A 70,464-nucleotide genomic window follows, 5' to 3' on the forward strand; every position below is an offset into this window, starting at 1 on the left:
ACATTGCAGGAGCTGGTTTGGGGAAGGAAGAGCCGCGTGTTGCTCCAGCTGTGAAGGAGCCCATCGTTTCAAGAGGCGGTCTTGGATGCCTTAGCTATGGCACTGATGAGGAGCTTGAAGATGAGTCAGTCAAAGCGACGGAGTCCGCCTTGGATTCTGACGAGCTGGAGGAGGTCATTGAGTGGGAAGAGATCCGACGTGTTGATCCGTTGATCTCTACGGATGTTGAAACTAAGAAGGGTGCGGCTGAGACGATGAGCACCATTGAGGCTACCTCTTGTAGCCAGAAGCCGGCGAAGTGGGCCATTCCGTGGCCGTTCTTGATCAACTATTAGTTGATCACATGCTTTACAAACATTTAATTGCTTTTAAACTCTTTTTATTGCTTTTGTGTGCGCGAAACTTCGCATTTAATTATTTTGCTTAGGATTTTTAAGTACTTTAGACTTTACTTTGGGTTTTGCGCAATTTTGGGCGCGTATTATTGTGCACTTGCAGGTTTTTAGACCTCATTAGCTCAAGTTATTGAGCAAATACGAAGAAATCAAAAGTTACAAAGAGTATTTTCGATCGATCGATCAGTCTCGTATGGTCGATCGACTGGCTGCACAGTTCCAGGAGCTTCTGTTCCTGTTCACTCTGGTCGATCGACTGGGCTATGTGGTCGATCGACCGCCCTGCACTGTTGTACCTGTTCACGACCTCTCCCCTGCTGTGTTTGGTCGATTTGCGGAATTGAGGAAGTTTTCTACTCCACTTTATCTTCCGTCTTATTATTTATTTCTTCTATTTTTCTCAATTGTGCACATAATTATTGCTTCAAAATTGCTTTCTCGGACTTATGCGTGGTTCTTTTGTCTTTTCAAGTACTTATTGGTAGCACTGCTGGCTACTGAAACCTCCTATCTCACGTTGGTTTGGGGAGGTTTCCCTTTTTGCTGCGCTTAAAGTCTTGTGAGTTTCTAAGTCTTTATTTCATGTCATATTTATTCAATTTACGCAAATTCCCGTTTCTCGTTTATTTCATTACAAGATTTTGCACAATGGGGACATTGTGTGATTTGGTTTGGGGAAGGGTTTTGCGTTGCATATCATTTGCTTGCATTCACGTTTTCATTTTAGTTTGCATTGTTTACTTCATTTCACACATATACATACAATAAATCCAAAAAAAAAAATTGAAAAATTTCAAAAATTCAAAAAATGCACGTTTATTTTAGCATATAGGTCGAGTCGGAATGGTAGTATTTCAATGATGACATTGCATTTGCATCTGTCTTTGCCTAAGCCTTGCTAATTGACATGTTATTAGTAGAATCTTATTGCATATCTACGAGTTTTCGTTAAAATTCTTGCTGAACTTGAGACTTGACTTAGATTTTTGGCAAGCTACATCATTTTCTAAGATTTAGAGCCTATAACTGGTGACATCTATGACCAGTTTATCTAGGATTGTGAGTAGTACTCCTTATGAGACATGTTTCCTTAATGTGCATAAATATGAACTTAATCTACTTAATACCTGTATGCATTCGGTTTGTGGTTGGTTGACACATGTGGTAGAGGTTTCCCTTTTCTCATTTTACCCATAAGCTCCACACTACCAAAAATAGTCTTTTTGCCCCGATTACTACATCCTACATTTAGCCTGCCTTGTCAAGCTAGTAGTTTAGTTGTTGGGATTGTTACTTCGTTTTTGGTGGCAGATGCTCGTTTTGAGATGATATTGGGAAAATGGAAAAAGGAAAGGAGGAAAGAAGAAAAAAAATAAAAGAAAGAAAAAATGATTCGAAAAAAGAGAAAAAGATGCGTGTTGTACTGTAGATAGCGGTCGATCGACTGCCCATTTTGGTCGATCGACTGAAAAAAAAATCAATTCGCATAATTCAAAGTCCTTATTTAATTGGCGATTTTTGCTCCCATGTTGCATTTATATCTCATGGGGAGTTCATTGATTAGTTATTATGGAGATTTGTGAGTTTTGTGCTTGCTATATCACCGTGTAGATTGAAGTTTGAGCAAGAAGTGGATATTGTCATATGGTTTTGTTACGGTACTAGCTTGATCACCTGTATCCCCACATTCCCATAAATGTTTTGCCTCTTCTTACCCATTACCTCACATATCCATATTTACCTCGGCATGTGTCATGGTCATCTGTTTGGTTGTAATGCATATGTACGGTTATAGAGATTACTTTTATATTTTATTGCAGGCATGTTCTTATAGGTCGTAGTTAGGTGAGTGTCACTAACAAAATGAATTCTTTATATCTTACATATATTCACCTTGTTCTTATTTGAGTGATTTGAGCGACCGTGAGAGTCCGAATTGATAAGTCTCTGTAGTTGACGGTTCAGCAGTTTTTAACGACTCCATAACTCGTTTGCATGATTCTCTTTGCTAATTGATTGTTGGTTATTGCATTAAAATGGTTTAGGCTTTACTTGTTGCAATTCGCTCTGAGATTGAACTCGTTCCATTAGGTTTTAGGACCGAGTCTAGTTCTTGCTTGGGGACAAGCAAGGGTTTGGTTTGGAGAAGTTTGATGCGTGTCATTTATATGATGTTTTACATCCCTTTTTACACGCATTTCAGAGCTCATTTATGTAGTTTATTCTACTATTTTCCCTATTTCCGTCTACTTTCGTGTTTTTGTACATTATTGCAAAAATGTGAAGAATCCAGCGGAAATTGAGCTAAATCCGTCCCCGAGTACCTTGCATTGCATTTGACATGAAGTGCTTACACAAGGAACTAGCTTGGTGCGCATTTCGAGGCCACGAAAGACTAATCCACGAAGTTTTAGAAACGGACTATCGCTAAAGCGGTCGATCGACCACCTCTTTTAGTCGATCGACCACACCGCTAATCAGACGTGATTAAGAAGATCGAGAAACTTGAAGCCCATGATACATTAGATTTTGGAATAAGAACTACGTTGTATTCTATATAACGTAAGCTAGGTTTTCAAAATAAGCATCTAGTTTTTAATCAAGTTTTACATTCAGTTTTCAATTCCGTTTTCATCAGTTTGAGGGTTCAAGGATTATTTCGGTATTGAATACAATTCACTTTGACATTCGGCTTTGTTCTTTTCCTTCGCAATTCACATGGTACTCTCCTGTTTTATTCAGTTATCTTGCTTTCATTCATAGTTATAGAATTGCTAGATCAGTTTCCCAAAGCCGAATTATCATCTTACGTTAATTGTTTATTTCACCGTATTAATCATGAATTCTGTAGTTTATTTAGCCAATTTTATTGTTGCCTTTACTTTCAGTATGAGTAGCTAAATAGCTTGTGCTAGGATGTAGGGGAACTGTAGATTAGGCGGCGTAGAATAGTGGACTGAAATCGCGTGTCAGTCGATCGACTGCCATACCTGGTCGATCGACTGACCACGTGAGGTGTTACCTTCGTTTTAATTGATTTAAATTCTATATTTGACGAATCGAGTGCACGCGACTAGTTGAATGTTTAGGATATGACTGACCCATTAGATCGAGAGATAGGGACAGTTGTTAGATCACCAATTAAAATGACTAAACTATGCTGAGATCGAAAGATAGGTAAAGTTTAGATTATTAGTCACTTCTCAGGACGAGAGTCAGTATTAGTGATATTAGGGACTTATAGCGAGATCGAAAGATGCTATCTGTTAAGAGTGGACCGAGAGGACCTCTTGTTTTTCCGCCTCATGTGTATGATTTAGACCTACTTAGTATGCTACCGCCGAAACTATAGTGAACCGACCATCCTAGTACCTCTTTTATATCTATTTTCATCCGTTTATTTAGTTTACTTTGTTTTATTGCCTTTAGCTATAGACCAATTCAAATCAACCCCCACACACCGTTACCTTAGGATTAAATTTAGACAACTAATAATTGCTCACGCCTCTCCGTGGTTCGACCCTGTTACCACTAGCTTATGTTAGTTTTAATAGGTATTATAAATATTATTTTTGGTACTCACAACGACGGGTATCAGAGGTGTTACGTACGAAGCCTATGCATGAAGTGCATCCAGTGACTGAGTTGTCATTTGATGATGAAGAAGATCTAGCCACCAACATGGCATGGGTTACGCAACGAGGTAAGAAGTCTGAGGCAAAGAATGATGATAGGTTCCCTGTTATTGTAGAGACCCCTGTTGTGGATACTGTCATTGATGATATGTTGGAGTTTATAACTGAAGATGTAAAAGAGGAGGTGGAATACTAGAACCAGGCAGTATATTGCTTTGTTCTTGGGGCAAATCCTCAATGGGAAGTGTTGAATGGGTTTATTCATCGTATTTGGAGCAAATATGGTATTGATAAGATCTTTTTACCCAATGGAGTCTTTTTGGTAAGACTCAAGGAAATGAAAGACAGAGAAGCAATACTTGCGGCTGGTTATCATATGTTTGACAACAAACCACTTATTGTTAAGCCATGGCAGGTTGATGTAGATCTCTTAAAGGAGGATGTCAAAGTTGTGCCTGCTTGGGTAAGACTGCATGGGCTCCCACTGAAATTTTGGGGAAAATGTCTTCCCTCCATTGCAGGACTAGTTGGGAAATATGTCAAAAAGGACGTAGCTATTGAGGAGAAAACGAGATTAGGATTTGCTTGAACTATGGTGGAACTAACAGTAGGACAGAAGTTTCCAAGTTCTGTTAAGTTCAAGGATGAACAAGGTAAGATTGTTGTGATTAACGTGAAATATGAATGGAAACCAAGCATTTGCATTAAGTGTAAAGGCATGGGACATGAGGATAGAAACTCTAGGAAGCTGGTTCAGAAAGCAAAGCATGTTCAAAAAGTTTGGAAGCCAATTCCAAAACCAATGCAACTGCTAGTAAGCTCTCTGAATCTGAATACCCTGTGTTGACTGCAGCTATAGGTTATCCTGGAAAAAAGGTGACTACAACTCTACTGCCAAACCAATTCAGTCACAGGAGACCACTACACCTCTGAGTGGCAACTTTAGTCAATCAGATCAAAACTCATAAAGGTTAAATACTCAGCAAATGGTGATAGTTGATAATGGTAACCCTCCTATCCAAAACAGTAATAATGAATAACATTGGTTTTTGGAATGTTCGAGGGTTCAATAATGTAAATAAACAACATACAGTGAGAAGTTTTATTAATAAGCAGAATATTGGTCTTTTTGGATTATTAGAAACAAAAATAAATGCTGGAAATGTGAGTAATATTTCTCAAATTTTGTTTGATGGCTGGTGTGTAACTACCAACTACCATACTCATAAGGGTGGCAGAGTTTGGCTCATCTGGCAACCAAGTTTGTTTGATATCTTAATCTTGCAGTACAATCCTCAATTCATACATGTTAAGGTTACTGTGCTAGCTTCTCAGCAAATCTTTTACCTGACTATGATTTATGCTTTTAATGATGGGACTGAGAGAGTTGAGCTATGGAACTGGTTGAGTTCTTTTGCCTTGCAGTACAATGGGCCTTGGGCACTAGCTGGAGATTTTAATACTGTCATACACCCTGATGAGAGGATGGGAGGGCAAACAAAACAAGAGGATATGGAGGAGTTCTTGAATTGTTTAGGTAACTGTGGCATGGTTGATATTCCTGCTACTGGTGCGTTCTTTACTTGGAATAATAAGCAAGATGCTTATAATAGGAAGTATAGTAGGCTTGATAGATTTTTAATAAATCAAGAATGGGTGGAGAAGTTACCTGATATGGCTGCCCATTATCACCCTGAGGGATTGCTGGATCATACACCCTGTGTGGTTAGCAATATGCAGCTAAACAATGGAAAGGCTAGAAGCTTTAAATACTTTAACATGTGGAGTAGTGCCCCTGCCTTCCTATCAACTGTGCAGGCAGTATGGGAGAGACCAGTGATAGGGACAAAAATGTTTTGCATAGCTAAGAAATTGAAAGAATTGAAGTATAGTCTCAAAGCTCTGAATAAAGAATGCTTTTCTGACATTGAGAATAAGACTAGCCAAGTTGCCCATTTATTAGCTCACACTCAAGTACAGATTGCTGCTGATGCTCACAATGCTGATCTTATTGAGAAGGAAGTGAGCCTCATGAATGAGCTTCGAAGTTTGACTAAAGCCAGGGACAGTTTCCTTCAACAGAAATAAAAAATCCAGTGGATGGAAGAGGGTGATAGCAATACAGCTTACTTCCACTGTGCTATTAAGAAGAGATGTTTGCGAAATAGGGTGATCCAAATTGAAGATCGGGAGGGACGGCTCTGTAAGGACACTAATACCATTCAGAATGCATTCCTAGATTACTATAAAGATCTGCTTGGTAGACAGAGTCCTACTGAGGAAGTCAAACCTGCTGTTTTGGCAAAGGGCAAAGTGTGCAATCCTGAGCATATTGTCGTGCTTAACAGTACTTTCACCTATGAGGAGGTTAAACAGGCAATCTTCTCCATTCCTAAGGACAAAGCCCCAGGACCTGATGGATACTTCAGTGGCTTCTTTAAGGACACTTGGGACTTGATTGGGAATGATGTCTATGAAGCTATTACAGATTTTTTTAACACATGTCAGTTGCTTAATCAGATCAATGCCACTAATATTACTCTTATCCCCAAGTGTGATAGGCCTACTTCTGTTAAGCAATTTAGACCTATTGCTTGCTGTAATATGCTTTACAAAATTATATCAAAGCTTCTCTGTAACAGGATGGCTCCTGTCTTACCTGACATTATTCATGACAACTAAGAAGCATTTATACAAGGAAGATCAATTATTGAGAATGTTTTAATATGTCAGGATATTGTGCATATGTATGCCAGAAACCATGTGTCCCCTAGATGCCTCTTCAAAATTGATCTTCAAAAAGCATATGATATTGTAGAATGGGACTTTGTGGAGCAACTTCTATATGGTCTCAACTTCCCTAGTCACTTCACAAAGCTGGTTATGGCCTGCATCAGATCCACCAACTTTACCCTGGTTTTGAATGGTAATAACTTTGGATATTTCAGGGGTCAAAGAGGGCGTAGACAGGGTGACCCAATCTCTCCTTTAATCTTCACCATTTGCATGGATTATCTGACTAGACTGATTGTTTTTGCTACAGAAAGATGGCCTTTCCATTATCATCCCCTCTGCAAAAATTTAAAGCTCACCCATATTATGTTTGCAGATGATCTCCTTATGTTCTGTAAAGGGGATACTCCTTCAATAATGCTCCTTATGAAAGCCTTCACTTCCTTTTCTAATGCTTCTGGTTTGAGAATGAATACCACAAAGTCTGAGATCTTTTTCAGTGGCATGACATCTTATCTAAAAACTGATATACTGAGAGTCACTGGGTTTAAAGAGGGCACAATGCCTTTCAGATACTTAGGAGTCCCAATCCAACCTGGAAAATTGAGTAAGAAAGAATGCAGTAGCTTTACTGGGAAAATAATTTACAAGATCAGAAGTTTGGGTGCCAAAAAATTATCTTATGCTGGCAGAATCACTCTCATCAACTCAGTGCTGAATACTCTTCATAGCTACTGGGCCAATATGTTCTTGATCCCCAAGTTAGTAATAAGCAGAATTGAGGCTATATGCAGGAACTATCTTTGGGATGAGAGCCCTGATTATCACAGAGTTCCATTAGTGGCATGGGACAAGGCTACTCTCCCCAAGGATGTTGGTGGACTTGGTATTAAGAAGGCTGAGACTTGGAACTTGGCAGCTGTAGGGAAACTAGTTAATTGGGTGTACTGCAAAGCTGACAGGTTATGGATAAAATGGATAAGTAATGTCTATTTGAAATCTCAGGACTGGCATTCTTATACTCCCCTTGCAGACTCTACTTGGACTTGGAAAAATATATGCAAGGCTAAGGATAAACTGAAGGAGGGTTTCATTGAGAATTGCTAGATGCCTAATTATAAAGGTTACACTCTCAGAAATGGATATGTATGGCTCTGCACCCAACAGCCTAAAATGGATTGGTGTTCACTGGTATGGAACAACTGGAACATACCCAAACACTCAATCATTACCTGGCTCATAATGCAGGAAGGGCTAAATGTTAAAACCAGATTATTTCAGTTTGGCTACTGTGAGGACAGTCTGTGCTTACTCTGTGGTGAGCTGCCTGAAACGATCACTCATCTGTTCCATGAATGTATCTACAGCTGCAAAATCAAGGAAGTTATTGCTGTCTGGCTTGGAAGATCTTTTCCTAGTGTCACTGAGCTTCAGAATGGTAGGAAAAACAGTATGCAATGGAAAGCTATAACCATGTTATTCAATGTCTATCTCTATACTGTCTGGTACCAGAGAAACAATACGAGGATTCAGCTATCAGTTATGAGGCCTGAACTCGTAGCACTTCAAGTTGAGGAAACTGGAAGGAGAAGAGGATGTAGCAAAGATGGCCCTGAAATGAATCACATAACAAATGGCTGGCTTAATTGCTTTAAATTGTAATCTTGGTTGCTTGTTTTGAGCCTTGTTTGGTTTGTTTTTGAGCTTACGGGGGTTTGAACCCCAAACCTCGTGTACATTGGTTTGACTGTTTGGTGATATATATATATATATATATATATATATATATATATATATATATATATATATATATATATATAGAGAGAGAGAGAGAGAGAGAGAGAGAGAGAGAGGTAAGATCTAATGAGTCCAACATGGGCCATTGAGTCCATAAGTCCCTCTAAGGGCCATTGGATGGACTAAATGGAAGGTTGAGATGAATTTGATTAAAGGCCTTTAAAAAGAAAAGGAAAAAATGTGGATGGTTGGATTGAGATGGATGGTTGAGATTGAAAATTACCAAAAAAATTACCACTAATCAAATTTCTACACACTAATTAATTTTTCTTTCTCTCTCTAGCCCCTAATTAATCAGTTTTGAGTTTTAGATTTCAGAAGTGTAAATGTAATGTTGTATGAGTTTTACAAGTGTAAATGTGACGGAAATATAATTTTAACATTTTATAAGTGTAAATGTGATGTTTTACAAGTGTAAATGTAACATTTTAAGAGTGTAAATTTGATTTTTGTGACGGAAATTTTGAATTTATATAATTTTAACATTTTACAAGTGTAAATGTGATGTTTTACGAGTGTAAATGTAACATTTTAAGAGTGTAAATTTAATTTTTTTTGTGACGGAAATTTTGAATTTATATAATTTTAACATTTTACAAGTGTAAATGTGATGTTTTACGAGTGTAAATGTAACATTTTTAGAGTGTAAATTTGATTTTTTGTGACGGAAATTTTGAATTTATATAATTTTAACATTTTACAAGTGTAAATGTGAAGTTTTACGAGTGTAAATGTAACATTTTTAGAGTGTAAATTTAATTTTTGTGACGGAAATTTTGAATTTATATAATTTTAACATTTTACAAGTGTAAATGTGAAGTTTTACGAGTGTAAATGTAACATTTTTAGAGTGTAAATTTGATTTTTTGTGACGAAAATTTTGAATTTATATAATTTTAACATTTTACAAGTGTAAATGTGAAGTTTTACGAGTGTAAATGTAACATTTTAAGAGTGTAAATTTGATTTTTTTGTGACGGAAATTTTGAATTTATATAATTTTAACATTTTACAAATGTAAATGTGAAGTTTTACGAGTGTAAATGTAACATTTTTAGAGTGTAAAATTAATTTTTTAGTCAATTTGAAGGTTTTAGAGTGTAACTTTAGTCCTTTGAGTGTGAATTTGGTACTTTATAAGTGTAACTTTGTCCTTTACGAGTCAAACTTTAGTCCGACTACCAAAAAACGCCACCATCATCGTCCTTCCCCACCAACTCATATCCACAAAAAATATGAGTGCAATTTTATATAATTTTAACGAGTGTAAATGTGAGGAAATACAAGTGGAAATTTAAAGATGAGTGTAAATGTGAGGAAATACAAGTGTAAATTTAAAGAAATATGAGTGTAAATGTGAGTAATTATGAGTGTAAATGTGAGTAATTATGAGTGTAAATGTAATGATTTACAAGTGTAAATGTGAAGAAGTACAAAATGTAAACCTGAAAAATGCGTGTAAATGTAAAGAAATATGAGTGTAAATGTAAAGAAATATGAGTATAAATCTGAAAATTGTGTAAAAGTAAAGAAATATGAGTGTAAATGTCAAGAAATACGAGTGTAAATGTAAAAAAAAAATACGAGTATAAATGTGGAACAATAACAATAACACCAACACCAACGATATTAACAACTAACTTTATTATGAAACTTAGAAAAAAAAACAGATCTTAAAAAGACTAAGTATCTATTTTATAGATCTAAGAATAAAAGTAGATCTAAAAATTTTAAAAAAGCTTTTTGTATCTCACAATATAAAAAAAGACGAGTTTTTAAAAGACGAGATTTAAAAAATATAAAACAAGACCATAAATAAATAAATAAATAAAAACATACAAGTGTAAATTTAAAGAAATATGAGTGTAAATGTGAGTAAATGCGAGTGTAAATGTAATAATTTACGAGTGTAAATGTGAAGAAGTACGATTGTAAATGTAAAAAAATATGAGTATAATAAATATATTTATTAGATCTAAAACAAGACGATATCTAGGATAAAGAAAATTATCAAATAAAAAAAAAAATAAATAACACAAAAACCGTGAACGGAAAGAAATAAGGAGAAGGAGAAGGAAATAAAGAAACCGTGAACACAAAAAAATTAACACAATCTAACTACCACCAAACATAAAAAAAAAACAAAACAAAACAAAACAAAAAACAAAACAAAACAAAACAAATACGACACACACTACACACTACACATATCAACAAAAACAAAACAAAAACGACATAACAAAAGAAATAAGGAGAAGGTGGTGGTGGTTATGGCAGCCGCGGCAGAGAGAGGGGGGAATGGGACGGTTGTGGGTGACGGAAAGAAAAGGGAGGCGCCAGATCTGGACGGAGGTAGGTGAGGGGGCAGGAGGGTGGATGGAGTTGTAGGTGTCGGGTTGTAGGTGTCGGGTTGATAGTGGTGTTTGTGGTGGTTGTGTGGTGGAAAAGTTTGTGGTTGTGTGGTTGTGGAGGTCGTGCGGTGGTTGTGGCTCACCGGCTCGAGTGGTGGCAGCCGAGTGGAGGCCGTTTGGGTGATGGGAAAGGAGAAAGAAGGAAGGTGGTGGTGATGTGCGGTGGTGGTGGTTGTGGTGTTGGAGAAGGGGAGAGGAGGTGCGGGAAATGGTGGTGGTTTTGGTTGTTGGAGGAGGCGACGAGAAATGGGTGTCGGGGGTTGTGGTAGCCGACGGAGGAGAGGGTGAGGGTGGTGCATGGTGGGTCGTGGACTGCGGTGATGAGGGAGGTCGGGGGTGGGGTGGTGGTGGCGGGCAGGAGGGTGGATGGAAGTCCGGGTAGGTGGAGTAAGGCAAAAGAGAAGGGATTTTTTTGTTTTTTTGGTTTTTGAATTTTTTGGATTTTTGGATTTTTTTGGTTTTTAGAGAGATTGAGGGATGATATTTGTGTGATAGGAGAGAGAAGTGAGGGGAAAAAGAAAGGTTATATAGTGAAATTAGGGGGTTGATTAGTGATGGTAGTGAGGGAAACTAATTAATTAGCATCAATCCCTTCATTTTAGCCTTAATCCCTTGTTTTTCCTCTTCAATCTCAACCCTCCATCCCATCTTTTTAAGGGCTCTAAATGGGACTTATGGACTCAATGAAAAAGGGTGGACTCACTTGATCCTTCTTCTATATATATATATATATATATATATATATATATATATATATATATATATATACTCACATTTCATCTAAAAAAAAACATTATCCATAAAAAATGGGGGAAATTGAAAAAAAGAAAGAAAAAGAATAGTCAGAGGGATACTTTTATCATCGGGCGCATGAACAAATTGTTAATTATTTTGAACTGCTACCCTAGTCCGATTCCTAAATTGCATGATTTGTATTTCTCTATCTCGATTCTCAAGAATACTTATCTGCATTTGACAAGCTATAGATTAGTTAATTAATGTTAATGATAGTGCTTTGGGATCCTGATCCTGATCATATTCATTTTGGCATATGGAGTTGCAATCTCCATCAACAAATGAATGGTTCCGGAAACTAGTTTGAGGAGTAATTTGATGATAATGAGTGTTTGGAGTTTGATTGTGATTGTATTATTGAGTTTGAGGAGTTTGGTTTTGTTTGTCGTTTAATTAGATAGTAATGAGTGTTTGGAGTGGATAAAAGTAAGGGTATTTTAGTCTTGCTATAGTATATTAACTTAACGAGTCGAGAAATATGCTAAATGGTGTTCGGGAATGAAATATGGTGGGAGTTCGGATATATACAGTGTAATGTAGGTGGTTATTTGTAATAAACGAAATACAAGGTGGTAGTTTGTAATAATACGGTAAATACTAGGTGGTAAATAACAATTTTCACTTTTAAAATGACACAATTCTCAAAATGACACAAGTATAAAAAGACGAAGTATTACAATCCATCCTCCCAATTAATGTCCCCATACATCTTCTCACACGGGAATTACTAACTTACTTTTATCATCCCTCGGCCCTCGTGCGGTGAATTAATTCGTACAACTTAATGTCATTGTCATTCACACCCTCCACTTCTTGTTGTCTTCCCTAAATTTATTTCTCAAAGAATAATATATACGGAGCATACAAAGTAATTCGTACAATCTTGAAGTTTGTAGATTTAACAACTACACAAAGATCAAAGTTATCTCTCGAACTTACATATTTCAGTGATTTTTTTGTTTTATAAGTATTTGTCGGTATTGTTATATTGACTGAGTATAAATATCAGTCAATATAAAAATACCCACTAATACTTATTTAATTACCAAAAATCAAATACCCGACTATCAAATTACCGAAATTTTGTGGGACAAGGTTGAGGGTTTTGAGGTCTTTATTTATCTTAATTTCCCTTGTTTAATTGCATCTTAGTTCATTAGTTTACATTTAATTTGATAGTCAATAATCTTATTTCCTTTTCTTTGACTAAACTTAGACTTAAACTAACCGAGTATCAACCCACTCCATCCTCGAGTTCGACCCCGATTTACTACTTAAATTGGGTTATTGATATTTGGGAGCACGACATTCCACATATCAAGAACGTACATAGGTGTCACAAAAGAAAAATAAAAAAATACAAAGCGTGTGATCTAGGCCATTAGATTAGATTAGGATCTAACGACCCAAAGTCGTTCTCACCCATTCGCACGCTTTAGCCATTCTCATATGATCCAAAATCATACTTAAAATATAATAGACAAATATGAATATGAATATTTATCATGGCTTATAAAATTTAGGAGAAATATATACTTGTTCCGGATGTAATTCCAGAGCAAGTATTGTTACCACCCGTGGCTTGTAGAATGATGTCTCGAGTTGGATTCCTCACGTCTCTATCGTTCCTCTCGGCCTCTCCTGCAACAATGAACGAACTGAGGGCTTGGCTTTTTGCCAAGCGTACTCACTCCGACGCTCAAGTCAGTGAACTTAACGGGATAAGTTGTTAGTACTTGGCTAAGGATATATTGTAGAGAGATAAGGAAGATATTACCAGATGAATAGTGATTCTTAGGTTAATTTATGGATCCTTTCCTCAATGAGGGTTGAGGAGTATTTATAGACTTTCACCTTTTGTCACGTAGTGGCCAAGTGGCCAAGTGGCTAGCAGGTGGAAAGACCGTTCTACCCTCGGCCGCTGGACCCATGGCAGGCCGGCCGAGGGTCTTGGATATGAGTACGCGGATATGTGTCCCGGCTGGCTAGTTGCCTGGCCGAGACCCAGGTGACAGGCCGATGGGTTGCATCGGCTAGGCTGTCTGAGTCGTTGACTTGTTGTGGATATCTTTGACCTTGCTCAATATGTTGACTTGGTCAGCGGTGCAGAATATGCCCCATCAATTTGCCCCCAGCGTAGTCTATGCCGTGGTATGGGCTCCGATGTATGCTGAGCGTATATTCTGCGAAAGTAATTTTTGAAACTTTTCTGTATCGGCTTCTTCTATCTCGGCCTGGTTCTTATCAGGCCGTACCATATATATCCCCCCTCCGCATGGATGTGTAAAGGGCATCCGATGTGGAAAAGGAAGTGACGCTGGCCGAGACCAGGGTTGGGAGTGCCGGTTGCTTTTGATTGCCCCCAGGCCGGTGCTCCTTAGCATGGTTGATCGTGTGGCCGGCGGAGAGCAGATACCTAGGAATTTGTTGAGGAAGATGAATGGGCAGAGATATGAAAGGGCGTGTTGAAGACGCTTGATCACTGTTGCGTTGATTGACGTTTAACTGTTGCGACGATTGACATTCCGTGGTTGCATGTCCGACACGTGTCTGCTTGCTGATTGGCTGACGCTTCATGGGATGTTCCCTGATTGGTCCTTCTTTATGGGCTTTTTTTTTCTATAAATAGGGCAGTTGTTCCGTGAATTTGGTCACCAATTTCATTCTCCAAAATTTTCTTCTCTCTAAACTTCCAAGGCCTTCTTTGTCTTCTAATTTTCAGGGTTGCTACTCCGGCGAGTGTTTTTCTTCAAGGTAAACAAACAAATTTCCTTTCTTCTCTTGTTAAATAATCATTGCTATCATGTCTTCTGCTGACGCTGGGACTAGCGCTTCGGCGCTGGGGGGTTCCCCGTCGCGTCTTAATGGGGAGGGGATACTAGAGGCCATCCCGATAAGGTTTGGGGGTCCTAGGTGTTCCTCTCCCGTAGTTGATCCACCAATTCTGGAGGAGTTGGAGGATGAGGATGATGATGCTGATGATGATGAGAGGACTCCTTCTGATGGTGAGAAGACTCTTTCTGTTGTTGAGAGGCCGTTTATCCCGGACCATGGCGAGGCCTGCACAACTGGTTTTGATCGCGCCTGGACTAATAAATTCGCCAGCTGTTCCGGCGGGACTCTTTTCGAAGGCCATTTCTCCTTCGGTGATGGGTACAAGATCGTTATCCCTGAGGAGGGTCAGGCGGTCTGTTGCCCTCCCCCTGGTCACATCGGCGTGTATATCAGGCATCTGGAGTATGGGCTCCGGTTTCCTCTGAATGAATACGTCGCGGCCATCATCAAAGCTATGAACGTTGCTGTGGCCCAACTGCATCCGTTGGCCATGAGGACGATAGTTGGCTTTGTGTGGCTTTGTCTCTTTAGGGGGGAGATCCCAACAGTAAACTTATTCCGCCGCCTTCACCATCTACGGCCTTCGATCTCCGGTAAAGTGGGGTGGTACAGCGTGCAAACGGAGCCAGGCGTTGTCTCCGTGTCCAAGCTTACTTCTTGTAAGGACTGGCAACGGCGGTGGGTGTACGTCCAAGTGCCTGAGGACTACCCATTGCCTCGGTCCTTCCAGAGCCTTGTTTACTTATAGTGTGAGAGCCGGGAAGAATATGAGAAATGTATCTTCCGGGGTAAAGTTAAGATGGACGCTTCGATGGTCCCTCTTACTGCGGAGGAAGAACGGGCGAGGCAGCTGTTTGATGCTGAGAAAGGATGGCTGCCCCCGACTCAGATTATCTTGCAGGATGAGCTGCTTTGCCGCGTCGGCCTCATACCGGCCCTCAATCGGGGTGAGTGGGGTCGGTGTGAGGCCCATCTTTGCCTGTTGTATTCCTGTTTTAGAGCTTTGTTTCGCTTCCTTTATGTAACTCTTGCTTGATTTCTTGCAGATTGGTTTGGCCAGGGTCTGTCCGAGAAGACCTTAAAGAGGTTGGGGCTTGATAAGGACGGGAAGGTTGTTCAACGGCGTCCTACGGCTAACAAACTTGATCGCAGACTGGCTCCCAAAGAGCTGATGGACAGGCAGTTGAAGGCTTTGGATCCGGAGGCGGCCCAGGCACGGGTTCTCGGAGGCGTGCCGAGGAGAACGAAGAAGACGGCGTCCAAAACGGCGGCGGCGTCAGTGCCAGCCCCATCCTCGACTCCAGCGGTCCCGAAGGATCATTTGGAGGTCGTCGATATCACTGGTGGGGTGGTGACCGTTGCTCAGGTCTCCTCTCCCCTGAGGAAGAGGAAGGTGCCACCGTCTGCTTCCACCGTTGCTGGGGAGGAAACTGCCCCAACCGGCCCTCCGACTAAGAGGGTCCAGACTGGTACGGACCTAACTTGCGGTTCAGACCTAGCTGGTTCGTTGGACATTCCCGATGACCGACTTTCTGATGTGTCGATGCGTGTTGACGTGGATGCTCTGTGTAAATTTTTTGTAGATCCGCCGTCGATAGCTGCCGTTCTCACTGAGCGGCGGCTCGAGAAGCAGCCTAAGAAGACAGGTGATAGAAATGTCACCGTTGACTCCTCGGTCCAGAAGATTTCTTCCGACGAGCTCGTGGCGGAGGGTGAGAGAATATATAAGAGGCTGGCGAAGTGGACCCGTCTAGCCGGCTCTCACATCATGGAGCAGGAAAAGAGCGTGGCCCAATCTGCGCCGTTGATCGCGAAGCTCAAGCTTGATCTCTCCGCTTCAAGGGGGGAAGCCGGAAAGGCTAAGCTGGACCTCTTTGCTGCCAAGAGGCGTGTGGAGGAGGTTGAGAAGCTGCTAGTGGCCGAGAGAGCCAAAGTTGAGGATGCTGATGCTGCCACCGCCAAGTTGATGGAGGAGCGAGACCGGTACAAGGGCGCTTATGACGCCGTGGTTTCCAAGAGGGACGAGTGGAAAGATTTGTTCCATAACCAGGCAGAGGCGCTTAGGGATACGCGGGCTTCCCTTGCTCAAAAGGATAAGGATATCGAAATGCTTCAAGATGATCTCCTCCCTAAACTGTGCGCCCAATACCGGGACCAGGCCGAGGAGGCGACCAGGGAGGCAATCAAAAAGCTCATCCCTGACGGCTCCTTTCCGTGGGATAAATTTGAGCGACTTCGGATGAGATGGGCGATGCCGCGGAGCGGCGCTGCGGAGAAGGCGGAGGCGGCGAGAGCGGCTCAGATAGCTGAGGCCAAGGCGGCCTACGATGCAAAGGTGAAGGAGGGTGAGAGGCTAAAGGAACTTGAAAATGTCGGGCCCTCCTCTGAGCCGGCCACCGAAGATGCTGCTGCTACTGATGGAGGGCAGCAACAGGCGTAGGGAGACGGGCGGTCGTCACCAGACTCACCCGGCATCTCGGATAGCTTTAGCTGTTCGGGGGCCAACTATTGAGCCTTTCCTCCCTGCCACTTTTGGCGCTTCAAATGATATGTCTGTAATCTTTTGCTTTTCTTTCCCTTGTTTTGTTAGTAAAACTCCTGGTAGGTTGTGTTTAGGCTTATCCCTATGGGGACGGCCGTCGTCTGTACTTTCTCTGTAATTGTTTTCAATGAAGTTCGTTTTATCGTCCTTTGGCTTGGCCAGGGCTTCGATCACAATTCCTCGTTTGTCTTTTTGCGTTATTAATTGAGTGCCTTCGTTTCTACCCTCGGCATGACCGAGGTAGTTTGAATGCATGTCCCAACTGTGTTTAACGTCTTTAGCGTGTCGACCGGCGTGTTCCCCGTCGCTCTCGGCTTTGGCCGAGGTAATCGGGGTTGCGGCTTCGACAGCGTTCGTAACTGTGTAGGCATATTGATCGCTAGATTTGCGTCTCAATTGCACTGAGTATACGTTTCTTCTAGCGTATCGACCGACGTGTTCCCCGTCGCTCTCGACTTTGGCCGAGGTAATCGGGGTTGCGGCTTCGACAGCGTTCGTAACTGTGTAGGCATATTGATCGCTAGATTTGCGTCTCAATTGCACTGAGTATACGTTTCTTCTAGCGTATCGACCGACGTATCCCCGTCGCTCTCGGCTTTGGCCGAGGTAATCGGGGTTGCGGCCGACGGCGTCAGAATCGTGTAGGCATATTGATCGCTAGATTTGCGTCTCAATTGCACTGAGTATACGTTTCTTCTAGCGTATCGACCACGGAGGAGATAAATACTGACGGAAAATTTGGATGTTTCTTCACTAGATATAAACATGCGCCGGGGTGCCGACAATGGTTTTGGACACCTCCGTCGCTTATACAAAGTATTTTCTTAGGTTGTCAGTGTTCCAGTGGCTCATCAAAGGCACGCCCCTCATGTCTGTCAGCCGGTATGTACCCGGCCTCATCTCTTCAACTACTTTGTAGGGTCCCTCCCAGTTGGCCGTTAATTTTCCATGAATATTTCCTTTGTTGGTGGCGGCCGACTTTCTTAGGACAAGATCTCCTGTTTTTAAGTCCCTTTTGTGGACTCTTCGGTTGTAGGCCTTTTTCATCCGGTTTTGGTATACTGCCAAGTTGAGGCGTGCCGTATCTCGGCTTTCTTCGACCAGGTCTAGGGAGGCTCTTAGGCCTTCCTCGTTTTCAACTGGGTTAAAGGTAGCCGTTCTGAATGTTGGCACCGTCGCTTCGATTGGCAGGACTGCTTCGGAGCCGTAGACTAAGTGGAAGGGGGTGTACCCCGTTGCTTCTTTCTCCGTGGTCCGAAGGGACCATAGGACACCGGGTAGTTCATCGGCCCACCTTCCCTTAAGGTCTTCAACTGTCTGTTTCAAACCGTTGAGGATGGTTTTGTTGGCCGCCTCCTTTGCCCGTTGCTCGTGGGTGACAGACGGAGGAGTATGCAAACTTGATGCCAAGCTCTTCTAACCAGTTCATTATCAGGTCACTCCAAAACTCTCGGCCGTGATCAAATACCATAACTTGGGGTAATCCGAAATGGGTTATAACATTTTCCCAGATTACCTTTCTGACGGCCGCTGTGGTTTTTGCCGGTACTGCCACCGCTTCAACCCATTTGGTGAAGTAGTCAACAGCGACGATCAAGAACTTCCTTCCTCCGGAGGCCGTTGGGAATGGCCCTAGCATATCCATCCCCCACTGTGCGAAAGGGAGGGGATTAAGCACTGGTTGTAGGTCCCGGGAAGGAGCATGTATCACCGGAGCATGCATTTGACAGTTCGTGCACTTCTTGGTTTTAGCCTTGGAATCCGCAAGCATGGTGGGCCAGAAGTAGCCGGCTCGGAGAGCTTTGTGGGCCAGCGTTCTTGTGTGGGTTAATATCCGTATACTACCCTTCGAATTAAGGATTATAACGTAAAATTTCATATGCAATTTATAGTCATAAAACGAAAATAACAAGGAAACGACAAAGATTAGAAATCAACCTCGGGTCCTTTAAATGCGGCGTAAAGAAAGTAAATCTAAGCGATTTCCTCCTAATCGTTGCACCCAAGACTTTGTCCGAGATATGCCCTTGTGCTAGAACAGTGTTCTCCGATTGCCTTGCAATATAGGGAGAACTGATGTGAGTTTGCTTGAGATGTGAGATCTCGGTTTCTACAGAGAAGAATGCTCTTCGAAACCCTAAATTTTTAGCAAGAATGAATTAGGTTAGACAAGAGGAGGAAGCTCTCCTTTTGTCTTGGTGATTCTCGGCCAAACCGAGTGAGAGGAGCCCGTATGGGCTTTTCATTTTCTCTTCACTTAAACTCGCGGTCCGGTCCATCACTCGCTAAGTGTATATGACGTGGTCTGATTATAAACTGTTATTGGTTATCGGAAGTTAAGGCATCAGCTAATAATACGGGTTAGCTGAATTATTAATACGTGTCCGACAAAACAGTATTGTATAATTATTTTAATATACATTTAATTAAATATAAATCACGTATATTTAATTTACGAATTAATGGTTAATTCGCCTTAGCCCATGATATTTAATCCGTATTAAATATAATATCTCAACATCACATATTTGACTAATTACTTAGTCAAATAACTCGGACTAACTGGTTAGTCAATTTTGGCATCTACATGACAGTATTTGCATACCGTCACATCTCTCGAACGTATCCTATAGGTGTGACTTTTAGGGACCAGTTGATCACCGCCATCTGTATGACAATAACGTCAAACTTATCTAGCAAGCCAACCGTTATTGATAAACGTGGATCAAGTGATAATAATACCAAAATATGCCCTTTGATCCTTTTAGAGGTTTATAAGTCCTTGCACTAACTTTAAGGACACCAACCCCAACAAGCTCCCACTTGTCCGTACAAGTGTGTGTGCAATGACGTTATCCGCACTAACTGGAGGACACAAGCTCCAACAAACTCCCACTTGTCCGAACAAGTGTATGTGCGATAACCGATTCTCATATTCATTTAAAATTTCTCCCACTCAATGTAAAACAATTTGCAGATCTGGATCCACAAAGGTCGTATTTTACAATCGATCTGTATCTAGAGTGGTTTCCCCGACTAGAGAGTAACTTAACGGATAAAACGAATCCGTATCCGAGCATGGCCATGCATTTCAATTCTGACTCCTCGAGTGGCCCCGAGAAATATCGAGTACACTGATAAAGGCTGAATATTTCCTTCAACTCGACTCCTTCCGATCTAAGCACAACATGAAATGACCCAGAAAAAATCTACTTGGCCCCCTGTTACGGATGACCGTGAGAAAGAAACCAAAGTCACCCAAAATGCCTTAGTCTCAAGAGACAGTCGATAGTCAAAGAATCGACTCTTAGGATCACCATGGAAGTCCTATCCACGACCGGGCAACGAATGTTATAAAACATTTAGGACTCCACGTCGATGTCACAATTGTGTCCTACGAAATATCCGTATAAATCGCCTCTTGTGATTGGTCGGTCAACTTTGTTGACTTATGGCTCGTTGAACCCACCATCAACCAACGTCAGAATAATTGCGAGTTATCGGCTCATGTGGGCAATTAAGGACTAACAAGATATGATGTTTGTTCAGTTCACTTTGTGGTGTTCAAAATTGTCGTACAATTCCACATGAAAAACAAAATATATATATATATATAAAATATCAAAACGATGATGTCGTATAGAGTACAAAGGAGAATGAATCTGATCCATAAAAGAGTACTACAACTCAGGAACACGTTTGATTCCCATGGAATTAACGTGCCCTTCATGCTTATCTTGTCGTAATGCTTTAGTGAGAGGATCTGCTATGTTATCATCTCTAGCAATCTTTTCTATCACTACTTCCTTTTGCTCCACGTAATCCCGGATTAGATGAGCTTTCCGTTGTACATGTCTAGACTTGTTGCTAGACTTTGGCTCCTTAGCTTGGAAGATGGCACCACTATTGTCGCAATAGATGGTGATCGGGTCATTCGAACTAGGCACTACAGAGAGCCCATGTAAGAATTGACGCATCCATATCGCTTCCTTTGTTGCTTCGGACGCGGCATAGTACTCGGACTCGTCGTAGAATCTTTGTAACAGATTTGTTTGAACTCTTCCGGTGACTGCAGCGCCATTAAGAGTAAAACGAATCGACCGAGATTTCGAGTCATCTCGATCCGTTTGGAAGCTAGCATCTGCAGAATCGGTTGCGCATAGCTTTTGAGAGCCTCCATAAGTCAATGCCCAATCTTTAGTCCTCAGGAGGTACTTAAGAATGTTCTTGACAGCCAACCAATGTGGTTCACCTGGTTCTTTGTTGGAATCGACTTGTCATACTCAATGCATATGCCACGTCCGGACGTGTGCATATCATGGCATACATGATTGATCCTATTGCCGAAGCATAAGGAATCCGTGTCATGCGCTCTTTCTCTTCGGTGTCTCTCGGTGCCGAGACTTGCTCAAGTGCACCCCGGAGCCATAGGAAGGAACCCCTTCTTGGAGTTAGTCATCTTTGAATCTCTCTAGGACTTTGTCTATGTAAGACTCTGGATCGAGAGATAACATCCGTCGTGATCTATCTCGATAGATACGGATGCCAAGAATTCTCTGTGCCTCTCCCAGATCTTTCATCTGGAAATGGTTCTTCAACCATACTTTCACCGAAGTTAAGAGAGGTATGTCATTCCCAATCAGGAGTATGTCGTCAACATACAATATTAGGAAGACAATCTTGCTCCCACTCGACTTGATATATAGACATGGTTCCTCGACAGATCGAGTAAATCCATTTTCTTTTATCACTTGGTCGAAGCGATGATTCCAACTCCTTGATGCTTGCTTAAGTCCATAAATGGAACGCTTAAGCTTGCACACTTTCTTAGGATGTTCACGATCGATGAAACCTTCGGGTTGTACCATGTACAACTCTTCCTCCAAAAAGCCGTTTAAGAAGGCGGTTTTCACATCCATTTGCCAAATTTCATAGTCATGAAAAGCGGCGATCGCTAAGATAATCCGAATGGAACGCAACATAACTACGGGTGCAAAAATCTCATCGTAGTGCAAACCTGGCACTTGGGTGAAACCTTTAGCAACTAGTCGTGCTTTGTAGATATCTTGTTGACCTTCCACAGAATGCTTTATCTTGTAAAGCCATTTGCATTGAAGGGGACGAACCTTAGCAGGTAAGTCAACAAGATCCCACACGTTGTTCTCATACATGGAGTCCATCTCGGATTGCATGGCCTCAAGCCATAGCTTTGAGTCGAATCGGTCATGGCACCTTTATAGGTTGCGGGTTCACTACTCGTTAAGAGTAGAACGTCATCTATGTCATGTTCCTCGATCATACCGATGTATCTGTCCGGAGGAATAGAGACTCTTCCCGACCTCCTAGGTTCCTCGGGAATATTCACGCGGTAGGGATTGAAGGAATAGGTTCCTCCAATAGTTGCTCGGTATTTGGTTCTGGAATCTCTGACAGGTCGAAGGTTCTATCACTCTTTGCATTCTCGAGAAATTCCTTCTCTAAGAATGTCGCACTAGCCGCAACAAAAACACGTTGTTCGGTTGGCGAATAGAAGTAATGACCACGCGTTCCTTTAGGATAACCTATAAAGTATGTCTTGACCGATCGCGGGCCGAGCTTATCCTCGTGTCTCCACTTGACATAAGCCTCGCAGCCCCAAACCCGTATAAAGGACAAGTTAGGGACCGTTCCCTTCCATAGTTCATATGGAGTCTTGTCAATGACTTTAGACGGACTTTGGTTAAGTATTAGAGCGGTGACATAAGAGCATAACCCCACAATGAATCGGGTAAAACCGTGTGACTCATCATGGATCGAACCATATCAAGTAGTGTTCGATTTCTCCGTTCGGACACACCATTCAGCCGAGGTGTTCCGGGTGGAGTTAACGTAGGGCAATCCCACAGTCCTTTAGGTGTTGATCAAACTCGTGAGAAAGATACTCGCCACCACGATCCGAACGTAGTGTTATTATCTTTCTACCCAAACAGGTTCGTACCCTATTTTGGTATTCCTTGAATTTCTCAAAGGATTCACTTTTGTGCTTCATTAAGTAGACATAGCCATATCTACTCAAATCGTCCGTGAAAGTGATAAAATACCTATAGCCTTCTCGTGCGGTGATTGACATAGGACCACATACATCCGTGTGTATGAGCCCTAATAGGTCAGCAGCGCGCATTCCAACACCTTTGAAGGAAATCCGAGTCATCTTACCGATGAGACATGATTCACACGTGCCAAATGATTGAAAATCAAAGGCCGAGATAGCTCCATGTTTGATGAGCTGTTTTACGCGTTTCTCATTAATGTGTCCCATACGGCAGTGCCATAGATACGTTTGATCTTTGTCACCAACCTTTAACTTTTTATTCATTACGTGTAATATTTCATTGGTCTGATCTAAAACATAAATTCCATTCATGGAGACTGCCTTGCCGTAAATCATATCGTGTAATGAGAAAATGCAAGCATTGTTTTCTATTACAAATGAAAAACCAAGTTTATCAAATGAACTTGAAATAATGTTTTTAGAAAGACTGGGTACATAATAGCAATCATATAATGATAACTCAAATCCGCTAGTAAGCTGGATCACATATGTCCCCTTGGAGATGGCAGCTACTCTTGCTCCATTCCCAACACGCAGGTCCACCTCACCCTTTACGAGGGGTTCGATGTTTCGGAGCCCCTGCACATGATTACACAGATGAGAACCACAACCAGTATCAAGTACCCAAGTTCCGTAACTTGCGTGGTTAATCTCAATCATATGAATAAAAGTAGAAGAGAGAGAAGACATACCAACAGGTTTAACACGACCTGCCTTTAAGTCCTCATGATAAACAGGACATGTGCGTCTCCAATGCCCAGTCTTGTGGCAATGATGGCATTCCATGTTTTCACTCTTGCTCTTTGTCATGCACGATGAGTTACTCGACTCACGGGACCACTCTTACCGAACCCGACTTCTTGAACTTCGCCTTACCTCGTTAGGTTTGCCGGAGATTTGCCCTTACCTTTCCCTTTGTTTGACACAACGAGAACATCCTGTTTCGAGCTCCCACTGCACTTCATGTCCTTCTCGGTGCGTACGAGGAGGGAGTGCGATTCATGGGGAGTTTTCTTCAAATCATTCATATAGTAATTCGCTCTGAATTGCGAATAACCATCGTGGAGTGAGTGAAGAATACGGTCGATAACAATATTCTCGCCGATGTTACGATTAAAGGTCTCCGACTTCTCGACATTCTCAATCATCCGAGAATGTGTGGGCTAACCGGTTGGCCCTTTCGGAGTCTCGCATCAAAGAAGCGAGTGGTATGCTCATAGGTCACGATTCTCGGTGCTTTCGAGAATTCCTTAGTGAGCGTGGTGAAAATCTTGTTTGCACCTTGGGCTATGAAGCGTTTCTGCAAATTGGGTTCCATTGCAAAAATAAGTACGTTCTTTACCGCACCCGCTTCTAAAGCGAAATCGTTATACTTGTTGATTTCGTTAATTCCAGCCGTGGGACCTGGGTTTAACGGCATGGGCTCAAGCAGATATCTGAGCTTTCCGTCAGCAGCGGCAGCATTCCGTAATGCTGCCTCCCAGTCCGCGAAGTTGGATCCGTCATTCTTGATCGAGTGGGTGATTCATCGACTCATGAAGATCCTAAGCCAGGACTCACGGTCCAATGTGGCACTTGGCATTGGGTTATCACTTGAACCAGACATTTGTTGTTTAGCGATTTAAAACGTGATCTACACTGAAAAAGAAAGAAAAACAAAACGAAATAAGCAACTCATCGAGGTGATTTAAGTCTATTTTAAAATTCATTTTAAACATGTAGACTCTTGCACTTGCATAATTGATCTCCCTCAAGAATGATACAAGTGATCCCAAGACTCAATTTCAGTAAATTGATAAGCCAACTGTTTAGCTAATTCTTCCGGAAGAACTCTTGGTCGATAGATTTCCGTAAATCCTATCTATAGTCCACCATGATCACAGGATCGTACGAGTGACCATAGTGTTGAGATAAAATAGGTCAATCGGTTCCAACTTACCCGACGTAGAAGGGGTCATAGTATGCCTACCGACGAAGAAGGGACTCATTGGAGTTTGACCTATAAAGACCGTTCTCAATTTTGGTTTATACGAGGAAGATCCCATCAACAAAATTATAATTCATTTTAAGTGAACGAATAACTAGCGTCTGTTGTGAATGAATTTATTTGGATGATGGCTTAAAACGTGTGACATGAGAATGTCAATGAAAACTAACTCGTGACCTCTATATGTGTCAGTTTTCATGCAATAGTTAGGTGGTTTGGTTTTTAGGCGGAAAATGATGCATTTAATCGTTGCGAAAAATAAATAAAGGAATGCAATACGTAAATAAAAATTTCCTAGTGTGGCCTATCCTAGTATAAGAACATAATACAACTTTGGAATCCACCGTTGGACCCGAAAAGCTTGTCTTGATGTTCCATCTTGATCCAAGTAGCGGGAGTGAGCATCCGGTCTCCATCTTTGGTCTTCTCAAAAATTACAATTAAAATTACAAAATATAAACCTATTTACATTCTAATTAAAACTGTAATTACAAGTGAAAAAACAAAAACGGAGATACAAGATCTCAAAATACAACCAAGACCGTGTTCCATCATTACGGTAACACGTTCTACTAAGGCCACACTAAGTTACAACCGCTTGCAAAAATTAAATACGTAATAAAAGGCATTCACGGCATTCATAAATTAACGATAAATAAAAATGCATCAACTAAAAACAAAACAAATTTATTCATGACATAATTCCGTAATTATGTTAAATTTATCCAAACCACCTTTTAATGATTAAAATTCGTGTGATAAAACCGCTTCTATCATTTAATTTTAATCTATTATAATCCGTTACTTTAAATATAATTTAAAATAACTTAATGGTACGTGTGTGAACCGTTTCACAATCATAGCGAGTGTACTATATCCGGATAAAGTACATATTGAAGCCAAAAGAAAATTTAAATCAAAAGAAACAAATTTTCAAAGCTGTTAAAGACGAAATCCCTCGATCCAGGGACATGAGTGCTCGATCGAGGAACTAATGGGCTCGATCGACTGAACTGCAAGTCGATCGAGGGGTATGCTAATCAGGGAGTACTCGATCGACTAATCTGGAGGTCGATCGAGTACCTATATCAGCAAATCTGCTCGATCGAGTACGAGGACAACTCGATCGAGCAGTAGGGTTTAGAAAGGGGTCGATCGAGTACAACAGGGACTCGATCGAGCAAAAGGTTTTTGAGACAGGGTCGATCGAGTACAACAGGGACTCGATCGATCAAAAACAAGACAGAAACAGCACTCGATCGAGTAGAAATACGCTCGATCGAATGCAAAAGAGGCTGAAAACTTCAAAACCCTCGTGAAAACAAATTTCTAGACAAGATCAATTGTAATTTTGATCAAAAACGCATCAAAACAAAATTTAACAATTGACAAAAACTTGACATGTTGCTATAATCTCTGTATAAAATAACAACATGTAAAAACAACATGAAATTTGAAACAAAACAGCCGTGTAAAACATGGCACGGTTTGGTTTTCGAGACAAAACAACAACAAGAGCAACCGTGTAAACAAGACACGGTTCCCAAAGCAACCAAAAAAAAACGCAGCAAATTAAAAAAAAATTCGCCGAGTAAAAAAAATGGTCACGAGACAAAATTTTAACCAAAATTCATCGTTTCAACAATCGTTTGATGAAAAACACATATAAAAATTTACGTGGCCTCGCTCTGATACCACTTGTGGGTTAATATCCGTATACTACCCTTCGAATTAAGGATTATAACGTAAAATTTCATATGCAATTTATAGTCATAAAACGAAAATAACAAGGAAACGACAAAGATTAGAAATCAACCTCGGGTCCTTTAAATGCGGCGTAAAGAAAGTAAATCTAAGCGATTTCCTCCTAATCGTTGCACCCAAGACTTTGTCCGAGATATGCCCTTGTGCTAGAACAGTGTTCTCCGATTGCCTTGCAATATAGGGAGGCGATGTGAGTTTGCTTGAGATGTGAGATCTCGGTTTCTACAGAGAAGAATGCTCTTTGAAACCCTAAATTTTTGGCAAGAATAAATTAGGTTAGACAAGAGGAGGAAGCTCTCCTTTTGTCTTGGTGATTCTCGGCCAAACCGAGTGAGAGGAGCCCGTATGGGCTTTTCATTTTCTCTTCACTTAAACTCGCGGTCCGGTCCATCACTCGCTAAGTGTATATGACGTGGTCTGATTATAAACTGTTATCGGTTATCGGAAATTAAGGCATCAGCTAATAATACGGGTTAGCTGAATTATTAATACGTGTCCGACAAAACAGTATTGTATAATTATTTTAATATACATTTAATTAAATATAAATCACGTATATTTAATTTTACGAATTAACTGGTTAATTCGCCTTAGCCCATGATATTTAATCCGTATTAAATATAATATCTCAACATCACATATTTGACTAATTACTTAGTCAAATAACTCGGACTAATCGGTTAGTCAATTTTGGCATCTACATGACAAGTATTTGCATACCGTCACATCTCTCGAACGTATCCTATAGGTGTGACTTTTAGGGACCAGTTGATCACCGCCATCTGTATGACAATAACGTCAAACTTATCTAGCAAGCCAACCGTTATTGATAAACGTGGATCAACTGATAATAATACTAAAGTATGCCCTTTGATCCTTTTAGAGGTTTATAAGTCCTTGCACTAACTGTTAAGGACACCAACCCCAACATCTTGCCCCCATGTGATGACCACAGATGCCTTCGTGAATTTCTGGCGGCGATCCTCTTTATCTAATTCCGGAGAGACTCGCCTCCCTCCTGTCTGATAGTCAGGAGGTCCGATGTCTCCCCGGCCCTCCTCTTGTTGCAGGAATACTGGGCTAGGAATGCGTCCTTTAGGTCGGCGTAAAGATATACCGACCCGTCGCAAGCGACCCCTTGTACCAACTCGTGCCATCCCATGCAAAGTGTCGTTGGGAAGATTCGGCACCAAACCTCATCGAGTTGCTCCCATACCGACATGTGAGACTCGTAAGCCTCGACGTGGTCGGTCGGGTCACCTTCCCCTTTGTATGCTATAGGTGGTAGCTTGACTTAGTCGGCACCAGGAGTATCAAGGACGTAGGCGCCGAGGGGTTGCCTGACCACATGTCGGACGACACGCGGCGATCGGCTCCTCGCATTCCTAGTCCGGCTCCTCTCCTCGTAGCGAGAAGGACTTCTCCTCCGACTCTGGCGAGTCGGGCTTCTTCTCCAACTCTGACGAGTTGGGCTTCTCTCGCTCCTCCGGTTGGTGCCTCGTTCGTGCCGCGGCGACGCAGTCTTCTCACGAGTGGGAGAAGGACTTAGGTTCACCACGACCACTTTGGGCTTCCCCGGTGTCTTGACAGGGTCAGCTTCTCCCAATGCTCCGTTCAAGTTTCTTGGGGTCACATTTTGGGCCCTGGTCTCTTGGACGGTTTCCGCCGCTCTTGTCGGCGTGACAGTGTGAGCCGGCGTACTCCCAATTAGGTCCAGGAGCATCTTCAGTTTTGCTACGTCAACCACATGTCCCATGATGGTGACCTGGTCGGCAAACAGCGGAGTGTCTGGTATTATTGGCATCCCGTACTCCGGTTGAATCACTTGACCGGCGGAGGGTTGCACAACTCCAGATTTGTGGATGGTATCATCTTGGTAGAATTCGGTTTCGTCGGTCACGAATGCCTCTTGTTCTTTCGACATCTTCTTGGCTTTTGGGGTGGGTTTTTGTGTGTATTTTGTTTGGGAATGAATGTGACTAGCTTCTAGTGTCTTTCCCCACAGACGGCGCCAATTGTTCCGGATGTAATTCCAGAGCAAGTATTGTTACCACCCGTGGCTTGTAGAATGATGTCTCGAGTTGGATTCCTCACGTCTCTATCGTTCCTCTCGGCCTCTCCTGCAACAATGAACGAACTGAGGGCTTGGCTTTGTGCCAAGCGTACTCACTCCGACGCTCAAGTCAGTGAACTTAACGGGATAAGTTGTTAGTACTTGGCTAAGGATATATTGTAGAGAGATAAGGAAGATATTACCAGATGAATAGTGATTCTTAGGTTAATTTGTGGATCCTTTCCTCAATGAGGGTTGAGGAGTATTTATAGACTTTCACCTTTTGTCACGTAGTGGCCAAGTGGCCAAGTGGCTAGCAGGTGGAAAGACCGTTCTACCCTCGGCCGCTGGACCCATGGCAGGCCGGCCGAGGGTCTTGGATATGAGTACGCGGATATGTGTCCCGGCTGGCTAGTTGCCTGGCCGAGACCCAGGTGACAGGCCGATGGGTTGCATTGGCTAGGCTGTCTGAGTCGTTGACTTGTTGTGGATATCTTTGACCTTGCTCAATATGTTGACTTGGTCAGCGGTGCAGAATATGCCCCATCAATACTAATATTAGATGATTTTTTTTTCATTTTTATATGTTTTATATTTACTAGTAGTTTAAAATCCATGCAAAGTTGCACGAATATATTTAAAACTATTTAAAAGTTTGACTTATAAATTTTATTGAAAGAATTAATATTTTACCATCTGTTTTAAATTTCTTTTGAAAATGTATTCGGCATATGTGTCGATTCTTTCGAACAAACATCTATCTTATTTTTACTCAATGACTTTAGCGGTTAATTACAACAATTTGTAAGATCACAAAATCAATGATGTGACTTTTTGCATAAGTCGTCGAAAAGCAACAATCGTGCACTACAAAAGACTTGCCAAAATTTAACCCGACCTTAACCCCTAATCTTGAATGCTTGACCCATTTTATGGTAGACCCACAAATTTTAAATTTATAGTGTTCACAATTACACTTAATTTAAGTTAAGAGATGACTTAAAATAAGAGAAGTTTAATAATATTAATAGATTCGGTCCATAATTAAGTTTATTTCATAGACGATATTGCTAGTAAAAATAATTCCACGTAAATTGTTACAATAAAGATAATTCTCATTGTAAACTCATCGTCCAACTTATACATTTATTGCATAAGTATAACTTGGAAATATTACGCACAAAGAACGTCAAAACAATAAAACCCTAATCCTCTCTAGCGACTGCACAGGCGATTTTGAGGACGAATTTGCTTGCACTAATGGCAAGGAATTCTGCCTCTAAATCAAACAAAAGCTGCGTAACATCACTAAGAGGAAGGGGTTAACGTCGAAAGGGAAGAAACAACAATCTTCTGTTTCGAGTAAGTCTTCACAAAAACCTAATGAAGAGGAGGCCAAGAAACATGCTAGTATGCAGGATTTAGTGGGCATTCCTCCTTTCAAGTTGGATGATGAAGAGGTCATCGTTGAGACCATTGATGAGGATGATGAACCTATTCAGATTAACAAGGACGTCTCTCAAACGATGGAAACGCAAGGAGAATGGACTCACGAGCATGGTAAGAAGAGTACCATAATTAATGAAACTGATGATTCTCCTATAGTTCATATTACTAATGAGGATGTGCATGAGGAAGTAGAATACTGGAAGCAGGTCATTTATGGCTTTGTATTAGGTGCTAATCCTCCCATGGCAATTTTAGAAGGATATTTACGACGTATATGGCACAAACATAGAATTGACAAGATATCCTTTATGCCCAATGGAATTTTTAAGTTCGTTTTCAAACGAAAGAAATGTAGGAGCAGTGTTGAAGGCTGGTCATTACTGTTTGATAGCAAACCAGTCATCATCAAGCCTTGGAAGGAGGATATACCACTTGAGAAAGAGGAGGTTAAGAGTGTTCCAACATGGGTGAGGCTTCATAAGTCGCCTTTGAAATTCAGGGGGACAGAGTCTACCTAAACTAGCAGGAGCCATTGGATCATACATACAGAATGATAATGCTATGGACATAAAAGCAAGATTGGGCTATGCTAGGGTTATGGTGGAAGTCCAAGTGAATCAAAGGTTCCCTAAGACTCTTAAGGTGGTGGATGAGAAGCAACAAATGACTGAGATTGACATAGAGTACGAGTGGAAACCAGTCACGTGCAAGGGGTGTAAGAGGTTGGGACATGAAGAGGAACATTGCAGAATTACTAGCAGGAAAATTGTGAAACCTGTTCCAACCGTGAAACGATCAAACAGATATGGAGACCAGTGGTTGCACCAAAGACTACTCCTCCTCAAGATAGCCTGCTGGTTACTCCAAGAGTGCCATGCTTGAGATCGAGATGAAGCTCGGTTATAGAACAAATTGCTGATGTACATACGGATGAAAATCGGTCCCCCCGACAATCTGCAAAGATGAGTGTATCAAGGCGAACGGATAGAGAAGGAGGGTCACTCAACTCCTACAAATAATTAATGTTAAGCCTTGGTTTTTGGAATGTCCGAGGTATGAATAAGAGGAATAAGCAGTTAGTCATTAATAAATTTCTTTTAGATAATAATGCTGGTGTTTTTGGATTGATAGAAACCAAGGTAAAACCAACTAATGTGAATAAAGCTATGGCTGTTTTTAATAACTGGAGTATTTCTACAAATATTGTCTGTCATCCTGGAGGGCGTATTTGGATCCTTTGGCAAGCCAATCTTTGCAATGTTCAGTTTATTGAATATGACTCTCAGTATATTCATATGCAGATCACTACTCAGACTGATAATGTGAGTTTTTATTGGACAGTTGTCTATGCATTTAATGGTAATAAGGAGAGGGAGTCCCTTTGGACCAACCTAAATAGGATTGCTAGCGAGATACGGGTCCTTGGGCTGTGGTTGGTGATTTCAATTTGTGTGTTAAGTGCGGATGAGAGGATTGGGGTGCTTTTTCTAGAGCTGATCTTTGAGCCTTTCCTAAATTGCATTCATCACTTTGTGAATTAATGGATAGTCCTTCTTTGGGGGCTTTCTATACTTGGAATAATAAGCAATGCCCTGAAGATAGAGTGTACGATAAACTTGATAGATGGCTTATTAATCGGGAATGGCAAGATAGATTCCCGAAATGGTTGCTAACTTTCTCCTGAAGGGCTTTTTGATCATACACCGTGTTTGGTCGGGAATGGGGATCATCAGAATACAAAGGTCAGGCCTTTTAAATATTTCAATATGTGGAGTAAGGCAGCTAACTTCGAGACAGTGGTTCAAGAGGGGTGGTGGACTAGTAAGAAGGGCACTAAAATGTTTGAATTGGTTGGGAAGTTGAGAAATCTGAAGCCTTACTTGAAGAATTTGAATAAGTCCCATTTTTCTGATATTGAGAGGAGTGCTGATATAGCTCTTACCAAATTAACTCAGATTCAGCAGGAGCTAGGTGTCAGGCCCTAGGACCAGATGCTCATTCAGCAAGAATGTCAGTTAAGGGAGGAGTCTGAACGCTGCACGAGGCTCGGCAGGATTTTTACAACAAAAAGCCAAGCTTAATCGGAATCTTGATGGGGACACTAACTCAAAGATACTTTCATGGCCTTCTCAAAACCAGGAGAAGACAAAATTAGGTGCTCCAAATTGCTGATCAGAAAGGAGATATTCATGTGACACCCCATGGTATTCAGGAGAGCTTCATTCATTTCTATACTAATCTGTTTGGGAAGGAGCAATACCACTTTGTGAGTGTTAGCAAGACAGCAATGGAACATGGGAACAAATGTGAAATGATCCACTCTCAATAGTTCTTTGGCTCCTGTAACTAATGATGAGATTAAAGAGATCCTTTTTAGCATTCCAAATGATAAGGCTCCTAGGCTCGATGGTTATTCAAGCCAATTCTTTAAAGCTAGTTGGGATTTGATAGGGGTGGACTTTTGTGAGGCTATACAGAATTTTTCAGAATGGCAAACTGTTGTTGAAGCAGTTGAATGCTACAAGCATTACTCTAATTCCCAAGGTAACCAATCCTACCTCTGTAATGCAATTCTGTCCCATTGCTCTTTGTAATGTGGTATACAAGTGTATATCCAAACTTTTGTGCTCAGATGGCCAAAGTCCTTCCTCATCTCATTTCCCTTACCCAAGGAGGTTTTATCCAAGGATGAAGTATTATGGAGAATATTCTCATATGTCAAGACTTGGTAAGGCTATATGGAAGGAAAACAGTTTCCCCAAGATGTCTATTTAAGATAGACTTACAAAAGGCTTATGACTCAGTAGAATGGGAGTTTTTGTTTCAAGTGATGACTGAGCTCAATTTTCCCAATCAATTTCTCAATCTCATCAAGGAGTGTGTCACCTCAGCTAGCTACACTTTGTCCCTGAATGGTGATTCTTTTGGGTGGTTTAAGGGCCAAAGGGGGTTGAGGCAAGGAGACCCCCTGTCTCCTCTCTATTCACTATATGTATGGAATACCTTACTAGGCTTCTAGCATACACAACTTCTACTATGAACTTCAAATTCCATCCTCTATGCAAAAATATGAAGCTAAGTAGCTTCGATGTTTCCGATGATCTTTTACTTTTCTCGTAAAGGGGATGTGGAGTCAATCATGATCCTTCTCAGAACCTTCTCTACTTTCTCTAAAGCATCAGGTTTGCAGATGAGTAAAGGTAAGTCTAATGTGTACTTCAATGGAGTGAATGCTGATATTAGAAGAGAAATAGTACAAGTGTCTGGGTGTATTGAAGGCACTTTGCCATTCAAATATTTAGGGGTGCCTATCAAACCCTCCAAATTGAGCATTAAGGATTGCCAACCTCTCATTGATAAGGTTTTAGAAAGAATCAGAATGTTGGGCACCAAAAAATTGTCCTATCTTTGGGAGATTGGTCTGGTTAAAGTTGTCTTCAAGTCTCTTCATTCATACTTTTGGGCGTCCATTTTTATTCTTCCAAAGGGTGTCATTGCTAAGATTGAAGCTATTTGTAGGAATTTCCTATGGAGTGGGGATCGAATTTACCAAAACTCCTACGTAGCACTGGTCTAAAATCGTACGGGGAAGAAGCGAGGAGGTTTGGGACTAAAGAATGAGTGTCTATGGAATAAAGCTGCAGTTGGTAAACTTCTCTGGTGGATCCATGCTCACCCTGACAAGCTGGGGTTCAATGGATTCATTGCACCTACTTAAGAAGGAATGGATGGGGGAATATCGGTGTCCTAATGATGTTATTTGGACTTGGAAGAAGGTGTGCAAGCTAAGGACTGAAATGCAGACGCCTATTCTCGGAATGAATGGAACTTGCTACCTGGTAAAGAGTATTCGGTTGGAAAAGGTTACTCCTGGCCGCAACAGGCACCCTCGAAGTGGCATGGCATCATCAAGTTTGGAATAAGTGGGTGTCCCTAAACATGGAATGATTGCTTGGATGAATCAAAGATAAGGGCCTTAATACCAAAGACAAGCTATTTCGCCTTAATATCAGCAGTGACTATTTATCTTTGTCTCTGTGGAAATGAGGAGGAAACTAACCAACACCTGTTCTTTAAATGCCCGTATACTAAAGAAATCATGGTGCGTATTCAGACATGGGTTGGAGTTGTGATGCACGATACCAGGGGATCATGAATGGAATGCTAGATTGTCTAGATTGAAGGTAGGCATTCGAACAAAGATTCGAATCACATTACTTACCATGTGTGGAGGCAAAGGAATGGATGCAGGCATGAGATGAAACTGCTAAGGTCGGAAGCTTGTGTGACAATGATTCAATACGAAATCAGGACCAAAATTAAGCAACAGCTCAAAGGCAAGCTAGCTAGAAGGGATCTTATGTGGATAGGAAAACTCATGTAATTATGTTTCGGTTTTGTTATGTCTGATGCTTGGGTCAGACGAATATAGTTGATGTATTTTGGTACTCTTTCAATATAATTTTTACCTTTACCAAAAAAAAAAAAAAAAAAAAAATCAACCGGTAATCCCAAGTTACACGTACATTACAATTTTAATACAATTATTGCTTAAGCATAATTAAGAAAATAAAAACATATAATTTTTGAAAATCAGGAAACAAATTTAAATGTACTTTTCTTTAAGTAGTGCTTTAGTTTAAGAGATCTTAGGAAACATTAGTTTTTAATCAAAACAAAGGTTGTATAGATAGGCCGGAAAAAGATATTGTGGTGGAAGTATTATAGAGTATAGATTGACATAAACTTAGTCAAGGGTATCGAGTCGGATTTCAAGCCTAAATTAACGGATCATATTTGATTGGGATCGGTTCACGGTTAAGATATACAGGCTTTATCCGCGGTAAAAACACCTTGGGTAAATGCCAAAGCGTTGCAATTGAATTGTGCAGCCAGAAATACGCCAAGCACAGGACGTTCTCACTCTCGGACCCTGACCCCTGCTATCATGTGGCTAAATGACTCCAGAATTATTTTTTTACGGGGTCCTATTTATGCCAATTTTATGTATAGGTCCGGGTTGACATCAAAATACGGGTCAAAAAAATTTCTCAAAGCTTTTTGTTTAATTTTTGTTATATTTATTACTTTTTTTATTCGAATGAACTCATTTTGTCGCGGGTAAAAATCGAACCCTTACCCTCGGAGTTGGAGTAAAAAAAACTTTTATCACTTGAGTTAACTCTTGTTCTTTATATGTATAATTACTTGGTATCAATATTTTCAATAATTTAATTACTCAAGTATTTATAATTGAAATTATTCATAGAGTATATTAACTTTTATTCCCTCTATTCCAGTGAATAATGATTTACACTTACTCTATTAACTGAGACGAGGGGAGTAATCAATAGTTCCTCTAATCAGTCATACCTTAATCTTGTAAAGTAGGGGTAAAAAGAAATTTCCTTGTAAATGAGGAATGTTGGAATAAGTTTTTATCAAGCTAAAAGATCAACTTAAGAATTTATGAGAGACGATCTCTCACTTGAGAAATCACTTTTTCCCTACACTTTTATGTGCTTTTTTAATTCTTTTATTTTCTTATTGTGACTCAAAATAACTCTTTTTTTTTTGTACAAGTCGCGTCTTTATTATAAGCATACCCTTGTAATTGTAGATTGTTAACATTTTAATTAATATATCTTTTTGTAAGGGTGTTGATATCCATTTTATTATTTTTAGTAGTTCGGACTTGGGACCCTTGGGAGTAATACTTTCTTGGTTTAAAGATAAGTTTAATCACAAATAGGGCGTAAAATAGCAGGACTAACATGTAATTTATGATTTAACAAGTACTTACAAGTTCCAAATATCAATGTGTCAGCAATTTATAGTTGCAGAGGTGCCTTTGTGTTGCTTTATGATCATTACATGTTTTCATCTAAATTATTTACTTTGTTAATGATGTCTGATGGCTGGCAGCTGTCAATTGAGGTGTCCTACAATTTACCTTGTGGGGTGTTCTTCATTGCAACCTTAGATTTCTTTAGACTTTTTTCTTTGTTTGGGGTGTCCTAGGACCCCCTAACACTATACGTACATCTGCCACTGGAGGTCAAGTGCCAAATTGGTAAAAACAAAGTAAGCAAAGTGACAAATTGGTAAAATAAAATGGATGTTAGGTGACAAATTGGTAAAAAAACATTTCGGAGGACAATTTAGCGTAAATCAAATACGATAATATTACAATTTTTTATTTAATGTTGAATTTTGTCTTACGAATAAATAAACTTAAATTGCCGAATCATTTCAGGCTTTCAAACCACTCAAAATCATTTTGGAATTAAGTCTCTAATCTTTGTTACATTTTGCTTCCAAAATAAGTAAACTTAAATTGAAAGATTTATTAAGTACGTAACTTTTATTTTGACATTTTTTTTAATCCAGTTATGGGATCAAGAAGTCCCCTTAATTTACAATAGGGCAAGTTATTGAATCATCAAGCTAAGTGAGTTTACAATAATTGTCTAGGTTCTAGTCATTGAATCATCAAGTGGATTTACAATAATTGTCTAGTTTTCATAGGGTAAAAAAAATCTCATCCTCCAAACTTTTTATCTATTCCCATTCACAAAATCTCATTATAGACAAATTTCATATCCGTCTATAACTAAAGATAAGCAAATACAATACCACATTACTAATAGGACAAGCAACAAATGGGGTGGTGGGGGCAAAAAATGTCACCACTTTCTAGCTATTTGACCCGTCTTTAGCTATAGACGGATATATCCGTCTATAGCAAGACTAACTGATTCCCATTATTTTGCACGGTCTCTAAGACGGAACTTTAACCGTTAATTTGACATATACTCCGTATATACATATATATAAATTTTTTAGGTTGAAAAAATGAAAATTATATTTTATGAAACAAGTTTTGATGATAAATGGTAAATATATATATATATATATATATATATTTTTAATTTTTTTAAATTATTTACGATTAAAGTTTGTTACCTTTGACTCTAAAAAAGGAAATGAGAAGAAAATAGAAAATAGGTAGGACTATTTTCAACATAAGAAAATCTTAATTTTCCTTACAGAAAATTGAACATAAAAGAAATGCAAAAAAATGTCTTAATAACTTTCCGTATTTTTTCCCGGATATTCCCGAATACTTAGATCAACAACGATAAAAAAAATGACATAAAAAATTTCATTAAAAAATGTTTACTTATTCGAAAAAGCAAAAAATTTCATTAAATAAAAAAATTTGTAATATTATCGCGTATTTTATTTTACGCGAAATTGTCCTCTCGGAATGTTTTTTTTACCAATTCGTCACTTACCGTCCACTTTTTTTACCAATTTATCACCTTAGTTTTTTTACCAATTTATCACTTAACCTCCATTTTCTTACAAATTTGGTCATTTGGCCGCCATCATGTTATGTGATATTTTATTATCAATTATAGAAAGCAAAACATAATTCATATCAGTGGAATATTGTTTGTGTTACACCTCAAATAAGATCGTCATCTACACTCCACAAGGTAAAAATTATTACCCTAAAACCATAGCAATTTTATGCTTTATTCCACATATTACTTCCTCTAAGAACTGATGAAGACCGGGTGTGGATGTAAATGGAACGATTTTAAAAATAATGTTCAAAAATAAAATATTTATTGTTTTAGGTCGGTTTTGAAAGTATTTGTGAAAATGGTATCCACGTAGGCTCGGGTTTTCAAAACCTGGAATACGGAACAAACACGCCACTGTCAATGGCGTGTTTCTGTAAACTTTGGAAAATGGAGTGAAAGAAACACGCCAATACGAGTGACGGGTCTTAGGCTCTGTTTGGTAAAACTAAGTGAAAAGGTAACTGAAATCTGAAAATATAGCTGAAAACTGAAAAGCTAACCGAAACCTGAAAATGTAGCTGATAAGGTAGCTGAAAATTAGGAATGGATAAGGTAGGTGATTATATAAAAAAGTGTGAGACAAACTAACTGAAAAGGTAACTGATTTTGACGAAATGACGTAAAAGGATATGATAATTATTTAATAGTAAATTTAAGGGGTAAAAACGGAAAATTAAATCAAATCAGGTACCTGAAATCTCAAATGCTACTGTAGGTGGCATTTCATTTCAGGTAGCTTATTTGGTTAAATAAGCTACTTGTCAAAACGCTTACAAAAAAAATAAGGGGTAGGTACCTGAAATTTTGGTCAAATAAATTACTTTGACCAAATCAAGTACCTGAAATGCCTTGCCAAACAAAGCCTTAGAGTAGAGTAGAAATACGCCAATGAGAATGGCGTGTCTATTCAGCATCAAATTTACAGAATCTGCTTCAAACAAAAGACACACACTTCCGTCTTCATCTTTCTATTCTTCTTCTTCTTCATCCTGACCAAAGCTTCATTTGTTCATTCAATTATATCACACCCTTCTAATATCAATCAATGATTCAACCCCATTGTCCCCAATTAATAACTTCACAAACTCCAATCCATCTGATGCATCAATTCCAGTTTCCCAATTAATTTGATGCATTTTGTAAATTCATATCATATATTTTCCCATCTATTTTCCCATCAAAAATCAATTTTTATCATTAAAACTATGCTTACCCAACCCTATAGATGCACTACAAAATTCACAAGGCTTTTCCTCTCTCAATCATTCTCTTCTTCAAGTATCATTCCTTATGTGCAAAACCCATCTGTAATTCCTCGCTAATTCAAATAACTCGTCTCCAAGTTCTCATGAAATTGCTTCTTCTTTTAGGGATTGGTTTAAGATTTCCAAAAACCTAAATTTGATCGGATTTCGATGTTTTGAACTCGAAGAATGGCGAAAATATGACAGCTTGACTTGGGTTCGAATTTGAGTCAAACCCCTTGTATTGGATATGATCAGGTATAAAAGTGATGATGCTTTATCTTGCTTGAAATTCATTGATTGGGCTAGCGGACAATCTAATTTACAATATTCTTATGCCACTTATGTTGAAGTTGGATGTTGGATGTTGCACTTCAGTTGGATGTGGATGTTGGATGTTGAATAGACACGCCATTCTCACTGGCGTGTCTCTACCCTAACTCCCTAAGACCCGCCACTTGTAATGGCGTGTTTACTTCACTCCATTTTCCAAAGTTTACAATTTCATACTCACTTGAAACACACCATTGGCAATGGCGTGTTTTTTCCAAAGTTGGATGTTGGATGTTGCACTTCAGTTGGATGTGGATGTTGGATGTTGAATAGACACGCCATTCTCACTGGCGTGTCTCTACCCTAACTCCCTAAGACCCGCCACTTGTAATGGCGTGTTTACTTCACTCCATTTTCCAAAGTTTACAATTTCATACTCACTTGAAACACACCATTGGCAATGGCGTGTTTGTTCCGTATTCAGGTTTTGAAAACCCGAGCCTACGTAGACACCATTTTGACAAATACTTTCAAAACCGACCCAAAACGACAAATATTTTATTTTTGAACATTATTTTAAAAAATCATTCATGTAAATGTAATTGAAGCTGCTGTAAACCTTCATGTGGACCTTTCTTTATTAAACTTGAGAAACATCGAATAATGTAGAATTTACATTTTACAACAATAGATACAGTACCTTGTACAAATGTAATTTACGCAAGGGGCACAGAAAAAAACCCACTTCGTAGTTCCTTCTGCATTCCAATGGCTTCTTCACATCTCCCTCGCACGTATCCTGATATCTATCTCTAGACAATCACAGGGGAAACTCTTTCTGAAGGACATCAATATTACGCGAATCACAAGCTTCCAGCATGTCGTTCCTCGAAGCACAACTGCAAAGTTAAACGGCAAAGACATGTGAGCACCCATAAAAATTCCTGCTAGAGATTCACTTTTTCACTTCTTCAAACTAAGGTACCTCAAAGAAATCCTCAAATACTGCCATGCATTATCTGCTTTTGGGTTCATTGCAAGTGCTCGAACATAAAAGCGGATAGACTCCTCGTACATGCCCTGCCAGAGAAACAATATTTTTTTTTATGGATTTAATGTAAATTCTCATAATTCTCTATGCAAATTCAAACATATGATATGACATGGACTGACTGGCGACTAGCGAGACAGGGAGGGTGGTTCAGTGGAGTAGACACTCGCAGCCTACAGGAATCATTGTTGACCCAAGTCACCCGACCCCATATTAGCTGAAAAGTTGGTGAGCCCACATCCCGACCTGAATCGAGCCCATACCAATAAAAATAGCCTGTTTTTCTCAATCCAACCCGAACTGATGTCAATCCAAGATGACACGTAACCCGATTAGTGATTAATGACCCAACTATGAACTTACTTTAGAAATGAATCTAATTAGATCGACTTGACATATAAATTAATAATACTAAACTTAAGTTTAAAATAATTAATGGAAATGACAGCCTAAACACACAAAATTATCACTCTGATCTTGAAAAAGGGATAATGAAATTTCACTTCGACTACTCGACCAGGCAACAGTGGCAGCAACCTTGGAGTCACTGGACCATTTGTTGTAGGGTATTGTTCATTTGTTCTTTAACCCCTCAGATATTGCAGTAGTATTTGAATAGAACTGATGGTTAGATTAATTAGGTTTCAATTTAGGAGTTCTGATTGATCACTACATTTATTAGGTTCTTAGTTTTAAAAGGCGTGAGGCGCACCAAGGTAACGAGTGCTCGTGACGACTAGGCACAAGGCAAAGACACCCGCCTTATAGACATGTGGAGCACTCTTTTTCGGGTAAGGGCTAGCATATCCGGTATCTTTTGCGTTCAGGGCCAGCATATCATACACATGAAGAACATGAAAATTCAAGTAATAAAGGGGACTTTTGGGAACTCCTGCAATGGCTTACGTAAAAGGATGAAAATGTTAAAAATTCAAGTTTTACTTCGGTTTTCAAAATTGTTTTAATCTTTATTCTCGATTTAAATTCTAAGTTTTTATAAAAGAAATCCGGACTTCAATTTTAAAACTAGAAGTCTACCTTGGCTTTGGTATTATGTTTCACTCCCCTTTTGTTTTTCACTTTTCCTTTTCTATATTTTCGCATTTTGAGGTGTGCGATCACCCATGCACGGTTCTAAAGGATGATTCATGTCAGCCGACCCCAAATCATTTTGGGATTAAGGCTCTGATGTTATTGTTGTTGTTGTAATAGACCGTTTACAAGGCACAAAAAGTCGCCGCATCTTACTGCCTAATCAAAGTTGTAATTTAGACTATCTGGATGATGAAATTTTTTGTTGTTAATACTGAATTACTTATATGTTAATATTTGCATCCCCATTCTGAAATCCTAGAAACAGCACTGAGGGCCATTATCTTATTCCTTCCTTCTCACCTTCAGAAGATGAAAGAGTTAAGTTCGAACAACCTCAATGGCTACAAAGTTTTCTGTTCATCCTACCCCTCTTGCCCAATAATCCCTCCGTATTATATAAGACTTGAATATATGATAGGGATAGACATGCTGTTGACTCGACAAAAATTACATTCAGTAAAAGGTGAACTAAAGCAAAACCTGATTGGCGTAGCTAATACCCATGTTTGCCCATGCACGAACATAATTTGGCTTTAGATCTAGCGCCTGAACACAAGCAACAGAGCCAAGATTAATTCCAGACAGGGGAAATAGAAATAAATACAACAATCTAATTAAATAGGAACCAATGCCAACGTTGCAATGCGGAAAACAATTTAAGACCACAACTGATCAGTTTGGAGTGAGGAATTTAAAAAAAAAAAAAAAAAAAAAAAAAAAGAATAAAGAAACTCATGTTAAAAGAATCCAAAAAATATCATCCCACCGATGTTATAGCACAACCAGGATTGCCAGCAAATCGTAAATGATCTAAATTCAAGTGATCAATGTCTCATGTTTACGTTGCACTCGAAAGGAAATATATATAATACTAGATTACTAGATACTAAATACCAAAGGAGTTTCACCAATGCACATAAAGCGGGGAAAAGCGATAATAAGTTCATGTTCAAGTTGCCTTTCCTTTGCAATGGGCAACATTGACAAAATTGTAATCATCATTCTAATCACCATTGTGGATTTCAAAAGGAAATGCAACGAGATTTTGAACATATGAAGTGTTTCTTCCCCAGCAATAACGAAGAGGTTATTTCTTACCCTTCACTTGAAACAATACTACTGCCGCTTCATAAAATGGAGAGTGAAGCTTGTTTTCTGTTTAATATATGATAATACTTACTGTATAAAAAAAAAGGTGAAGGATCCTACATCTGCTGACAAACCACCTCCACTAAATTTGACCATATTTAAAAAATGCAATGTTTGAAGCAATTAAATAAGAAGCTGGCTTTCATTGGAAAGTCCAGAGTCATATAGTACCCCGTTGCAGGATTAAGACCTTGACATCAACAATATGTTTAGAGTACGACATTATTAGTTAAAGCAGTAACCAGAAAGTTCGTGGAATCAAACAGGCAACACTAAATCTTTGCAGACACATCTAAAGGACTGAACAAAAAGAAAGTGCCCGGATTAGAAAACTGTTTTCTTGAAAACGTATATTTTTACAGACAAAGCCCAAGTATAAGAGAGTAAACTATGTCGTGTCAAATGCAATAGTCTCCAACAAAGTAACAAAGGGAAAAAAAAAAGTTAGTGACATAGCTTAAAAAAACAAACAATAATCGAGACCATGGTTCTAATATCCGCCGTGACATCGAATCGCAACTGTGTTATCAAGGTTTTGTGAATAACTGCAACTGCATTTAACCGCATTTTAACGCGATATTAGCTGCAATTAGTGAGATTAGACCACAACAACCAAAACAGCCACTGTAACTGAGATTTATAATATGATTCACAGAGATCCTACAATCACTGGACAATGACAAGTATGCAGGGTTTTTTATGTTTTATAGAAGACCCAATTTCAATGGAATGTCCGAAGACGATCATAGGCTGATTACAGTGTTAAACAAACTAGGGGCTATGAAATCATCAACGGAAAATGAAAGTACCTGCTGATAAGCTTCTAACGCATCAGCACTCTGAACACTGTTCGCCTGTGTGGCACCAAGTTTGTTCCAAAGTGAGTAATCTTGTGGTTTCAGTTTTAAAGATGTCTTAAATGAATCAATAGCTTTGTCGTATTCCCGAGATAAGTTATAGAGGACCCCCAAGACAATATGGACATCGGCATCCTCCGGAGACATCTGGGCAGCTTCATTGAATATCCTTGCCACCTGCATGCAATCTCTTCCAATAAGAAACCATAGCTAAAGAAACTATGATTGCCAATAATTTAGCAGGATTTGAAAGTAGTTTAGAAAGGAGGCAGCAGTTGACAAACTATGAAAGACTATTAATATTCCTACCATAGAAGACGTAAAAACAAATAGAGTAACAATATCTGGCTTTCTATCTGCAGCTGATGAATGCCCTAATGATTAATATTCCTACCCTAGAAGATACAAAAAAAAACAAATAACTGGCTTTCTATCTGCAGCTGATGAATGCCCTATGATTTGTAATTGCCACACTTTTCTTCTTAATCCATGATTCAATATATGAAAAAATAGAACAGAAAGAATAATGAAGGAGAAAAAGACTGCATAAGGACCTCTACATAAGTACAGCTGCGATTTAGTTGACAATGTGCAAAGCCACACCTTAATTGGTATCTGATCCCATTTCTACCAACACATTACCATAGCAGGATAAGAAGAGCTTGAATATATGCATTTTTACACCAATGTTGAACTGTTTTTAGATGACCAAGATGAAAGTTGCATATTTTACAATATAAAAAGGGCGGACATTTTAATGAGCTATTATGCTTTACTTTAAGCTATATTCCATGGACATAGAATAGTATGTGGCTCCATTGAAAATGAAAAATACTCCCTCCTATTCACTTAGTTCCTCCCTCTTTCCGTATCACATGATAGTCGGATTTTCTTTCCTCTTTCCTTTTTTAGAAGGTTTTGTGTGGTCCAAATTCATTTGTATGTGGGTTGAGTGTTTTGTGTGGTCCAAAATCATTTTCTTATTTCTTGTGCAAAATGGAAGGGGAAGAAATGAGTGAATAGGAGGGAGTATAAGATATTAAAAAAAAGTACGAGTAAATAATATTTGTTCAACAAGCAAAGACACATGTAGACAGATGTGACATCTGTTATTTTTGTGAATCTTCATACTACCATGTTCGATATAATATCGTATTGGGCTATTATAATATGTGTACGTCATATAAACTCCATTGCCAATTAAGTTCACAAGTTAGAAAAAGGCTCATGGCAACATTTGAGACAAACAGTGTCAGCTTGCAACCAAGTTTTTGGGACTGTAGTACCTTGATAATAAGCGAAATCACATGACAAGAATTTCAAGAGGTGGTCACTTACATCAGCATAGTAGAGGGAATCAGATGGCTCCACGGAGGCAAGTGTCCCGTATCTTGGGTGATTACGAAGCCACTGGTACAAATATTTCAATGCAGCTGACTGCTCCAGCTCTGAAATAACAAGAACATTGCTTACTACAAAAATATCGAACATTGGTAACCAGGAAAGGGGAAACTATATTTTTCCTAAAATACATAAAGTTTCCAGTGCATCTTTCCAGAATGCTAGCTAAACTACCAAGGAGCATGCCTCTCAAAAGAACAACAATTAATAACTAGACAAGCTTCTCTACTTTGGCTCTAGAATTACACAAAGGATATCCAGAACTAGGTCGCTAAGAGCCAAACAAAGATTAAACTCTGGAAACAGGGAGAAGATAGGATGCATGAAAATTCTGGAAACAGGGAGAATGTAGTATGAAAATACTATTCAGAAGTAATCAAATGCATGAGCCTGACCAACAACCATCAAAAACCACTAATTCACTTGAGGAAAATATCGTGACGGGATTTACCATTTGTATGACTCACTCCTAGAGCAAGAAGCACTTCCAGGTTAGCCGGATCAACTTGTTGGGCCTTCATCATTGATGCTATAGCCTGGACTCAATAAAACCACCGTGCTAAGAAGACACTATTGATGCAAGGAAAAAAAAGGAGTAATGCCTAAGATAAGGACCTGAACTCTTGACATTTTTTTTCCGTTAAGGACCTAAACTATTTGAGTTTACAGTTAAGGCATTAGGTTTAACACCGTCAACAATTTTTCACCAAAAGCTACGTTTCCTAAGGGAAAACATGAAGGGCCCACATTAATGCAATTGTTAAATGGCTAAAATCAAATACGTAGCAAATAATTTAAAAAATGGTGACTTTGATTTTGGCTGACTTGTCTACCTTTTCTTTTCTTCTAATTTTTTTTTTTTTAATGTTTGGATCAACTTGGTTAAAATTGCTTGACGATGGCGAAACCGAGTTTGGATGGCTAACTAATACGGAGTATATACTTAGAAACTTGAAAACGAAAAGCGAAAATTTAATCACCTTTGTTGATTAAATTAACGAAATATGTAGTTTTTCTTTTGCCAAATTCGTACGAGACAATGATAATACAAATACAATGGTTACACGGTTGCCAAATTCGATTTTACATAGAGCATTTTTTGAGATTTTAATTAGAAATTATTACCATAATTTAAAAACGCTATCAAGTAAAAATAACGCGCGAATACATTTTTTTTTTGTAAATAATCTTTTAAGTAACCAACTTTTCACTTTAATGTATATCATCATTCGTATTTAATACATCCGCTTATAGTATTGTTATTATATATAATAAGGCGGTATTAAGCGAGAATAAGTGAATAACTGAGTAAAAAAACCAGTCAATCAAAATAAACAACCCCATTTTTTGGATTATCTTATTTTAGATGTATAACAATTAAAAAAAAATCTTTAGTATTATGGACCCCACGTGCTGTTTCATGGAAAAATTAACTTTTAATGGATGATAGTTGACGGCGTGAAACAGAAGTCCTTAACTATAAACTTTTATAGTTCAGGTCCTTACCTGTAAAAATGTTCATAGTTTAGGTCCTTATCTTGGGCTTAACTCGAAAAAAAAGTCGAGCAACGATGACTATACGACTGTCACAAGTAATTAACGTGCTGATAAACTGCTGACCTGTTGATCATCATCATTCTCAGCATGGGCTATTCCTAATAGCCTCCAACCTTCAGCATTATCTGGATTCTTGAGGACCTCAGCCTCTAAAGCAAGCACTGCTTCGCTCAGTAGTCCCTTGCGAAACAGCTCCTGCCCTTCTTTTAGAGGATCAGGATGACCCACATAGGGATTCATGTCAGAGAACTCATAGACACCCTTTGAGGAGCCTGCATTATGTTTGGCAGTAGACTGCTCATTGAGATACCTGTAATTTGTATCTAATGTAAGTCAATATATAGTGTTTTAAACACAAAGTAAAGAAGCCAATTTCTATAGAAGCCAGAGCCAATCAGACCCCAGCATTAACGTATTAAATCTCCCCTACCCCTAAGAAAAGGTGCATTTCCTTCAGTGAGACTTAAAACTGTTAGGCATAAGTCAATTTACCATCCCTTATCATATTTGTTTCAATCCCATTCACTTATTTGTCTCTGTACATTAAACTTACTCATCATATGCAGCAGCCCAGCTATCTGTAGATTCATCCCAAGCTGCACTGTCAGCTTGATTCCCAAATTCTTCTGCCCAATCTTGAACATTCAGTTTCGAGAAGTCATCAACCCATGTATCAGCAGATGCTACCTCATGTTTATTTCCAGCAGTAAATTCATTAACCCACTTATCGCCACTACGGGACACCTGCAAAACCATATGGCTGGAAATAAGAAAACTTAAATAAAAAACACCAAAACCCTTCAAGGTTAGAGAAGGTATAATGCTGGTACAGGTTGAATGAAGGATTGTCATCAATTCATAATAAAAGGCTACAGGTTAACAATTTGGTAATCTCTGATGGTAGCAATAACTGAATATACACAATTGATTCAACTCACTTTCCCTCACTAGTGTGAAACTTGCTAACAGCTTCAAATACAGAACATATAAGATCCATACTTGACATATACAAACTCCGAATGCCAATGGCAGAAGTAAGCCCTTATCCATAACATTCAAAACTGAAGGCACAAAAGTTCATCAGTGACATCCGTTCATTATAAAGGCTCCAAGAAGCAGAAAAGGGAGTGTGTGTGTAACAGTGTAAGCAACCTTTCCTCTATAAAAAACGAAGAGGTTGTTCCTGAGTGACCTTAACTGAAATAGGACAATCATATTCAAGTTCTCAAAAAAGATGCTGAGAAACGTTTATAAGTTATTTGACTTAGTACATTGTATCTCAAAGGCAAAAAATATGTCAACCCACAATGACAAAATGACCAGTATGCAAGGAATTAACAAGAGGAGATTTGAAGAATGATTTTATTCTGCGATCTTCAAAATAATTTGATTCAGACAAGTGCAACTTTATTCATTGCAGTATGCAAGCATGTACCAAATACCAGCCTTAATTTTGATCAAATCTGACCTAATCGACCTAACCTCGGCCGTTGCGCTATAAATGTGGTCGACACCGCATTTAAAAGGAGGCTGAGTTAATATCCAAATTGTTGTGTGTAAACATCTAAACTCATTACAAACCGCGATGCAGTGTCGTGACCTGATTTAAATTTTAAACCCATGTATACGAGTAGTTTCAATTTTACAAGTGAGACTAAATTATGCTTCATGCTTAACACTTCTGGTTTTATACTAAAAGATCTCGTATTTATTTATGGACGAGGTGAGTATACAAACAACAAAGAAAGCCTAACACCAAACTAGGCATGTCCATTGTTTTTGCTTTACATCAATCAACCTGCACAATTTTTGTAGAATGTATATGGCTGAGAAGAAATATGCCTAGGCTAAATTCACTATCTCTTCAACAAATAGCACCATCATCTGTGCTAATAGTAGTTCAAAGATCTAACAATGAAGAACATCATAAGGCAGATTGGATCTTTTAAGTTTTAACCATCCCCCATATCTCGATCGCAATCTTTGTTGGGTGGCAGTGGTGGTGTTTGCAATGGTGCCAGTTCTTAATTTCTAATAAAATAGGTTGACAAGATTATCATGATGGATTAACCAAGACACACTCCAATCTTGTACTGGCAAGAATCTCCAGCAGTCAATACATTCTAGCCTGAGCTTCCCATGTCTTTCCATCATTTAAATTGGTGACATGAGGGGAAAAAATCATAAATATACATCAAGGACGAATGTCAAACAGAAAAGTCAACCGGACAGGTGTAAGGCATTTAAGTTGGGATGCTTGATTAAATTATATTTTAGAAAGAGCACTGACATGAAAGAAACCTTTTTTGCTCTCTTCTCCATAACTATTCCACATCACAACTGTTGATTACCCCCTCATTACAAAGTATTAGAGAAAGCTTTTTCTTTCAATGATCTTGCATTGAACAAATCCCCAGGGACTAGAGATAGGTGAGTTCAGACTATGACAATTTTCCATCTGCATTATTGGGTCAAAGCTCAAAGCTAAGGGACTCAGTTAACACATGAAAAGTTGCCACATGCACATCTTCTTGCTATATTGTGTTACATTTAGAAAACAACCTCGAAGAAGATTAGGCCATTTGTGATATAGCTTCATAGGATACGGTTCAAGATGAATGGCAGCAGCATCATTCTAGAGCCTCAAAGGGTTTCCCCTGTAGCAAGGTAAGGGGATTTGGATGTACACGGCCCATGGCTCAAGACAACTATTGGTCGAAAATCAGCTACAAATAAGTGCATTTCCTCTCATGAAACTCCAAGTAGACAGCCAGTGAGACTGCAATTGTCTACTTAATGAATCAAATTCAGTTTAAGATGACAAGTATTCAATTGGTATGATGCTTTATGCAGCATTTGCAACCAAATCGGTGAGTCCTGAGAGGAGGAGGAGGAGGAGGAAGTTACTAGGGAAATCCACATGCTTAGTTAGCCTTTAGACTTTGGCTGAACAGGATTGATCAAATTTACAGAAGCCACTAACTGGATTTGAGTTCATGGAACCTTAAGCCCATCAAGCCCTAATTTGAGGCATATTTGGACTTGCATTGGTTGCTTCATGAAAATGTGGAGAGTAAATGGTTACTGACATTTTGAATTAAATTTCTTCAAACTTTTGAGTCCTCGATTAGCGAAATCAACTTGTGTTAAACATATTCATTGGTTTTGTCATAACTAAAAAATTTCAAAAGAAAAGAAACATATTTACAATGAAGGCAGCTTGTGTTAAGCGTAAAATATTTTAAATCGCTCTTAGAAGCAAGTTATTTGTTATTAAAGGGTGTTTAATTAGTATTGTATAAGACCATGTCAAATGCATTGGATGAACAGAAATATCTCAAGACAATGTTATTGCCATACGTGATCATCAACCTTCCATCACGAAAATGTTAGGCATATGCATGATTTAAAAAGTTGGAAATTCAGAAGCTGAGAACTTGCCTCCTCACGAGCAAACTGATCAGACCAGGAGAGGCCACCATCATGCTGTTTTTGGTATTCTTCCGCCCAACTCCCAGGCGTGGAAACTGAATTCTCCTTGAGTTGATTGTCTTCAACAAATAATTCACCACGACTCATCTTTGACACAAACTGGAGGAACTTTGAATTCTTCACATCGTATGCACGAGCAAATGTATAATAATATCAGCATAGGAACTAATGAGATACAACTATACATCTCATATACGAACAATAGCATAATGTCCTTTAATCTGGAAGACCAGCTAGCATGTGCAAAATTGTAAACTACTCGCATCAATATTTGACCAGTTATGCTTTGATAAAGAAAAATTACATTTCCAAAAAAAACTTCAGACACTAATCAAAGCTGACAAGAACTTAAGCTGACAAGAAATTCACCGGGAAGAAGTTCAATGAATTGCATCAAGCACTAATATATTCAATCATACGACGTACCATGTACCACCTAATCAGTTAGTTTACTAACGGCGTCAAATCTAACCATAACTGCCTCACTGACCAGATTCACTTCTCCTCCAGGCTCCATACCTCAGAAGTCATATTTCACAAATTAAGAGATACAGTACACTACAAAATATTTTCTCAATGTTACTCCAACAACTTCTACACGTATACCATTATCTCAGCATATCTACGAACTATTAATGTTCCTTAGTAATAAGGAGGAAGCAGATTTGTACAGCCTTACAGCCTTACATTGTAATTCCAGGAATGCTTTTTCTGCCCTAATACAGTATTAGTGCTCGCGGCCTTACATTACAATGCCAAATAAGTCTTTTTACCCCTCGTGATGTTACGGTTTTAACCGACTTACCCCTATAGTTACAAAAGGTTACTCCAGATCCTAAATTCCTTCGCACCACTGAGCACTTATATCATATGGAGCAGATAATTACAAGTTAAGGACAGTCTATTAGGGGTGTAGAACATTTAGATTTATTCCACAACAAAATGCAAGGGTCGCACTCTAACAATATACACAATCAACTGCCAAAGAACCACAAGCCTAGCGCGCAATATCAAAATGACCTAAAAAGTCTGCAACTCTTAAAGTGACATCCTTTTGATTATCAAATCATATTTTGTTAAGGATAATATGCAGCAAAAACAATTTACTAACCTGAAATTTAGGGTCGTTATTTTGGCCTAATGTGTGTGCAAGCATGCGTGTCTGCTCCATTGCCGCTAAATTGGTCATATGCTGGCCTGGCGACTGATTCAGTGATGCAATCTGTCTTTGTTCCTATATAGAAAGAAAAGGTATCAGTTTATTCAGCTGATCTTAGATAAAATTACATAAAACATCTATAACAAATAGCTTATATTTCATCCAGAACTAGTCAAAGTACCTTCGTAATTTCAATTAGTTTTCCACAAGGAAAATATTTAGTTGAGATATTCACACATTAACACAAACGGATGCAGACAGGAATTCAGCTCTTAGTTGAAAAGGCGTGAGCCTCACTGAGGCGAGGGCGGCCGAGGCAACAAAGCCAAAGCACAACACACGAGAAAAAGGGGCGTGCCTTAGAGACATGAGGCACACATTTTTTACAAACAAATTTGTGTTTTTTTGTGCAATATTTCCATTTCTTGAATTTCAAAGTGGGTTAAAAAAGTAAAGACATAAACATTAAGGATATTGTTTTTTTTTTTTTGGTAAAGCAACATTAAGGATATTGTGCCAAAGAGAAGGGTATAATAAACAACAACATCACTCTAGTGCCTCAATGGCTCCCGAAAATTGCAGGGTAGAGGGGTCGTATGCATGGTTACCGAATTCGTTCGGTGCCCTAGGAATCGCGAATTGTTAAAAGCGAATTCTATTATGTTGCTTACTGAAAATACATATAACACACATTCTATAAGAGCGAATTGCGAATTGGTAAGGACGTATTCATAGCGAATTCGGTAACCATGGTCGTATGTACAAAAGCTTACCCCTGTGTTAGAAAGAGACTGAGACTGTTTCTAAATGGCCCAAAATGAAAATTGTGTCAAGAACAGTACCGAATGACTGCTACTTCATAATACAAAAAACGGCAGCCACTTTAATGAGTCATTTTGTTTTATTCCACCAAATTCCAGAACAAGAGAGTAATGAGTCTATGGCTCCATCAAAACAAACAAACTAGAAGAAAAAATATTGAAAATGCATACCAGTGCGCCTCGTTTGCTGTGCCTTGTCTATAAGGCGCACGCAGGGCGCACTGATATGTTCTGGCTAGTGCCTCACTGAGTCTTGGGCTAAAGCGCGCCAAAGGCACACTTTATAAACTAAGATTTTGTTATCAGAAGATATTCATAGGAAGTTACGTCTAGTAATCATGATGGGTAATAACAGCAAAGAGTAATCAACGAGACACAGGAAACTCCAGACTTCTCTAGGTTTTAGCAATCCAATTACTAGTAGAAATTAGAAAATGACATGTTTCTAACTGTCCAAAATTTGCAACAAAAGGAGTTATAGTAAAAACAGGCTACAAGCAGAGTTCCATTATTCATTTCTTACATGCTCAAACTCAGAGGCCCAGCCACCAGGCCCGTACTGCTTCTCAAATGAATTGACCCAGCCATTAGGACTGAAATGTTCTGCTGAACGCTGACTATACTCATTAGCCCATTCATCAGCAGCAGGAGCAACCGGAGCAAGCATACGCTGTGACTCATTCCAGTACTGATCAAGTTCCCTAACCCTGCCAGGTAGATGCCCCTTGATTTGAATATCTTTGTCAATATCTAGTGAGCACAGTAATGCATCAACCTGCATAAAAACATAAAAGAAATTAATGATGTACATAAATCACATGTTACGCAACAGTTTTTGTTTCCATGCCACATGTTAATACATTTGTAGGTTAGTATTTAAGAAAAAAAAATAGAATATAAGACATCCGTATCCAGGAGATAGCTATAATGGACCTGAAACTTTTAAAAGTTCAAAAATTTCACTGAAATACCCTTAGACTGTCTTCCTATAAACCTTTGAAGAATTATTCATTTAGTTTAGGCCTTAGGGGTATAATCCCTCCTATTCATGTAGATGTTTACATTTATCTTTGGATCGGTTTTTTATGTAAGAGAGAGGTTTTTACCCATATACTCCTTATGCAATACCCTCACACTTCTCCACTTGTCAATCCTCACCTCACCAACCAAGCTCGCCAACTGGCACCTACCACCTACTGCTCAACCACCGCCTCACAACCACCTCACTCCGACGGCAGTTAGACTTGCAACCCCTAGAACAACCTTTCTCAAAATCGACCCCACCCAACAACCCGCAGTAAATCACCCCAGAAACACCCTAGAAAACAACCTCTCTTGGCTGGAAATTGAATCCCACCCTCGAAAAAACACCCCACCGCCGAAAAACCTACCGCACGCCTGGAAACCTCGATTCCTACCAGGGTTTTCTAAGTTAGGGATTGAGGTTTTCAGGTGGGACTTTTAGCTTTAGGGGAGGGGTAAGTGTTTTCCGGCACATGGGTGTGATCCGGCGATTTGAAGATGGTATTTGGCCGGTAGGCAGAAACTCTGGCGAGTTGGGTGTAGTTGATGATGAAGCATAGGATGGTAAGAGGTGGGTGGGGATGGTGGGTGAGAGGAATAGGTGTGGTTAGTGGCGGTTGAGTTCTTGATTGGGTTTAATAAGGGTATTGAGAGATGAGAATGATGATTGATAAGGGTGTGAAAGAAGGGTAAGATAGTAAGTGTATATGTTCAAAGTTCCCTAAACAGGAAATGTAAACATAAACAACCATAATAATAAATACAAACAATCCCTCTGCATCAATTCATCCTCCAAATACCTGGTTCCAATACAAAATTGATGCAGAGGGACGTGGAACATGCTCAAATTCGTATGGTCACGTGAATTTAGAGATGAACAAAATTGTATGTTTTTTTATACCTGAAGTGGTCACATATTCGACAAAAATTATATTTGTAAATGTTTATGTTGACAGTTCAAATAAGAGACGAAATGACACATTTGCAGGGTCACTTTTATCCATATTAACATAATATATGGTATGCAACCGACCCATCTCTCACTTGTGACGGTTAGTGTATGTCACAAGGGAGACTAATTGATATTAGAATTTGAAGAAACACGAGTACAACATAGAAAACGGCAATTCTGGGTGGGTGGTGCTGTGGTGGTAGTTGGTGGTGTGTGTTTGTGATGGGTAAGTAATTGGATGATTGTCGGTGGTTGTGTCATTCCTTTTTCATGAATGTAACCAAACAAAATGTAAGAAAGGGAATACTCCCTTCCCTTTCTCAATTCCTTTCCCTTGCCCAAACCAAACAACCCAGAATATGATGGCGGAAAATGTCTCGGCTTAGATGTGTAGCGAGTAAAAGAAGTGAGTGTGGTTTCAAATCTTTATTCACCGGAACTGATGTGTTTGTTGTTGGATGTTTTGATAGGTGTGCAAGTTTGGGAAGCATATTCACCCCCACCAAACGACATCCCTTTAAGAAGGGAGATGGTAACATTATATCGTGTGTGCAAGAACCAAAGCCCACACAATTGTTCAAGCAATATCCAATTCGCCAAGACATCAAATTTGACCAAACAAAACGAAAGCAACTCATTTTGCCACAAAACATTACAAGGTGATAAACCCTAGAACATGCCAAATAAAATCATGTGTATCACACAAGTCAACCAATAGTGCATGTAAGTAAGTCAAAGCTATAAAAGATGAGTGTTGCCCAGATGCAAATATCACATCAACTGTGCGGATATAATAGGAAAGGGCCAATATGGGAATGTCACAACTAGTAAGGTGAATATAGGAATGTCAGAACTAGTAAGGTGAAAGTTATATCTATTTAAGATGGCAGATTGTCACGTGCCGACTTCTCTTGACACCCGGAAGCAAGCTGCGCCCCGTGCGCCCTCTGTCTAACAGTCCGGTCATCAACGAGTCGTGTTTCCTAAATTGACTCGAGCCTCTCATTTGTATGCAACCACGATCCAAGGATCAATGCCCGTTATGCATACCATTTGGTTATCCCTCACACTCACTTTGATGGAGAAGTGTTTTGGGAGATTAAAGTGGAGAACACACAAGACATCTTTGATAAAGCTTGAATGAAACTCTCAATCACTCAAGTGAAAATGTACAACCTTGGTCTAGTTATAAACCACTTCTCCTACCCTAAATATTCTAGAAACTTCTACACAAATATAACCTAAAACTTCCTAGAACACTCTAGACTATATTCTTGAACACTCTACTCACAACTAGAATATACATGAACATCCTAATACATACAAGAAATATCTAAAACTACCTAGACACTTCTACACCATTCTAGAATATTCTAGACAACTCTAGAATACTCTACACAATTCTAGAGTACACTACATATTTCTAGAATATTGCAGACATGGATACCTCTAAAAGGTCCTTTAATCTTCTTGAATTCTCCGCCAAATTTAGCCCATCAAGTGATTACACCCGAATAAAGAATCGTTTTCGGATCAGTAAATCACCATCCGTAACAGGATGCTAATTTGCTTATGTTACATGAGCAGTGAATTGACTAGATGAACTTTTTAAAAATACTAAATTGAGGAAATATGAGGGGTGGTATTGTGGAGGGAGACATCACAATAGGTTGTGACAATTTCTTACTAGGGTTCATCATTCATGTCAACCAACCATAAATTCTAAAGGACTAAGTAACAAAGACATTGTTGTTGTATGAACTTGAATATTAAGCTAATCAAGGGAACTCGCCCATACTCTAGAGCATAGAGTATTATTTAGAAAAAAAATTATTGTGTTGATTAATTGATGTCATGAACGTCATTTTCACGATAATTATTGTCTAACTAGATCTTGCAAAGGCAGATGAATCCTCTCTTAATGATATAAGCATAACAAGAGGAATTGTCATTCATGTTTTTTAATTAAGAACCAGATGCTAAAGCCCAACTTATATCATAGCCTTAAGGTGAAATTTTGGCAGTAAGACGTAAATTTGAACTGGAGTTGGATTATACCAAGTAATAGACTATGTTATGTACAGTTCCCAAAATAACAGAAATTTATCTAAGAATCACTTGAACAGGTAAAATCTCACTTTGTATGGACCAGGGAAAACAAAATGACAAACCTGTGCATTGATAAAGTCTTCACTCTTATCTACAAAAATATGCCGAGCCATGATGCTGCTACGATTACGTATACATTGTTTGTCACCTTCTGTCAAACCTAACATCGGAAGTGTAGTTGGACGAAAGGGTGCCCCAACACGGCTACTATCAACAAAGGAATGCAAGAAACTTGACAATATTTGCTGTGGTGGTCCTGCAGGATAAATGAAAATAAGCCGACTTCTAATACTTTGTTTTATTATTAGCAACTGCCAACCCAAAATAGATAGGTAAATAAATAGCAACAATACAAAAATCAAACCAATGAATATTTAAGGATCAACATTTAAGTTAATGATACGAGGAACAAATACAAGTGGAAATGACAATTGTTCGCCGAAAGTAATTTTCCTCTAGAGGGCCAAAAAAGATAAACTATGAGCTAGCTTGCATTTAAGGTGTGTTTGGAAGGAGGGAAAGGAAAGAGAGGGACAGTAGGGGATTTAAAATCTCTTGTTTGGATAGCAAATAAGAGTAGAGGGAAATGGAGGGGGAGAGATTTGGAGGGATCCATTTTCCCACTTCCAAGGCAAATTAAAATCCCTCCACTGTAGGAAAGATTTAGAGGGAAATTGTATCCAAACATCTACTCCCCATTCCCCCTCCCTTACCCTCCCTCTCTTTCCCTTCCCTCCATTTCCCTCCTATTTTGGCATCCAAACAAGGCCTTAGTATATTAAGAGTAATAGAAATCAAAATATGAAAAGGTAAAAAGGAAATATTACAAATTAACTCAACAAAATTAACGGGACAACAAATTCAAATGAAATACCATCCCATGATTGCTGAGATTGAGACATAAATCCTTGATCATACATGTGCCGTGACTCAGGAATACTTGATTCCCTCTGAGGATGATGAATATCATCCCATGCCTCTGCTAATCCACCGTGACTAACGGCACGGAAATTTTGGAGAAAATCCTGACAGACGATTCTGTAATCCTTAGGAGACTTTACAGAGAAACAATATGATTCAACAATAAGAGACTGTTACAAGTTACATAGCCTAAATAAACTAAGAACCTGGCCACTCGGTTGCAGACTGAACTGTTGATCTAATTCTGAACCAGGAAGAGCTGTTAACTGCCCATCATAACTTGAGTGGAACTGACCGCCTGTGCCTGAGGAAGTCGATGTGGGAATCTCCTTTAACCTTTCCTATTATAAGCAAAATACAATATCTATAGTAAGTACAAAGTAAACCATGTTTTAAAAAGACACATCTATGATTGCCTTCTCACAAGGACCAAACTTAAATTCAAATTTCCAAACGATTCCATGACCAATCAAAAAAAAAATGTTGATACGGTGTGTCAAATGCATAGACTCTCCAAAAAGTTCCTCTATACTTTGAATGCTAGACAGCAAAGCTCCATGCTCAAAAAAAATCATGAGGTCCATCACATATAGTTTCAAACGGCAATGATACACAATACAAAATTTTGCACTTTGCACGATATGACCAGAAAGCTTCAAATAAGACTTGAAATGACAGCTGTCTCAAATCAATAAAGTGTGACATTAATACAGCCTAAATATAATGCCTTCATCCAGACCCAAAGCTTTCACAGTCCATTACGTTATGTTTAATAGATGTGAACTACTGAGCTTGAAAATATTACCTTCTAAGAACATGTTTTCCTCAGTTATGGTAAAATGAAAAATTGACGCACCCATGAATATGAACATCAAAAAGGATATTCTCGTAATCTATTTCATTGACCATACTGCCATACATGGTGTGCCAATTCGTTATTAGTGTTTGGTGGTTTGCATAAACTGATGTGATTTCGCAGCGGACATAACGAGGGACATCAATATAACGAACAACGAACGGGATATTTGTTCGAGTAAGACCTATTACTCGACCAATGGGTGATTGAATCGCAAGACCTATTGCTATCAATCGGGTTAAAGTTTGAAGCGCGTCAAACAATAACAAGGGTGAATCGAACGCGTCAATTCAAAGGACAATCGAACGTTCAACAAACGATACAATTGAACAATTTCTGGTTTTCTTTTTAATTCATTTTTTTTTAAAAAAAAAAACGAAACAATAGGATCGTCTCTATTAATGGAAAAATCAAGAGCCGAAGCTCTGATACCACTTATGATACGAATTTCGCAGCGGAATAAAGTAACAAAGATATGTGATTAACGAACTAGACCTATAGTTCGATAATCGTGAGTCAAACCAAGACCTATTGATTTGATACTCGAAGAACTACGCAAGAAAACGCGATCTTACGAAGCCAAATGAATTGCACGCAACAACTCAGGGAAATTTCACACAGTGATTTTTGTTTAAACTTTGGATGATTTTTATTCCAATTAAAGTTGGCTTAAATAGCCCAAAGAGACAACCGAAAAGTCCCTTGTAATCCTAAGAAAATTAACTAGCTAATTTAAGGATATTAACTAGCCAATTTATTCCACTTAATTACAACTATTTAGGATTTAACAAAAATAAAACTATTAGCTAAAAAGGCAAAGGAAATAAACACCAACAAAAAGTCACACTACTGCCCACGTTACCATACAAACACAAAGAGCCTTCGAACCCGAATAAACGTCTCCAACACTCGTGCTAGGCAACGAATCAACATCTTCGATGACCGCATCATAAACGCCATTCACATATGGACTTAAAAACATGTACAATTTCAAGTCACTCCATGGAAACCAAAACCAAAAGAGTGTGAAGGTAACCCTATTTATTGATCGAAAGGTTTGTTTTAGAAAGAGAGTGTAGATACAAAAGCATTGGCAATTGAATTTTTTATAATGTAAGATGATCAGAAGCTCAATATGAAAACAAAAGGCAGACGGATTCGAAACCTCAACAAATACTCCCTCTGTCCCTGTCCCGGTCATTTGTTGTCCTTTTCCATATTGGGATGTCTCAATCACTTGTTGTCCTTTCTATTTTAAGAATGAACTTGATGAGCAATTTGATCATTCATACTCAATTTGTTCCACTTGTCATTTAGTAATTGGCCCCCTCCTCTTTCCTTGGTCTTTGTGCCAAAATCAAAGGACAACAATTGACCGGATGGAGGGAGTAATAACATTTTATTACATTTACACCAAACAAATGGAGTAACAATGAAGGGGAAGGGAGTGGAACATACGAATTATGGTACAGAGGATCGCCGTTTGAACCAACAGGCTAAAAATCATCATCAGTGTAATTGAAAGTGATCGCTAATCAGAAAGTCAGTATTACAAATTGCGACTAAACAAACAACAAAGCAAGAGCCAGCATTTTTAATAGTGATAATAGTAGGATAAGAAAGGTGAATGAATAATGGTAAAGAAAAAAGAGTAAAAGAAAAAAGTTGACCTGAGTTTTGGAGGAAGAACCAAGGAGAGTATTGGCGAGTGCGCCGAGAGGATTAGAAGAAGAAGATGAGCCGGGGACGGAACACGCCGCTCCTCCGTTCACCAAATCCCTCATCGCCATCTCCTTTTAACTAAGTTGTCCGATATTACTGATTTATTTTACTGATGATTTGATGAAGATGATGAAGCACCACAAATCCTGTGCCGCTTGTTTAATGTTATTTCCTTGCTTCTTCCGCTCCAACCCCCACTTTTATTGTACGAGTATTTCCTGCTTTTTCATTGCTTAGGTCTTGTTCTTTTGAACTGAAACGGATTTGATTTAAACTGAACTGAATTTATAGGATTACAACTTAGGATCTGAACTGAACTTATACTAGTTTTTGAACCCGTACACTGCATGGTAACGAAAATTATTATTAAGAATAAAAACTTACGTATTTTCTTATTTAATAAAGTAAATAACTAAATTTTAGATAAATTTACTTTGTTTACTAATACACTTTTGATAATTTATGTTGCTTAATTTATTTTTTCTTTACTTTTTAACTTATGAGAGATAAAATCTAAAAGGCGAACATAAAATTATTGTCGATTTCATAAACTATTTATCAGGCAATATACACTTAATTTTACTCATTATTGTACATATACTTTTTGGGTCATATTATTCATCTCCCTCTATTCTCCTCTCACTTCTCCACCTTCTCTCTCACCCATCATCGCCTGGACGTCTAGAAGCAGCGTTCACCATCTCTGACCGACTACCCTGAGATCCACCAGCACACCCTCCACCATACTGGTGTCCCAACCCAACACCTCGAACCACGACGACGTTCCTCTCAACCTTCTATCCACATTTGATTTTATTCAAGCTGAGCCCGTAGGTAAATCAGATCAAGTGTCCTTAACGGTTCAATTGACAATTTTTAATACACACTTCATATTAACTATTTCAAAAATAAATGATTAATTATTAAATACTCCCTTGTAAATATTTGATTATGCAAAAGACTTTTTTTTCCGTTAAATTATTTTTGAGTGCACGGGTATCTAAAATGACATGACAACAATACATTAAATATGTTTAAGAAACAAAATAACCTGATTCGAGCTAATAAGACTATATGAGTAATATCACAAAAACTTCGGAGAGACAGTCTCTCAATAGCGTTATTGAGAGACCTCTCACATGATGGGGTGAGGGACCCACTAAATTTTTTTTTTCCCTATTATGTCTCCCACTAAATTAGTGGGAGATGGTCTCTCATGAGACCTACTGGAGTAATATATCTTATCTAATATAACCTGACCTAATTCATTCATTCAAACCGAACCCGAATATATATTCTTCAGGAGGACTGTTAATGTATCCTCCCTAGCCAATAATAAGTCTTCGTGCTAATACTTTCCTTATCTTTACCATTATATTTATATCTTTTAATTGGAGATGAAAGCTTCTTATTAATTAGGGAGGACCACATAATGGTCCTCCTGTAGGACCTAAGAACTTCCGTATGACCTAACTTGTCTATCACAAATTGATATTAGTACACGGGACAACCAAAGATAAAGATAAGTTGCATAATACTTTCTCCATTTTCATATAATCTACCCATTTTATTAAAATATTTCACTCATATATTTAACAAATGGGTACATCATATAAAAACGGATGAAGTATTACTCCTATATATTATCCGTATATATGTCAAAATAAAAGAAATGAATCAAATCTAAACAAAACAATTTTTCTGCTAGCTAGGTACCACCCAAACACTACGCACTTTTATTCTCGTCTCATCACATATCAGTATATAAGTTGTATATAGACAAATGTTATTTTTAAACTATTTTCTATTTATGCCCTTTTATAATATATTTAAATTTTCGGTTGTCATACTAAACTTTTTTATTGACACATCAAAACACAATATTAATTATGGAACTTCTTTTTTTTTTTCAATAGTAAAAGTTTCATACTTTTTATGTGGTCCTCTCTTCTCTCCTTTTCATAACATGAAACTGGTTTCTTACGGTTTCATACTTTCATATAAGGAGCTCCTTATTTTGTAGCTCAATATTTAAGAAGCTCCTTATAATCTCTTCATTGATTGATATCGCCCTGGTTTTATTTTCTTACCATGTACCATGTACCGAGTAATAGAATACTCACAAAAATATAAAAAATAATTATTAAATGATGTTAAAACGATAAGGTTAAAAAAAATTGTCTAATCCGGGTCCTACAAATTTCTATAAGCTTCTACTCCATCTTTGTTTTTTTCCTTTAAGAAACAACAATTTTTGAGTATGACGGTTGTACCCGTGTTTTTTTGGTTTTTACCAAAAGTGACCATTATGTGATAAATAGCAACTACTTTACCATAAATAGTGAGCAATTTGAAAAAAATGGTCATTTTTTTAGTAATATACCGTAAAAAGCAAGTCACTATTGAAAATAAAAGGTCACTTTTTTTATTGTTGCGCATACGATGGTCATAGAATTTGCGCTTCAAAAATTAGTCTAATTTACACCCTATTATACGGAGTTCTGTCCCGTCTAAGTTTTTGTTTTCAAAAAATTAGCCATGTAAATAATAAATATTACATACATATAGCATTTAAGAATTTGAATATTTTACGACCAATAAACGTTAATTTAACTAAGAAAAAGGAACACTTGCAACATATTTTTGCCGTATTATTCCGGCTATCTATTCTACTTTCTGCCAATTTAATTGTAAAAATCTTACAAATAATACAGTGTAATAATATATGATGAGGCGATGAGTTTATAAAGATACCATATTAAAGTGGGGTGAAACTTAATAACAAACCTCGGCATTTATCTGATGAACCTTGTACCATCAAATTGAATTTTGAGTGAGAAATCTTACTAAATTTGATAAATATTTTATCATTTATTATACGTAAATTTTGGTGGAATATAAAATAAAAGTATGAAAGTGATTGAAAGACTATTCATAATTTCTTCAAGTTGATTTGGGCGATATCTTTGGAGATAATTTTAATAAATTATTTTAATAATATTCTGTTTGACCGAATCTTATATATTTGTATAAAGTGATAAGATCCTGGATTTGAAGGGGTTGGATATAAGGTGTAAAATTATTGTCGTTATTAAAGTTTGAGATTCCGTATTATATGGCTAATTGACAACTTGATTTGTTAGTTTTTATAAATGGATAACAATTACACCGTATATATATATTTGTATAAATTGTTAAGATCCTGGTTAATTAAATTATATATCGGATATCAAGGTGTATAATATGATAATATCCCTGATTATGTTTGTTACCTTAATTAGAATATTCAATCTACATTTGAAATTATTGTTATTGTCATTTCCTAATATGTATTAAGAAAGTTATTTAATAGTCTTAGAATTTTGCAAAATTTGTTATTCAAGCTTCATGATTAAGCCATTAAACATATTGATACCTATCATTATAGACACGAGTCTTCAAATATAAAATCCAACACCGGTGTTTCTAAAATGAAGTTGATATGAGCGGGGTTTGTAAACTAACATGATAAATATTTGAGATTGATTGAAAAATATAATTAGAAATGTAATTCGCTAGAATTAGAATTATTTCATAATCATCATATTATAGTCTCATTGAATATTCTTAAACCATTTTATGAGAAATAACTTAATTTATATAACCATGACAATCAGTCTAAAATCCCGAATTTTAAGTAAGATTTTTAGATGAAAATATATAATCTCTAAATTAATAATTAAGTACCGGATTTCAACTTTCAAGTAAGCGCTTTTCTAATTTAGGAAATATTTTGATTTTTTTCCTATTTCAAAAACCAAGAACTAATACTTGAGTAAATCACATGCTAATACGGAGTATTAAATTGTGAAGCCAATTAAATGCTCTAATTAATGCTATAAAAGTAACATCAGTTTTTTTATTGGCAGGAAAGAATAATTCAATATATACAAACATTTCATCTTTAAATTAGAGATTTCACACAATATCGTTTTAAAAAGTGAGACGTAATATTATTGATTCTATGATAATGTGATGAAAATTTTCTCCTATAACCATGCTAAATTCTCCTATAATGTTAACAATCTAACACAATATCGTTTATGCGAATATTAATTTTCCTCATTTAATGATGATAATACGAAGTAATAACTTTCCCGTATAATTATTGCTATAATCATAATCATTCTAATTCTTTCTCTTCTATATCCGTATCATGAGAAGAATCAATCAATAATCATGCTTTTACGTGATTGCCACATTTCTAAGATTTGAATATATGTTTTTTTCCATAATTAATTAATGGGAAATGATAAATACAGCCCTTAGGGCTGTATTTAAGGAGCCATAAAAGGAAATAAATCCTTAATATTTGTATTAATTGCATTGAGTAATGTGTAATCTAATTCTTAATTCCTAAGTTAATACCTTATATAGAAGGTATTAAATGCTTAAATACAGCCCTAAGGGCTGTATTTAACATTACCCTTAATTAATTAGTATACATATCATGATTAATATATTGAAATTTTGGACTTTTTTTTTGTAGAATGACGTCTCATTTCGTTGCGAATTACACGTGGCATTTAAATAGTGAATGGCACGTGTCAAAGTATTAGACTGATGGCTTAAACTTTAATATAATATATAATATAATAGTAGTAATAATAATATATGATGATACGATAATATAATTCCGAATTTTATGGTTGGGATAAGAGATTGTATTTTCTATATAGTTAAGCACTTAAAATTATTTCTTGTACGCAGAGGAAAAAAAAGAACACTATAATCATATAATTATTAATGCATTGTAAAATTCAAGATGAACAAAGAATTATTATTTGAAATCTAGAAGATAGATGGGAAATGACGGAAAATAAGTTAATTATATGGGCAATCAAGATCACATGGGAAGGAATATTCTAGTTAATATTTTAATGTAAAGATATCATGCGAGATTTTAGGTAAATTGCTCAACAATATTACTATTGATTTGATTGTATTTCCGTATTTGAGTTGAATGTAAATGATAAGTGATTTTTTTATTTACGACAATATCACCAAGCATATGACTACCATGCATATGACATGTGTCAGTTAAATAGGCAATTGACACGTGTCAATGAAATAGGCACCCGGTTTCTGCTTTAATATAATATATGATGATCTGAACTGAACTGCCTTATAGGATCTGAACTAAACTAAACTTATTGGATCTGAACTGAACTTATAGGATCTGAACTGAACTTACACGATCCGAATTTAAATTAACTTAAATTAATTTAACTTAAATTAATTTAACTTAAATATTATTATTATTATTATTATTATTATTATTATTATTATTATTATTATTATTATTATTATTATTATTATTATTATTATTATTATTATTATTATTATTACTATTGTTGTTGTTGTTGTTGTTGTTGTTGTTGTTGTTATCGTTGTTCTTGTTCTTGTTGTTATTTTTATTTTTACGGTTTTTTCCCATGGTACCCTCGAACTTTGGCAGATTACACATGGTACCCCTCATTTTAAGTTTCTACATATGGTATCCCTGTGTTTACCTTTTTCTTTCCCAAAATACCCTTAACAGACTTTCCGTTATAACACCGTTAGTTTATATACTCTAAAACACTTTACCACTTACTTTTACCCATAATAAATCTTCTAATCCCTAATCTTCATCTTCTTCCTTTACATCTTCAAATCTAATCTCACTCATCCCCTCTACCACCACCACCACACCATCACGCACGACCCCTACAGCCCCAAACCTAAACCTATTCAATCTCAGTCATTCTTCATCGCCATTTGCAAACCACCTCTTATTCTTTCCCCTATTTAATCGCCCACCATTACCGGCAATACCCAATCACCATTAGCGGGACCCGCCATCGCCATCGCCGCCATCAGTGAGACCCGCCACTGCTAGAATTAATGGAACCCGCACCGTCACCCATTCTAGCACCATACTACTACCATCGATTTTAATTTCAAGAATGCATACCAAAACATGCCTTTTATTTCCGATGTGAAGTACTTGCTCGAATTCGCTTCTAAATCCATGGCTTCTAATTGATTTCTCTTTACTTGAAATCGTATAATTTTTGGAAATTGTGTTGGCAACTGGTTTAATTTTTGCATACTTGAAGAAATATGGAGAAAATGATGATTGTTGTGAGCAATGGTCGCCATTAATGAAGAACTGAAGAAATTGAGATTAGATGAAAGGGAAAGTTTATGAAGAAAGGGAAGACTTTTTGTGTTGTGTTTATATAATGGGGTTAGTTGTTGTTGATGGAATTGATGATGATTGTATTTGGTGAGAGTCGTATGAGAGGTATATGTGTAATATGTGATGATTTCAATAAAATCATTCACATTCTAACAAAGATCAATAGCTGCCACAATCCCTCAAAGTCTCAAACTATAGGAGACTATAATCTAAATCCGACACAATTACACAAAGCTACTTGCAGGAAATCAACTACAAAACTATTATTTAGAGGAGTGAGTTTTTACGGGAAGAGATGGGTGGGTTACACAGGGACGCGTGCATGACCTGTGTCGGAGCTTCGATGTCAGCGACGAGTGGTGGTTGTCGGAGTCGGGAGGTGGTGATGTGGTGGTATGGAGGTGGTGGTAGAGGGGATGAGTGAGATTAGGTTTGAAGATGTAAAGGAAGAAGATGAAGATTAGGGATTAGAGGATTTATTATGGGTAAAAGTAAGTGGTAAAGTGTTTAGTAGATGTAAACTAACAGTGTTATGACGGAAAATCTGTTAAGGGTATTTTGGGAAAGAAAAAGGTAAACACAGGGGTACCATATGTAGAAACTTAAAATGAGGGGTACCATGTGTAATCTGCCAAAGTTCGAGGGTACCATGGGAAAAAACCGTTATTTTTTTATTTTTTTATTTTTTTATAAAACCGCAACTTTTATTATTATTATTATTATTATTATTAAAATAAACGCAAACTTTTATTGAGATTAAACAAAAATTGTACAAGAAATTAGCGGGCAGCCAAGAGAGAACACTGATAAGAAAATATAGTCTAAAACACAAGGTAAGATAATAACATTTTTCCGCTTTATATACATTGGTTTGTTCATACATTATACTACGGTTACATTACGATAAAAAATAATAAGAGTGATAATTTTGTTTTAAAAATAATAATGTATATATGTATCGAATAATTAATAATGTCAAATATTTTTACGTCGGTTTTTAAAAATAATACTTTGTATATAACTTTTCTAAACTGAATTTATGGGATCTGAACTGAATTGAACTTATAGAATCTGAACTGAACTGAACTTATAGGATTTGAACTGAACTGAACTGAACTTATAGGATCTGAAATGAACTTAAATTAAGTGACTTTAAGTCCAAAAGAACAGGGCTTTACACAGTTACACGTACCTATAAATTATCAAAATGTTGTTAATATGAGACCATCTCACAATTTTTTTTTTATAAGGTAAGAAAACTAGGATCCTTTGGTTGTAGCACCAATTTATTTCATCCTTTCGAATGAGGGATGTAAGTTGAAGCCATCTGCTATCAAACCACCTCGAAAGAGTTGGACATTAATGTCCAATAGAAGTCATGAAGTCAACAACCTTGTTGGCTTCACGAAAGCAATGTTTAATTATCACTTCATCGAAAAAATAAAGCTCTAATTTCACATCCTTGATAATACTAGAAAATTTCCAGGGAATTTGCCAAGTAGCTCGAATTGAGTTAATAACACATAAATTATCACCCTCCACAATTAACTTTGAGATTCCTAAGTATTTAGCTGCTAAAATACCTTCTTTTAAAGCGAGAGCATTCGCAACAAGGACACTATTGGATCCGCACTTTTTTGCTCCTAACAAAATGACTTTACCATTGTGATCTCTTATAGAATATCCAAAAGCAGCTTTATTACTTTTTATTCTCGATCCGTCAAAATTTAGCTTTAGGAAATCGTTTCTAGGTTTTTCCCACCAAATTTCTTTCTTATTAGAGTTGTTTCTAGTTGACTCTTCTATCTCGGGATTGTTGAGATCCTTAAATCTAGTCACATTCCAAATCTTAGTGCTATTATTACATAAAGTAATAAGTTTGTTGATACTTAAATTAACATTATTAAAGATAATATCATTTATATGAAACCATGCATTCCACCAAATAAAAATAATCTTAATGAAATCATCTTTTGGAATGAGACCATCTCACGATGGTTGAAATTTCGAGGATAAAACATATACTAACATAAATCGGGCCATAACGCGATAAACGTTATGCAATTTACTAAGTTAGCATAAATAATATACAAGATTATCTAGTCACTTAGAATAAGGATTTTTATAAAATAAAATAAAAAAAAGGCTTTGACTCAAATTAAATAAAAAATGACCCATAAAAAAACGACTACAAAAAAAATGACATAATAATAATCAAGAATAAAAAACGAAAACAAAATAAATAAGATAAAAAAACGTGAATAACAAAGAAAATAAAACGAAAAAAATAACCGAAAATTGGGTTAGATCTGTTAATTATGTTAGTCAATTTACAAAATCGATTTGTCCAATATTTACGTCATCAAGTGTAAATAGGATAGATGCTTGATGTGACTCATATTTACGCACATTTAGTCCCCTAAATAGCCTAGTTCCGATGCTTCCTAGTATGTATTAGGGTTGTTTATTGTCTTTAACTTCCTTCTATGCATATTCTATGAGGTTTGGTGTCCTTTGTAGGAGAAGAGCACTAACTTGGCTAGACGGAATGAAACGGAGCTAAACTGATAACATATAACGACCAAGCACTGAAGACGAGACTAACACTAAAGACCTAAGTCAATAAAACAAGGAAATGGGCAATGACAAAGGACCCTCACGGCTCCTTAATGATCCCCACGGATCACGAGACAGCCAAGCAAGAAGAAGAAGAAGAAGAAGAAGAAGAAGAAGAAGAAAAGCCCTTGAGGAAGGGCGACCCAAAGTCGGTCCGGGCGCCCCAAGCTCTGGACATGCGTCCCCTATTCCAGGTCGGGCGTCTCCCCATACAACATGATTATCTTCGAGCATAAGGTCGAGCATCCTTTCCTAGGACTTGCAAGGCTTTGGACGTAAATTAAAGGGTCTAATCGTCATTTAAGCCCTTAGTTAACCTAATCCTTGTATCACTATATATACTCTCTTTGTAATAAATTAAGGATTAAGTCCTCTTAGTGGGAATTAAGTTCCCTTAGATTATATTAGGAGTAGATTAGAATAGATTAGCCTTTAATCATTCCACAAATTTCACTTTAATCTTTCCTTAATTATTGTTCAAGATTTCTTATTTGGGTAATTGAATATTATTGGGTTATTATTTGGAGAATTGACAACTCTTCATCAATCAATCAAGTTCTCTTCTATTATTCTTTCCTTTCCATTTGTTCATCTTAAGATTGGTATAATTTCTTCACTCTTTACTTAATTATTGTTTATTGTTTCACTCTTCCATCATGTTTAGAGTGGTCAAAAGCTGACCCAGCCCAAGGAACCCGACCCGACCCGCCCGAAACCCGACCCGATACAACCCGAAAATTGGGTGACCCAAAACCGAACCGAACCGACCCGACCCAACCCGATAACCGATAACATCCTTATTTTTTCCAACCCGAACCCGACCTGAACCGACCCGACCCGACCCGTGACACGATATTGACTCAACCCGATAAATGACCCGATAATAAATTAGCTTAATAATTGTGTAAATAAGACCAAATTGACATTAATCTTAATTATTTTCCCTTAAAATTACAATTAATACACCTACACGTTGTTTAAACATAAAATTACCCATCTAAAACTAAATACATAAGAGAAAAGATATGCTTATAATCTGACCCGATACTGACCCGACCCGACTTGTCACCCGCTGATGACCCGACCCGAAAACGACCCGACATGAATCGTAACCGACCCGACTGATAGTGGGGATTTGTCGTCACTTCCCTTATCAAAAACAATTTATAAACCCAAATAAAAGTAGTATTTAGTCGGGTGTCGAACACAAAGATGGCGGGGGTGTATACTTAGTCCGTTTAAGTCCCAATTTAGCCTAATAAATGAAGGAGGTTTGATTAAAGGTAAACTAAGATGCAAATAAGGAATAAAATTAAAATTAATGAAATTGTAATTGATCAATATGAGAAAGACTAGAGCTTCCGGGTTCACTCGGGTCATTGGGCATGAAACAAGGCAAATATGGGGAATAGGTGATTCAATTAGTCAAGGAATTATGCCTAATGTCTTAGGACCCCTAGAATTCATTAACCAACTATCGTGTGATTAACTAAAACTCGTCACACACATGCACAAAGATCATCCAATAGTCTACACACCAAGATTGTTCATTCACTAGTATAGACACCAAGATAACTAAACATGTGAGAAAATACTCAAACTTTCGTAGGAGCAATTCTACAAACACTTCATGTGCAAGAAAGTGACAACCAATAAAACACCAAATTCCTTATAATTCTAACCCAAAATCATTCCCATTATAGACCCGAGATCCCCCTAAGCCCTAGATGAGGACTACTCACACATGTTTAAGGGTGAAAAACTAACAATAAGATGGAACAATACACACACAAACATGCTAAACATAATAAAGATAGAAACTTTGAATGAAAACATTAAGTAAAGAACAATAAATGTAAACTAATGAAATAATTGTGGATAAAAGATGAGAATTATAATAATAATAATAATAATAATAATAATAATAATAATAATAATAATAATAATAATAATAATAATAATAATAATAATAATAATAATACCACTCGTCTCCTAAAACACATCGACATCCCCCAAATAAAACAAAACAAAATAAACAAACAAACAAAATGAAAAGGGTGAAACACGGATTAAAAATGAGCAA

At 38.0% G+C, this 70,464-nt stretch overlaps 2 protein-coding genes across 2 annotated transcripts; one reads left to right on the top strand and one right to left on the bottom strand.

The window, feature by feature from the left end:
- Window positions 1-5,062: 5,062 nt before the first annotated feature.
- LOC141588087 (uncharacterized) lies at window positions 5,063-6,118 on the top strand. Its single transcript, XM_074409543.1, has one exon. The coding sequence runs from the start codon at window positions 5,063-5,065 to the stop codon at window positions 6,116-6,118; it is 1,056 nt and encodes a 351-aa protein (XP_074265644.1).
- A 33,868-nt stretch (window positions 6,119-39,986) lies between these two features.
- Window positions 39,987-59,802, bottom strand: LOC141586794 (peroxisome biogenesis protein 5). The gene is made up of 15 exons (XM_074408145.1): window positions 59,491-59,802; window positions 57,171-57,305; window positions 56,918-57,068; window positions 56,106-56,299; window positions 52,483-52,734; window positions 51,091-51,213; window positions 49,929-50,096; window positions 47,041-47,231; window positions 46,551-46,797; window positions 45,382-45,466; window positions 44,868-44,977; window positions 43,482-43,706; window positions 42,004-42,069; window positions 40,363-40,457; window positions 39,987-40,276 (listed from the first exon to the last, which is right to left on the bottom strand). The coding sequence occupies exons 1-15, from the start codon at window positions 59,608-59,610 to the stop codon at window positions 40,198-40,200; spliced, it is 2,241 nt and encodes a 746-aa protein (XP_074264246.1). The 5' UTR covers window positions 59,611-59,802; the 3' UTR covers window positions 39,987-40,197.
- Window positions 59,803-70,464: the final 10,662 nt, after the last annotated feature.

This window comes from Silene latifolia, chromosome 6, assembly GCF_048544455.1.
Source record: "Silene latifolia isolate original U9 population chromosome 6, ASM4854445v1, whole genome shotgun sequence".
Lineage (NCBI taxonomy): Eukaryota > Viridiplantae > Streptophyta > Magnoliopsida > Caryophyllales > Caryophyllaceae > Silene > Silene latifolia.

Excerpts from the sequence above, each read along its gene's own strand:
- LOC141588087 (XM_074409543.1), top strand. The coding sequence starts at position 5,063 with ATGAATAACATTGGTTTTTGGAATGTTCGAGGGTTCAATAATGTAAAT.
- LOC141586794 (XM_074408145.1), bottom strand. The coding sequence starts at position 59,610 with ATGGCGATGAGGGATTTGGTGAACGGAGGAGCGGCGTGTTCCGTCCCC. Across the intron at positions 57,306-59,490 it reads GTTCTTCCTCCAAAACTCAG|GAAAGGTTAAAGGAGATTCC; the intron begins GTCAACTTTTTT and ends TGCTTATAATAG. Across the intron at positions 45,467-46,550 it reads AGAATGATGATGATCAACAG|GCTATAGCATCAATGATGAA; the intron begins GTCAGCAGTTTA and ends TATTGAGTCCAG.